Source organism: Arachis ipaensis, chromosome B1 (assembly GCF_059453495.1).
Source record: "Arachis ipaensis isolate K30076 ecotype BB chromosome B1, ASM5945349v1, whole genome shotgun sequence".
NCBI classification, from domain to species: Eukaryota; Viridiplantae; Streptophyta; class Magnoliopsida; order Fabales; family Fabaceae; genus Arachis; species Arachis ipaensis.
This window is the reverse complement of record NC_142436.1, coordinates 62,233,354-62,305,442: the sequence shown is the minus strand read 5'-3', so window position 1 is coordinate 62,305,442 and position 72,089 is coordinate 62,233,354. Positions and strand designations below refer to the sequence as shown.

Genomic DNA, 72,089 nt, shown 5'->3' with positions numbered 1-72,089 from the left:
AGAAGATAGGTTCTATTAGTATTGATCTTCTAAATTGATGAATAATTATTAGGTCTTAACGGCCGATACTTTATGATCGGATGTTATTACTATTAGGATGTATTTCATTAAGCCGAATTAACACGTTTTGCCGAATTATAACGTAAGTTGCCGAGTTATGGTGTGTAACGCCGATTTGAAATGCTAGTCTTGTAACTGTCCCGATCATAGCCCCTAAGCTTAGCCTGAGAGTATGTTTTAATGAAGCAGGTTGAGCTTTAAATGGAGTATGAGTCGGCGATGTGAGTGTATTACTTCGGCAAAACGTGTTGCACCTGGAGCCCCCAGCTCAAGATGTTTTATTAAAAAGGGTTAATAAAAAAAAGATATATTAAAAAGTAAACAGATTTTAAATGAAGAGAGAGAAGTAATGATGGCATTAAGTGTGCTGTCATTTCCAAGACTGCTCATTGGGCGGTTGATGTGACTGAGAAGTGGGTTATTGTTACTGAAGGAGTTTTTGTAACTCATTGGTAACTGTTATTGGAATACCAATAGTGTAGCATCCACATCATGTTTGAGTTTGTGAGATAAAGTTGGCTGTGGAGTTTCCGGAGGGAAGAAAAATGAGTAAAAGAGGTATGTGAAAAAAATTTTCTGTTTCTTCATTGAGTTTTTTTTTCTTCTTCCTCTGTTTCTGTTTGTGGCTGTTGATGAGGTTTGAGAAGGATAAGAAGGAGAGGATAGATTGGTCTTATGACTAGGTTAATAATGATGTTAGGAGTCGTGTATCTTTGTTCTTGGATTAGGGAGCTGTAGATGAAGTGGATAAGAGTAAAGTTGTTAGGCCTTCTTCTGGGGTTCGAGTGGAGCTACTGCCCTATTCTGAGTGTGATAAGGTTTTTCATAGGGGTGAAGGTTTTGAACACTTTTTTATGTATAGCTGTGTTTTTGAAGAGTTGAAGGTTAAGCTTCCATTTAGCGAATTTGAATGTCAGATTTTGAAGCAGATGAACTGTGCTCCATCTCAGCTACATCTGAATGGGTGGGCTTTTCTTCGTGCATTTGAGGTACTGATGGAGTTTTTGAAAGAAGTGCCATCTGTAGAGTTATTTTTCTCACTTTTTCAAGCTAAGGGTGTGTGGAAAGGTGGGTGGGTGAACTTGAATAGTTCGCCGAGGTTTGCAATATTTAAGCTGTATAAGTCGTCATTTAAGGAGTTTAAGGAGATGTATCGGAAGGTGAGAAGTGTTGAAGGGGAGTTTCCTTTTTATGTGGACGAGCATTTAGGGGAGAGATTTCCGATTTGGTGATGTTCTGAGCCCAATAATATACTCGGCCCGGAGTTTATCAAGCCTAGGGATGAGTGTATTATTGAGTATCTGGTCGAAGCATTTGATCGGAAGGAATTGATCTCAGTGTTCGATTTGTTGAAGTGGGAGGAAAGTAAGTAGGCTGTAGTAGATTACTTAGGTGAGCTTGTTGGGGTTTTGTTTTGTATTTAGGATTTTGACATATGTTGATGAAGGTTTGTTTTTGTTTGTTTTCAGGTGGGAAGTATCCTGGTGTATCCGCAGCAAACTTGAGGGCACGTGTGAAAAGTAAGAACCTAGATAAAGAAGGTTCAACGTCGAAAGTTGAGAAGTTTGTTGGCACTAGTGAGGTTGATCAACCAAATCCGAGGAGGAGGATGGTTATTGCTAAGGAGAGAAAGGGTGACGTGGTGGACTTGTCCGACGTTTCTGATGATGAAAAAGATGAGGTACCGATTGAAGAAGTTCATAAGTTTTTTTATAATCAAAAGAGGTTGCATGGGATTGCTGATCAGACTGATTCTTCGTCCTTGTGGGGAAGGGATTACCCATACATGGTTATTGCTTATGAGTGTTGTCAATCGTCAGCATATATAACTCTGGCCGACGAAGTTGGTGATGTTGCTATTGATCAATATATGCAGGTAAATTTTTTTTTTGGAGTAAAGGTTTTAAATTTTTCTATTTTGTGGGATACTAATGTGATAATATATAAGTTTCAGGTGGTGGGATTGCGGCTGGTGAGTTTGGGACGTAGCCGTGAAAAAATACATCGAAAGTTTGTTGAGAAAAAGGAGGATCTGAGCTTGAGGGAGAAGTTGGCTATAAAGGCTGCTAAAATTTCAGAGCTAGAGATGAAGTTAGCTGAGGTTGAGAAACATTTGAAAGAGGTGAAGGATAGCTATGCCAAGGATGTTGAAGATTTAAAAAGGAAAGAAGCTGACTTATCTGCTCTGAGTACCTGTATGATTGAGGTTACCACTCAATTGAAGGAGGTGGAAAAGAACAAGCAAGGAGAAATTCTTAATTCCTTCCTTGAAGGATTTGAGAGGGCTTCCCTTCAGGTAAGATTCCTAGCTCCCGAGGTAGATTTCTCACTGATTGATCCAGGTAAGATAGTGCAGGATGGCGTTTTGGTCGAAGATGATAGTGCTGCTGAGCAAGGGGATGAAAATGTTGAGTAGGATTTTGGTTTTTGTGTTTAAACATGTATTTTGGTGGATTGTTTTGCTCCTGTAGTGAGCTTACGACTGTTTATGTTTTAAACATAAGTTTGCTACTGTTTTATGGAAACAATTTATTTGGCTTTTGGTTATTTGCACATGTTGATTTTGCAGAAAATATATATATGTTTATGATAGGTGAATTTTGCCCAGTTGTGATTGTGGCTTAGAGCCAATTTGTTATTAGGTGAAATTGTGTTAATGGTATAATGCCATTTTAATGGAAAAGTATCATAGAAAGGCCGAGTAGGCCGAGTTTATTGAGATGCCGATTAATAGGCATTGATAATATTTTGTGTAACTGGATTCTGTTTAATGGTCGGTAGTAATTTTTGATAAAGTCAGTTTATGACTATTTGCTTGGCGATCTGTTATTAAGATCGGCTATTTGTTTTGACTGATATTTGTTGAATGGTTGGGTTCGGATTATAATCGGCTATTTGATTGAAATGATAGTATCATAGTGTTCGGATTCTGACTAAGATGGATTGACTGATGAATTCTGAATGATCGGATTCCGATTTAAATCGGTTATTTGATAAATTCTGAATGATCGGCTTCCGATTAAGATCGGATATTTGTGTGATTGATAAATTCTGAATGATCGGCTCCCAATTAACATCGGATATTTAATTTGACTGAGAAGTTCCGAATGATCGGTTTCGGAGTAAGTTTGGTTTGTTTGAATGATAGATTTGATTGATCGGATTCCGAGTTACATCGTTTAGTTGTTTGAAGGATAGAATCTGAATGATTGGATTCAGAATATAGATCAATAGTTCGTTTGATTGATAGTATCCAAATGGTCGGAGTTAGATTATAGTTCGGCTGTTTGGACTGATTGTTACCGAATGGTCGGTTCGGAGTATAGATCGGTGGAATAAATATCAAATAAATGAGAAGTATGAAATGCAAAGAGTATTGACTGGATAATAAATTTATTTATTGTAAAACCCTTGATTTCAAAGGCCCAGGTAGGCTAGCCTCGTTAAAACCACTCCAAGCAAAACCCTTTTTGGGAAAAATCTTAGTAGTAGGAAAAAGAGTACTTGCCTATCCCTGGTTTTAACTGTAATATAGCTTTAAAGAAGATACATTCCAAGTATTAGACAGATCTTTACCATCTAAGGTTTGTAGTCGGTAAGCTCCATTGCCGATGACTTCTGTGACTTGGTAAGGGCCTTCCCAATTGGCTGCTAGTTTGCCATGGGTTGATGGTCATCTAGCTTGTTCTATTTTCCTGAGCACAAGGTCATTTACTTGGAAAGACCTTGGGTGAAGTCTTTTATTAAATCTTCGAGCGATGAGTTGTTGCATAGCCAATTGTTTGATTGTTGTGGACGATCTGACATCTTCTATGAGATCAAGTTCGGATTGCCGAGCTATGTCTTTTGTAGTTTGATCGGCCATTTCAATGCACAGTGAGGATTAGGAGATCTCCACTGGTATCATTGCATCTGAACTGTAGACTAACCGGAAGGGTGTTTTCTTTGTGGTTGAGTGAATTATGGTGTTGTATCCCCATATGATCTCTGGGATAAGCTTGGCCCAGAGGCCTTTTGCATCTTCCAGTTTCTTTCTTAGAGCATGTAGTATTACTTTATTTGCGGCCTGATGTACCACTATTTTGTAGTACATTTTATGCTTGATTGAGTGGATTTTATCCACTAAACTCACACTTATTCATATAATTCGCATGTTTTGCATTTTCCTTCCTAATTTTGTGCTATGATTGAAAACATGCTTCTTTTGCCTTAAATTACTAATTTTAATTCTCTCTTATTACCATTCGATGCCGTGATATGTGTGTTAAGTGTTTCCAGGGTTTATAGGGAAGGAATAGCTTAGAGAATGGGAAGGAAGCATGCAAAAGTGGAAGGAATACAAGAAATTGAAGGAATTGTTAAGCTGTTAACCCTGACCTCTTCGTACTAAATCGGCCATAACTTGAGCTACAGAGGTCCGAATGAGGCAACATCCGAAGCTTCGAAATGATATATAATTTGCCATAGTTGCCATGCTGTTAGGCGATGCGCACGTGTGCATCACGCGTACGCGTGACCTTGCGAATTTTCAATCGACACGTACGCGTGGGCGACGCGTACGCGTGACAGAGCCACGTGCTGGACGTATTAGAAATCGCTGGGGGCGATTTCTAGGCTGTTTTTGACCCAGTTTTCGGCCCAGAAAACACAGATTAGAGGCTGCAGAGTGGGGAAATCTTAAAGGGATTCATTCATCAATTCATTCACATAATTTTAGGTTTAGATGTATTTTTCTAGAGAGAGAAGAGAGTTTTAGGATTTTAGGTTTAGCTTTTCTTAATATTAGATTTCTACTTTACTTTAATTTATTTTTCTTCTACTCTTAATTAGTTCTAGCACTTTAGTTTATCTATTTCTCTTGTTGGTTTATTTATTTCTCCAATTTGGTTTATGAACTCTTCATGTTAGATTTGATTTTATATTTAATGCAATTTGAGGTATTTCATATTTATTGGTTCTTGCTTTAGTTGTTATCATTGATGCTTGCAATTGTTGGTTTTAGATTTTACATTCCCTATTACTTTCCTATGTCTTTATGTTGTGCTTCCAAGTGTTTGATAAAATGCTTGGGGGGGTTTTAAGTTAGATTTTTATATTCTTGACTTTGGTTGAGAAATTAGAGACTCTTGAGTTATCAAACTCCTTTGTTGATTGATAATTGAAAGTTTCTGGTTGATTTGGATCCCTCTAAAGCTAGTCTTTCCTTAGGAATTAACTAGGAATTGAGGAATCAAATTGATTTGTCCACTTGACTTTCCTTCATAGTTAGAGGTTAACTAAGTGGGAGAAATGAACAATTCTCAATACAACTGATAAGGATAACTAGGATAGGACGTTTAGTTCTCGTACCTTGCCAAGAACTTTTCTTAATTGTTAGTTTGTTTTCTTGCCATTAAATTCCTTGTTCAACATTTAAAAACCCAAAAATATACCATTTCATAACCAATAAAAAATACACCTCCCTGCAATTCCTTGAGAGACGACCCGAGGTTTAAATACTTCAGTTTATATTTTTATTGGGTTTTCTTAAGTGACAAACAAATTTTTGTATGAAAGGATTCTTTTGTTGGTTTAGAAACTATACTAGTAACGAGAACTTATTGTGAATTCTTTACTAGCAAAAATCCGTTCATCAATTTTTGGCACCGTTGTCGGATAATTGCAAACGTGTGCCTTATTATTGGTTATTATGAATATTGTAAATAATTTTGCTTTTTCGTTTCTTTGTTAGTGTTTCTAGTTTTAGGTGTTTATTTTCATTAATTTTTATTAGTTCTTATTTCTCTTGCTACTATGAATTCTCACCCCTTTGGCTATGAGTTTGGTTACAATCTTGTTGGAGGAACAGGAGATTACAATGAGAGCTTGGATCAAGGATAGGACAATCAAAGATGGGAGGAGCCACAAGGATTTGATCGACCCTCTTGGCAACAACCACCTCCAAGGTATTATCAACAACCATTCTATGATGCTTACCAAGACAATAGCTATGGTGGACCTCTTTGTGACAATCAACACCCACCACAATATACCTATGAACCCCCTCCTCAACAGAGCTTTGAACCACCATACTCACAGGCCCCTTTCCACCACTCATCTCTATATGACCCTAACCCTTATCCACCATACCAACCACCATACGAACCATATGAACCATACCTAGAACCACCACCTCAATATACACTACCTCCATACCCTTATCAAGAAGAACCACCTCCGTATTATGAGCCTTTTCTCCAAACAAATGAACCCTCCTATCCACCCCAAGCTCCCATAGATGATACCTTTAGTGTTATTCGCCAAGGGCAATAGGAGCTTCAAACCATACTTACCTCTGCTCTCACCGGTCTTACCTCTACTCTCCAAGCTCTTATATCTCATGTGGATCCGTCATTTACCCCCAATACTCAACCCTCAAGCTCTAGCGCACTTTCTTTTCACCCATGTCAATCAATCGAAGAGCAACATGATCCAAATTCCGCTATTGACATGGAACAAGAGAGAAGGGATCGTCTTAGAGACGTAATGGATCAGGTTCACGCATACATACTTCAAGAGAAGCAAGAGGAGGCCCAAAAAGTGGAGGTAGGAGAGACCCTTGAAGAAAGTTGTCAAAAGGTGGAAGTCATGAAGGAGGAGCTAGATTTTGTACTAGAGCAAGTGGAGAAAGCCGAAATTATTGAAGAAGAAGACGTGGTTGAAGATTTAGGAGATGCGGAACCTCCATGGGAAACTCAAGTCATAGAGCCTCCTTCCAAGACGGTTGAAATTGATGTTGAGGAGGGTGTACAACCTCCAAGGCATATCATGGTTGAAGACTTTGAAGAGGTTGATCAAGAGAGGGATTCAATCATTGATGAATCCCTATCCACAATTGAATCCTTCCCCATTGAACTTGAAGACGAGGTTAATGTTGAAAAAGCTTGTCAAGAGGTGGAGATCATCAGAGAGGAGCACAACAGAGTGGACCTTGCTTTGTCAAAGTGTGGGGAGGTCCCCCTTCCTAAGTCACCATCATTCTTTACACCATTCAAGTGGGTAAATCTCTTATCTCTAGGCTTTCTAATTCCACTTGAGTATGGGTTGCTTGAAACGGATGGCCAACTTAGAGCTTTCTGGAATTGAAGAGTAAGGGAGAATTGTGTGGTGATTGGAAGCGTCACTCTAGGTTCAGGGTGGTTGCACGCTCAAAGTTTGATACCAATGGTTGGTGTAGAACCAAATTGATTGGGTCTAGGAGGATGTTTGGGTGCTTAAATGAGAATTCCAAGGCTAAACCACCCGGATGGAATCATGATGATCAACTTGAAAACGGGTGTGGAAACAAAATTTGGGATCCCGACATACAAGAGGATCAACTTTGGGAGCTCAAAGCTTGTGAAGAACTTCATCAAGGCTTGGTGAATTCACTTGGAGATGCTAGAGCTTATTGGAAGTCCAAGCATTGGTGGCAATTTCAAGATGAGTTCAAGCACAAGCCACCATGACAAGGAGCTCGCCAAATGTCCAACTTAAGGACAATAACTAAAAGTGCTAGGTGGGAGACAACCTACCATAGTATGATCCTTCATTTTTATTCTTAGTTTTATCTTATCTTATTTTTATCAGTGTTCATTCATAATTTCTGCATCATCACCTGCATTCTGCATAAAAAAAATTGCACTCGACGCATAAGCGACGATGACGCGCACGCGTCATGTGTCAGTGCGTAATATTGAGAAAATGGGCAGAGAGTTGTGCTGGAACGACGTGGGAGGGGTGCTAGGCGCATAGCCAGACCCATGCATACGCATGCTTTACGCGTATGCGTCCCCTGCATTTTTGCCAATCCACGCATAAGCGTGGGATTGCGAATCGGCGTGAAAGAGCGCTTGAACAGAGAGTTGTGATGCCATGGTGCTGGAGCCGCACGGGTTCTCACGCGTACGCGTGACCGACGCTCGCGCGTCAGTGTTCATTTTCGGCAAACCACGCGTACGCATGGGCAACGCGTACGCGTCGCATGGTTAATGCAGTTTTTACGCGCACGCGTGACTTACCCGCGCGCGTCGCATCCCGTTTCTCACTCCCTTCTCCTTTCTTCCCTCCTTTCTCCTTCTTTCTTCCCCCTTTCTTACTTACTTCTTCTTCCTTTCTTTAACTTCTCATCCTTATTCTCTTTCATTCTCTTTTACTTCATTCATATTTTCATTCATTGCATTTTAACTTTGTGCATGTTTATATTTTCTTTTCTAAGTTCATTTCGTTTTCGTTGGTGTTAAATGTTCTTATTCAACTGTTGCATCTTTTCTTGAATTATTTTGGTGCTTCGTGACTTGTTTTAAATTGTTGGGTATTATTAATTATAAGTCAATGCTAATTTTTATGATACATGTATTCCTTTTGCATTGACATGAATTTATATTGTCTTTCATTACCTACCATCTCTTCCCCATTGTCACAATTTTTGCACTATTAATATGCCATTTACTTCTACTATTTTTTCTCTTGCATGTTGTAGCTACCATGTAATTGAGATCCTCATTATTTGGCACTAACCCAACCATATTTTATTTCTATCTTTGTTTTTGGGTTACTTTTCTTTCCTTTTCTCTTCTTTCAGGATGGCTATCAAGAAGGAAAACGGAAAACTTTTACATGGGGCGACAAACAAGTTCCGACGCACATTCTTTGGAAAAAGCGTCAGTTGTAGCAACCCATCCACTTGCACATCTTAGCAGGCACCGAGGACGGTGCAACCTTTAAGTATGGGGAGGTCGATACCGACTTCCGTGGGTTAGTTATTTCCTATTTCAACACCAATTTTTAATTTTCTTGTTAAATTAGTTGTTGCATTTGCGTGTTTGATTGCATGTTTGCTTGATTTTGTGCATATTTTACCACTACTTGGTTGAAGTGACGAATTCTTTTTCAAGACCCTTTTTATAGCATTTCACTAATTTAAATTAAAACTTTTTGTTAGACCTCGCTTGAAGAATTTTATTTTGGAACATGGTTTAGAGCTCGAACATACAAAACCAGTGAGATTTTTGAGCCTATTTGATTGGTTGCATTTTACCAACAAATATTTTAATTTTGGCGTGTGTTTTTCTCTCTAAAATTGTGATCTTCGTCTTGCTTAATTCTATATTTCTATTATTTGATGTATGCATACACTTATATGATTGAGGCCTTGTTTCACTGAGCTTACATACCCATATGGCCTTAACCTTTTCATTATCCTTTGTAAACCAATCTTGAGCCTACTTATCTCATTTGTTCTTTACTCTAGCACATCATTAACTCTAAGCATAAAACAATAATGTCCTTAATTTGAATCCTTGGTTAGCTTAGACTAGTGAGAGTGTTCATGATTTAAGTGTGGAGAAGTTGGGTTTGGAAACATTTGGTTTTAAGAATTGGGTGTTGTATATCTTTATGAAAATGTGAAAGAAATGTTTAGGACATGTTCATGCATTCAATAATTTAACCATATGCATTGAGAAAAAAATAATAAAAAAATAAAAATAAAATCAAAAAGAAAAAAAAAAGGGGAGAAAAAGAAAAAAAAAAGAGCAAATAATAAAAGGGAACAAAACGCCCCAAAGTAAATTTTGATAGCAATGCATACGTACTGTACTCAAAATCGGATACATGAATATATGGTAAACATAGTAAATGGGTAGTTAGATTTTGTATTATGATTACATGGATTGTCTTAAGTTAGGTGGGAAATTTAAGTTAATTAAGGATTCAAATTTTAGTCCACTTGGCCAAATACAATCCTACCTTGACCCTGACCCCATTACAACCCTTAAAAGACCTCTTCATATGTGTATTTGTGCATTAAATTTTTGTTGATTGGTAGAAGAAGAGCAAGTCTTAGAAAGCAAAGTTAGTAGAGAATTGAGAGAATCGAACCTTAAACACTTGAGTAATTAGAGTGTATACACTCCCGGTGAGGGTTCGATGCTCGACTCTTTGTTCTCGGCTTTCATGAGCTATTTTCTTCTACAAGTTTACTTGTACTTTATTTTGTGATTTGAATTAGTGGAATCCAATTTATGTTTGTCTTGGAGAATTTGTTTACTTTTAACCAAGTAGGTAAAAGCATTTTTTCATGTAGTTGCATTTATATAGATAGGTTGCATTTCATAATTTCTACCATTCCTCTTCACTACTTTGAGTGGATTTTATGCTTGATTGAGTGGTATTTATCCACTAAACTCACATTTATTCATATAATTCGCATGTTTTGCATTTTTCTTCTTAATTTTGTGCTATGATTGAAAACATGTTTCTTTGGCTTTAAATTACTAATTTTAATTCTCTCTTATTACCATTTGATGCCGTGATATGTGTGTTAAGTGTTTCCAGGGTTTATAGGGCAGGAATGGCTAAGAGGATGGGAAGGAAGCATGCAAAAGTGGAAGGAATACAAGAAACTGAAGGAATTGTTAAGCTGTTAACCCTGACCTCTTCATACTAAATCGACCATAACTTGAGCTACAGAGATCCGAATGAGACAGCTTTTGTTGCGTTAGAAAGCTAACATCCGGGGCTTCGAAATGATATATAATTTGCCATAGTTTCCATGCTGTTAAGTGACACACACGCGTGGATCACGCGTACGCGTGACCTTGCGAAAGTTCAATCGACGCGTACGCGTGGGCGACGTGTACGTGTGACAGAGCCACGTGCTGGACGTATCAGAAATCGCTGGGGGCGATTTCTAAACTGTTTTTGACCCAATTTTCAGCCCAGAAAACACAGATTAGAGGCTACAGAGTGGGGGAATCATGAAGGGATTCATTCATCAATTCATTCACATAATTTTAGGTTTAGATGTAGTTTTCTAGAGAGAGAGGCTCTCTCCTCTCTCTAGGTTTTAGGATTTTAGGTTTAGCTTTTCTTAATATTAGATTTTTACTTTACTTTAATTTAGTTTTCTTCTACTCTTAATTAGTTCTAGCACTTTAGTTTATCTATTTCTCTTGTTGGTTTATTTATTTCCCCAATTTGGTTTATGAACTCTTCATGTTAGATTTGATTTTATATTTAATGCAATTTGAGGTATTTCATATTTATTGGTTCTTGCTTTAGTTGTTATCATTGATGCTTGCAATTGTTGGTTTTAGATTTTACATTCCCTATTACTTTCCTATGTCTTTATGTTGTGTCTTCCAAGTGTTTGATAAAATACTTGGAAGGATTTTAAGTTAGATTTTTATATTCTTGGCTTTGGTTGAGTAATTAGAGACTCTTGAGTTATCAAACTCCTTTGTTGATTGATAATTGAAAGTTGATGGTTGATTTGGATCCCTCTAAAGCTAGTCTTTCCTTAGGAGTTGACTAGGACTTGAGGAATCAAATTGATTTGTCCACTTGACTTTCCTTCATAGTTAAAGGTTAACTAAGTGGGAGCAATGAACAATTCTCATCACAACTGAAAAGGATAACTAGGATAGGACGTCTAGTTCTCGTACCTTGCCAAGAACTTTTCTTAATTGTCAGTTTATTTTTTTGGCATTAAATTCCTTGTTCAACATTTAAAAACCCAAAAATATATCATTTCATAACCAATAAAAAATACACCTCCCTGCAATTCCTTGAGAGACGACCCGATGTTTAAATACTTCAGTTTATATTTTTATTGGGTTTGCTTAAGTGACAAACAAATTTTTGTATGAAAGGATTCTTTGTTGGTTTAGAAACTATACTAGCAACGAGAACTTATTGTGAATTCTTTACTAGCAAAAATCCGTTCATCACGGCCTCTACTAAGCCGTTTGTTTGTGGGTGTGATAAACCCAGATTTTGTGGTTTATCTTGTGCTTATTTTGGGAGATTTTATCACATTTTCTCACATTTATTCAATAAAATAGCATAGTTTTGCAATTCTCCCTTGATTTGTGCTTAAATGTGAAAACATGCTTTTTAGGCCTTAAAATAACTAAATTTAATCCACTTTAATTCCATTCGATGCCTTGATATGTTTGTTAAGTGATTTCAGGTTTAGAAGGCAAGTATTGGATGGAAGAAGTGAGGAGAAAAGCATGCAAAGTGGGAGAACTCATGAAGAAATGGAGGAACCGTAAAGCTGTCAAGCCTGACCTCCTGGCACTCAATCGACCATAACTTGAGCTACAGAGGTCCAAATGAGGCGGTTCTAGTTGCGTTGGAAAGCTAACATCTGGAGCTTCAAAATGATATAAAATTTTCCATATGTTATTTCACGCTCAGGGGCGCACACGCGCCATGTAATCATGCGCGCCGATTCTGCCGTGGGTCCACTTTAATGAAATCGCCCCCAACGATTTTGCAGCTCATTTTGGGCCCAATCCAACCCATTTCTGATGCTATTGAACCCAAGGATTGAAGGGGGAATGAAAAAAAGTAGTCATAGTTGAGTTTTCATCATGTTTTAGGTTAGAATTCTAGAGAGAGAGGCTCTCTCCTCTCTCTAGATTTTAGGGTAGTTTTAGTTAATTCTTCTTGGATCCAAGTTTTAATTCTTGTTTTGATTTAGTTTCTCCTTTTAATTTCTTGTTGTTACATCTCTACTCTTCTAGTTTTTTTACTTGTCATTTCCTTTATTTTGCCCTTTTTATGTTTATGAACCATTGTTGAATCTTAATTTTCTTTAATGCAATTTTATATTTCCATGTTCTTTTAATTGATGATTTGAATTGTTGATTTACTTTTCTTGCAATTGATAGTTGGTAGATTTATATTTCTTGCACATTTTACTATGCTTTCCATTTGTAGCCACCAAGTGTTTGATAAAATGCTTGGTTGGGCCTTAGAGTAGAATTTTGAGCATTCTTGGCTTGGAAAGAGTAATTAGGCAATCTTGAGTCATGAAAACCCAACTCATGTTGGTGATCTAGAGTTGTTAGCTAATATTGTTTCCATTGACGCTAATCTTTTGCTAATTTAATTAGTGAGTTGATTAGGACTTTTCGAATATTGTTTCCATTGATGCTAATCTTTTGCTAATTTAATTAGTGAGTTGATTAGGACTTTTGGATTGAGATTAGCTAGTCTTATTAAACTTTTTCCGAGTATGAGGATAACATAATACCTTCCTCAATCGTCGGAGATGACGTAATGAGATAAATTCTTGTTTATAATTGTGGTATGATTGATTAATCTCGTTTGACTTTCTCCCTATTTGTTGGAGTTAACTAAATAAGATGAATTAATCATTGCATGACTAAGATAGAAAGCCTATGATCTCAATCCTTGCCATGAATGTCTCTCTTTATTAATTGCTTTCTTTAATTGCTCTCTTTACTTTTCTTGTCATTTATTTCTTGCCATCTTATCAAATCAACCCCCTTGCATCCTCATAGCCAATAATTGACCAATTCATTGCAACTCTTTGTGAGACGACCCGGAGTCTAAATACTTCGATTATAAATTCATTTGGGGTTTGTACTTGTGACAACTCAAATTTTTGATGTGGGAATTGTTTGTTGGTTTAGAACTATGCTTACAACGAAGTTCTTATTTCTAGAAGATAAATTCTAAACCATCGAGCAAAATCTCATTATCAAAATGGCGCCGTTGCCGGGGAGTTGCAATGGTGTTATGTTAATGGCTATTGTGAATATTGTGAATATGTTTGCCTTTTGCTTATTTGTTAGTTTTTGTTAGCCTCAGGACTAGTTGCTTATTTTTGTTAACTTTTGTTTTTATTTGTTATCATGAATTCTCACCCCTTTGGCTATGATTTTGGCTCAAATTATGTTGTAGGAAATGGGAACTATAATGAGAATGTGCATCAAGGATGGAGCAATCAAAGATGGGAGGAGCCTCAAGGGATTGATCAACCTTATTGGCAACAACAACCTCCGAATTCTTTTGGGTATAACTCTCATCCTAATGCATATCAATCTAATGGATGTGATGACCTGATGAGCGGATAATTTATACGCTTTTTGGCATTGTTTTTAATATGTTTTTAGTAGAATCTAGTTACTTTTAGGGATGTTTTCATTAGTTTTTATGTTAAATTCATATTTCTGGACTTTACTATGAGTTTGTGTGTTTTTCTGTGATTTCAGGTATTTTCTGGCTGAAATTGAGGGACTTGAGCAAAAATCAGATTCAGAGGTTGAAGAAGGACTGCTGATGCTGTTGGATTCTGACCTCCCTGCACTCAAAGTGGATTTTCTGGAGCTAAAGAACTCAAAATGGCGCACTTCCAATTGCGTTGGAAAGTAGACATCCAGGGCTTTCCAGCAATATATAATAGTCCATGCCTGAACCTTTCACTTATGTATTTTTCAACGGTAGAGTTTCTGCACTCCATAGATTAAGGTGTGGAGCTCTGCTATTCCTCATGAATTAATGCAAAGTACTACTGTTTTCTATTCAATTCAACTTATTCCGCTTCTAAGATATTCATTCGCACTTCAACATGAATGTGATGAACGTGACAATCATCATCATTCCCTATGAACGCGTGCCTGACAACCACTTCCGTTCTACCTTAGATTGAATGAGTATCTCTTAGATCTCTTAATCAGAATCTTCGTGGTGTAAGCTAGATTGATGGCGGCATTCATGAGAATCCGGAAAGTCTAAACCTTGTCTGTGGTATTCCGAGTAGGATTCAGGGATTGAATGACTGTGACGAGCTTCAAACTCGCGAGTGCTGGGCGTAGTGACAGACGCAAAAGGAGGGTGAATCCTATTCCAGTATGATCGAGAACCTCAGATGATTAGCCGTGCTGTGACAGAGCATTTGGACCATTTTCATAAGAGGATGGGATGTAGCCATTGACAACGGTGATGCCCTTACATAAAGCCAGCCATGGAAAGGAGTAAGACTGATTGGATGAAGACAGCGGGAAAGCAGAGATTAAGAGGAACGAAAGCATCTCTATACGCTTATCTGAAATTCTCACCAATGAATTACATAAGTGTTTCTATCCTTATTTTTTATCTATTTATTATTTATGTTCGAAAACTCCATAACCTTTTGATATTCCCCTGACTGAGATTTACAAGGTGACCATAGCTTGCTTCATACCAACAATCTCCGTGAGATCGACCCTTACTCATGTAAGGTTTATTACTTGGACGACCCAGTGCACTTGCTGGTTAGTTGTATCGAAGTTGTGAATGAAAAACGATTTATTAAGACGTGTGTACAGAGTTTCTGGCGCCGTTGCCTGAGATCACAATTTCGTGCACCATGACTCTTATTGTAATTGTCAACAACCACCACCACATGCCTATGAACCACCCCCTCAACCTAATTTTGAACCACCTTACTCACAAGCCCCATACCACCAAACACCCCCATATGACCCTAACCCTTATCCACCATATCAACCACCTTATGAACCATATGAACCACACATGGAACCACCACAATTCCAACACAACTACTCTCAAGAACCACCTCAATATACAACTCCATACCCTTACCAAGATGAACCAACTTCCAAACATGATACCTTCCTCCCAAATAATGAACCTTCTCTTCCACCATCACCTCCCGATGAAGCCCCCACGCATGAATTGAGAGATCTTGAATCTCATATCTTAAGGCGACAAGAGGAGGATGAAAAGAAGTTTAAAGAGCTAGGAGCCAAGATGGCTATCCTAGTGGAAGCCGTTAGCAATATGGCCTCCTCCCACTAAGCCCAAGCAACCAAGACACTCCCATTGACGAATGTGGAGAGGCAATTAAGGAGCATAGTGAGGGAGTGAGGTTAGAGCTTCAAGGTGAAGAATAGGAGTTGAAGCAAGAATTGTCACAAGGGGAAGAAGTTGAGATAAATGAACCGGAAGAAGTGGTTGAAAACATAGGAGATGTTGGAAGTCCATGGGAATTTAGCATTATAGAGCCCTCTTTCAAGAAGCTTGATATTGATGTTGAGGAGGGTGTACAACCTCCAATGCATATCATGGTGGAAAACCTTGAAGAGGTTGATCAAGAGATGGATTCAATCATTGAAGAATTCTTATGTACAATTAAATCCTTCCTCATTGGGCTTAACATAGAGGGTAAGGAAAAAGACACCTCACCTCCCATGCCCTTGGTAAGCAATGAAGAAGAGATCGAATTGGAAGTGAGCCACCAAGAGGAAGAGGTTGAAATTGAAGAAGCTTGTGAAGAGGTGGAGATAATCAAAGAAGAGCACAAGGGAGTGGAACTTGCAAGACCATTAGGACCACCCCTTCCTAAGTCATCATCCAACACAACATTCAAGTGGGTAAAATTCTTATTCCTAAGCTTTGCTTTCTCACTTGAATATGGTTTGATTGAAAATGATGGACAACTTAGAGCTCTTTGTGGAGTTAAGAGTAAGAGAGAGTTGTGTAGTGGTTGGAAACATTCCTCTAAGTTCATGATGGTTGCATGCTCAAAGTTGAAAAGCAATGGTTGGTGTAGAACCAAATTGCATGGGTCTAGGAGAATGTTTGGGGGCCTAATTGAGAATTCTAAGGTCATGCCACCCAATTGGAATCATGATGATCAATTTGAAGATGGGTATCAAAACAAAGTGTGGGATCCCGGATCGCACAAGGAAAATCAACTTTGGGAGCTCATGGTTTGTGAAGAACTCCATCAAAGCTTGAAGATATTAACATTGAAGAATGGAGCTTATTGGAGACTCAAGCATTGGTGGATGTTCAAGGATAGCTTCAAGCACAAGCCACCTTAAGAGAAGCTCCCCATAAGTCCAACTTAAGGACAATAAACAAAAGTGCTAGGTGGGAGACAACCCACCATGGTAACATCTTTTCATTTTTCCCTTTTGTACATATTGGTAAAATAAGTTTAATTTCATGTTTTGATTACTTAGTTGAGTTTATTTGGAAGTCTAGTAGGTTAAATAAGGTTTTATGGTGTTTGGGTAGCTGTTTGGAGGTTTGGAATGCTTGGTTTGGTGCAAGAACTTGAAAAAATTTTGAAAAATAGAGCACCAACCTGCGCGTGCGCGCACCTGGCGCGTACGCGCGCCTCAAGTATTTTCGACCATCCACGCGGACGCGCCATGTACGCGTATGCGTGGATTCAGTTTTTCCACCCCTCCATACATTCACCCGAGAGTTGTGCCTGAAGTGTGCCAACTTTGTGCCCCAGGGCACGCGAACGCATACCTTGCGCGTCTGCGTCGACTCTCTACTTCACCATGCACGCGTACGTGCACTTCACGCGTACGCGTCGCTTCCATTTTCATCAATCCACGCTTACGCGCACATGACGCGCACGCGTAGATTGCCCTGTTTCACTCACCTTCTTTCTTTCTCCTCTTTCCATTTCTTTCCTTCCTCTCTTCTCTTTCCACCCTTCAATCATCATCCAACACTACCAAATATCATGTAACACCAATTCTTTTATTTAGTTAGTTCGTTTAAATTTTTGTCTTCCATTATAAGTGTTGGATTACTAATCTTGTCTACTGTTTACTGCTGCTTATTACTAATAGAATGTTAGTTTAACATCATTGTTATTATTGTCATTGTTGGATTCCTTTATTGAGGTTGCAATTTATTACTTGGTTTGGAATTTTTCATGTTTAACACTTTTGAATACCAAGTATATGTTACATTGCCTTCATGCATCTTAACTCTTTGAATTGCATGTTTTGGCCACCATGCATTCATCATCTATTGTTAGGCAATTGTACATTATCAATGCATTTTTTTAGGATGCTTGTTCTAATTGATCATCACCTATTTCATGCATTGAGATTGTGGAATTGTGAATTGGATCGGAAGCTTACCTAGTGAAGTATTTTTGAGCTTTTCAAGCTTTGTGGACCATGCGTGCTATGTGATTGATTTTGACTTCTATATCCTTTTTTTCTAAGTTCCATAGCATCCATGTGTTTCACCTTTATGTCACTTAGGTGTTGCAACAACTTCAATATGTGTCATTGTTTGTTGTGTGAGTTTCATATACCATTTTGTTCACTAAGTCTACCTACACATCAATCAATGTCCATGCATTATCCAATTTCACAATTGCTTGATTTCTTCCTGAATGCTTTTATGCTTCTTCACTACTTGTTTGGTTGCCTTAACCTACAAGTCTTTTAAAGTATCTCAAGCACACTAGAATGAGTGAAGTGCATGTTTTCTTTTGTGTAAATGTGACACAGCTTTTTATACTAGTATGTGTGTGTGTTCTAAACCGTGCGCAATTTTAGAACCCACACACCTATTTTTCATCAATGTCACACCGATTCACCCACTCAATTCTAGTGATTTACCTCATTCCAACAATTCACGCTTCCTTGCTTTTGTATTTTCTCATCTTACGGTGTTTATTTTGTTTTTCATGATTGCTGCACCATAAGCAAAAATGAAAGTGGGAGAAGAACACGCAGCACCGGTTGACCTACCCGCTGAAGGTAGCAACTCGGAAAGTCGTCGTACCCCCTTGCTCATCTTTGAGTGCACCGAGGACGGTGCAAACTTTTAAGTGTGGGGAGGTCGTCCGACCGCTTGGCATTTTTGGGTGACAAGTTTCTAATCCCAACACTTTTGCATTTCATTTTTAAATCTTTTAGGATTTTTGGTTGCATTGCATATGTATATATTAAGCTTAGTCAAAATCATGATATTTTCCAAGGATTTTATCTATAGAGCACCCCAATTGAAAAAAAAATTTAGAACTTGCTTGAATTATATACTTTGTGGAACATGATTTTTGAGCTAAGAACACAAGCATGTTAGATTTGAGCTTAATTGTGTGGTTACACCATACATAACCACTTATTTTCATTCTTGTGTGCATTATTCTCTTCCTATGATTGTAATCTTTGATTTGTTTGATTCTTTATGTCCATTATTCCACGTATACATGCATTTATATGATTGAGGCCATCATTTCATTTAGCTCACTTACCCAAATAGCCTACCTTTCATCAATCATTGTTAACGAACTTTGAGCCTATTTAATCCTTTTTGTTCTTAATTGTAGCACATCACTACCCCTAAGTGAAAAACAATAAATATCCCTTAATTTGGATCTTTGATTAGCTTAGGCTAGTGAGGGTGTGTATCAATTGGGTATGGAAAACTTGGGACATTGGTTAAGAAAAAAAATGTGTGTTTTTGTATTTTGTTGAATATTTTTGGGAGTTGGGTACATGCTTATGCATTAAATATGTAAAACCATATGCATTGATACGTTTGTATATACTTTAAAAAAATGATAGAGAAAAAAAAAGAAAAAGAACAAATATATATATATATAAGAAAAAAATAGAAAAAGAAATAAAAAGAGGACAAAAATGTCCCGAAGTAAAGTTCAATAAAAATCAATGCATATGGAATGTGAATCAAAAGAGAATGCATGAGTATGTGAAAAAGTGGGAATCATGGGTAGTTAGGTTGTGTATTAGAGTTGTATAGGTTGTTATATATGTTTGGTAAGAGCTTAAGTTAATCAAAGATTCAAATCTCAAACCCACTTAACCATATGCATCCTACCTTGACCCTAACCCCATTACAACCTATGGAAAGTCCTCATGATATTTGTATGCATGCATGAAATAATTGTTGATTGTTAGATGAAAAACAAATCTTGGAAAGCATGATTAGGGGAGAATTGAGTGAATCAACCCCATACACTTGAGCGACTAGAGCGGATACACATCCGGTGAGGGTTCGATTGCTCAATTACATGTTTCCACCAATGATCATCCCTTTTCTTGCAAGTTTGTAAAATCTTCTTAATAATTCAATTCAATTGTGGGTTGAGTGATTGCTATTGCCTTAGCCCTTGTGTTTGTATATGTATTCTTGGAAATTAATTTATTTTGACTAAGTGGATGCATTCATATAGATAGGTTGCATGTAGTTAGTTTGCATTGAATAAATGTTCATACCCCTTTTCTTGTCCTTCTTTATTCTTAGCATGAGGACATGCTTAGTTTAAGTGTAGGGAGATTTGATAAACCCCGATTTTGTGGTTTATCTTGTGCTTATTTTGGGGAATTTTATCACATTTTCTCACATTTATTCAATGATGCAATTCTCCCTTGATTTGTGCTTAAATGTGAAAATATGCTTTTTAGGCTTTAAAATAACTAAATTTAATCCACTTTAATTCCATTCGATGCCTTGATATGTTTGTTAAGTGATTTCAGGTTTAGAAGGCAAGTATTGGATGGAAGAAGTGAGGAGAAAAGCATGCAAAGTGGGAGAACTCATGAAGAAATGGAGAAACCGTAAAGCTGTCAAGTCTGACCTTCTGGCACTCAATCGACCATAACTTGAGCTACAGAGGTCCAATTGAGGCGGTTCCAGTTGCGTTGGAAAGCTAACATCCGGGACTTCGAAATGATATAAAATTTTCCATATGTTACTTCGTGCTCAGGGGCGCGCACGTGCCATGTACGCGTGCGCGCCGATTCTGCCGTGGGTCCACTTTAATGAAATCGCCCCCAGCAATTTTGCAGGTCATTTTGGACCCAATCCATCCCATTTTTGATGCTATTGAACCCAAGGATTGAAGGAGGAATGAAAAAAAGTAGTCATAGTTGAGTTTTCATCATGTTTTAGGTTAGAATTCTAGAGAGAGAGGCTCTCTCCTCTCTCTAGATTTTAGGGTAGTTTTAGTTAATTCTTCTTGGATCCAAGTTTTAATTCTTGTTTTGATTTAGTTTCTCCTTTTAATTTCTTGTTGTTACATCTCTACTCTTCTAGTTTTTTTACTTGTCATTTCCTTTATTTTGCCCTTTTTATGTTTATGAACCATTGTTGAATCTTAATTTTCTTTAATGTAATTTTATGTTTCCATGTTCTTTTAATTAATGATTTGAATTGTTGATTTACTTTTCTTGCAATTGATAGTTGGTAGATTTATATTTCTTGCATATTTTATTATGCTTTCTATTTATACCCACCAAGTGTTTGATAAAATGTTTGGTTGGGCCTTAGAGTAGAATTTTGAGCATTCTTGACTTGGAAAGAGTAATTAGGCAATCTTGAGTCATGAAAACCCAACTCATGTTGGTGATCTAGAGTTGTTAGCTAATATTGTTTCCATTGACGCTAATCTTTTGCTAATTTAATTAGTGAGTTGATTAGGACTTTTGGAATATTGTTTTCATTGACGCTAATTTTTTGCTAATTTAATTAGTGAGTTGATTAGGAATTTTGGATTGAGATTAGCTAGTCTTATTAGACTTTCTCCGAGTATGAGGATAACATGATACCTTTCTCAATCGTCGGAGATGACGTAATGAGATAAATTCTTATTTATAATTGTGGTATGATTGATTAATCTCGTTTGATTTCTCCCTATTCGTTGGAGTTGACTAAATAAGTTGAATTAATCATTGCATGACTAGGATAAAAAGCCTATGATCTCAATCCTTGCCATGAATGTCTCTCTTTATTAATTGCTTTCTTTAATTGCTCTCTTTACTTTTCTTGTCATTTATTTCTTGCCCTCTTATCAAATCAACCCCCCTTGCATCCTCATAGCCAATAATTGACCACTTCATTACAACTCTTTGTGAGACGACCCGGAGTCTAAATACTTCGGTTATAAATTTATTTGGGATTTGTACTTGTGACAACTCAAATTTTTTATGTGAGAATTGTTTGTTGGTTTAGAACTATGCTTACAACGAAGTTCTTATTTCTAGAAGAGAAATTCTAAACCATCGAGCAAAACTCATTATCAGGGTGCTCGACTGACGAGAAATGTTGTTTGATTTTTTGTTCCTGCAAAAAGGATGTAAATTTTTTATCAGCGAACTGGTGACCATTATCTATGATAATGTGCCGAGGAATGCCGAATCGACAAATAATATATTTCCAGACAAAAAAAATCATTTGTTGTGATGTAATCTTGGCTAGGGGTTGTGCCTCTATCCATTTGGAAAAATTGTCAATTGCTACATCCAGGAATTTTACCTGCCCTGCTGCTGTGGGGAAGGGGCCGAAGATATCTATGTCCCATTGGTTGAATGGCCAACTTACCTCGGAGTAGTGTAGGAGTTCGGCCGGGAGATGTGTGATCGGACTGTGTTTCTGGCAGTTGTTACAGCTTTTAACTTTTGATTGGCAATCATGTTGTATTGTCGGCCAATATAATCCAGCTCTGAGGGTTTTTGAAGACAGACTTCGGGCTCCGAGGTGTGTACCACAGATCCCTTCATGTGCCTCGGCAATTGCAAGCTCGGCTTCTGTTCTGCAAAGACATTTTAGTAACGGACGAGAGAATCCTCGTCTATATAGGCAGTTGTTATAAATTGTAAAGAAGGATGCTTGTCGGCGAAAGTGTCGGACATTTTCGACATCGTCTGGCAAGATTCTTGTCCTAAGATATTCTATGTATGGAGATCTTCAATCTGCTTCCTGTGTTACACTTAAGATTTCTGTGAGTTCAATGCTTGGATTAAGCAATATTGACTGATAAAGGGATGACCCATTTGGTTGAGTACTGGCGAGTTTAGACAGAATGTCAGCTCGGCCATTACTCTCCCTGGGTATGTGTTGTATTTCGTATTTAGAAAATTTTGAAAGTAAATTTTGTACAATGTTAAGGTATGTAGAAAGTAAAGGGTCCTTTACTTGGTATAAGTTGTTTACCTGCTGGACGATGAGTAAGGAGTCGCAGTATACCTTAAGTTCGGTAATGTTTAGGTCGGCAGCGAGTCTAAGTCCGGCAATTAGGGATTCATACTCACTTTGGTTGTTGCTTGCTTTAAATGAAAAATTGAGGGAATGTTCGATGATGTTACCTTGGCTATCATCAAGTATGATACCTACTCCACATCCTTGTGGGTTGAAGGATCCATCGACGTATAAAGACCATTCGATGTAGTCTTCGGTTGTGTCTGGTACTGAGAATTTGGTGATGAAGTCGGCTAAGAATTGGGACTTGATAGATGTTCGGCCTTCGTATTTGATATCAAATTCTGATAGTTCCACCGACCATTTTACTAGTCGGCCAGCCAGCTCAGGTTTTTGAAGGACTTGTCGCAAAGGATGATCTGTCCGAACATGGATTTCATGGCTCTGGAAATATGGTCGGAGTCTTCTGGCCAAGAAGACAAGGGCTAGGGCCAGCTTCTCAATGCTCGGATATCGAAGCTCGGCATTCTGTAATGTTTTGCTGGTAAAATAGATTGGAAACTGCTTCTTTTCCCTTTCTGCAACAAGAGCAGAGCTTATCGCCCAGTTAGTGATAGACAAATATAAGAATAATGGTTCCCCCTGAATGGGGGTTTGTAAGATTGGTGGTTTTGAAAGATTTTTTTTAATAACTTGGAATGCTTGTTCGCAGTCATCAGTCCAACGGAAAGCTTTTTTCGTTTTTAAAGTTTGGAAAAAACATTAAGATTTAGAAGCTAGGCAGGGTAAAATCTAGAGAGTGCAGCAAGTCTCCCTGTTACTCGCTGAACTTCTTTGATGGTTTGTGGGCTTGTCATGTCTAAACCAGCTCGGCATTTTTCTGGATTGGCCTCGATACCTCGGCTTGTGAGTATGAAGCCGAGGAATTTGCCGCTCTGGACGCCGAATGTGCACTTCTCAGGATTTAATTGCATGTTGTATTTTCTTAGTTGACTGAAGATTTCTGCGAGGTCGTCAAGGTGATTGTTGCCAATCTTAGTCTTGGCGACCATATCGTCAACGTAGACCTCAATGTTCCTGCTGATCTGTTTGGCGAAGACTTTGTCCATTAGACGTTGATATGTTGAACTTGCATTCTTAAGGCCAAATAGCATGACTTTATAACAGTAGTTTCCATATTCAGTAATAAAGGTTGTCTTATTTTGATCGGATGGATGCATTCGGATCAGGTTATAGCCAGAATATGCATCCATAAAGTTGAGTTTTTCATAACCAGAGGCGTTATCAACTAAGCAATCAATAGAGGGCTAAGGATAGGAATCTTTGGGGCATACTTTGTTGAGATCGGTGAAATTAACACACATGCGCCATTTACCGTTATATTTTTTTACCATGACGACATTCGCCAGCCATGTTGTGAATCTGATTTCTTGGATGAAGCCCGCGTCGATGAGCTTCTTGGTTTCTTCCAGGGAAGCTTGTTTTCGGTCATGGCCGAGGTTTCTCTTTTTCTGTGCTACTGGACGGACAAATGGATCTAATGCCAACTTGTGGGATATGATGGAGGGATTGATGCCTGGCATATCAGCTGGGGTCCAAGCAAACAGGTCAGCATTTTGCTGTAAGAATGTTCGGAATGACGATTTCTCTTCTGAGGATAATATTGAGCCGACGTATGTAAATTTGTCCGTGCTTTCTGTGAAATAGATTTTATGCAGGTCTTCTGTTGGGGTTGGTCTTTTAAAGGTTCCCACTCTGGGATCAAGATCGGCTAGAGCTAGTAGGTCGTGCAGGCTGCCGATGTTGTGAACATGGGCTTTTGTGTTTGAGTTAGGTCTTTTGAAACTGTTGTTGTAGCATTCCCTAGCTTCTCGGGCATCACTGTGAATGGTTGCAATTGTGTTATCCTGCAAAGGAAACTTAACACAGAGATGAATTGTAGATACTATAGCGCTAAACCTATTTAAAAAAGGTCGGCCTAGTATTAAATTGTAAGGACTAAAACAATCAACCACTAAGTATTGAATGTCTGTAGTTTTTGACGAAGGAAACTCACTGAGTGTGGTTTGTAACCACACTGAGCCCATAACCGGGACTCTCTCACCTGAGAAACCTGTCAGGTCTCCAGTAGAAGGTTGGAGGATGTTGTTGCTCAATTTCATCTTCTGGAATGTGGAGTAAAAGAGGACATTGGCACTACTCCCTAGGTCCAGCAACACCTTTTTTACTAGGAGATCTCCGAGTTGTAGGGAGATTACGACCGGGTCATCTAGATTTGCTACACTGTTATTATGATTGGCTGTCTGGAATGTTATCTACGGAGAGTGTGGTAGTGTCTGCTGTTGAGTTTGATCGGTGTTGATGGAAAGCATAGCTCGGTAAGATCGCTTTCTCGCCGAGCTTGTGGCTCCTCCACCTGCAAAACCTCCGGAAATACAGTTAATTATACATATTGGTTGTTCGGGATGGTTGTTGTTCGGTCGGTCTTTATCTCGTCCATGCTATGTGGCCGAGCTTTGGTCGCCAGAAGGGGGTTCTCGCCGCTGTATGTGGCCGCCGATGTATTTGTCCAGGTGACCTTGCCGAGCTAATCGCTCCAGAAGGTCTTTGGCGATGATACAGTCGTCGGTAGTGTGTCCGTGCTTTTTGTGGAAAGAGCAGTATTTTGATATGTCCGCTCCTTTAGAATCTGGGTAACTACCGGCTTTTCTTGGCGGTTTGCTCAACTTCGAATTCAAGATCTCCTTGATGATATCGTCGCGCTTGGTGTTGAATTGAGTGTAGGATTCATATCGCGAAGTCGGTTTGAAGTTCTTCTTTTTGTCTCGAGTTCTTTCGTCGTCTCTGTAATGAGGCTTTTCTATTTTTCGAGCTTGCCGAAGCTCCTCGATGTCCATTTGACCTTTAGCCTTTTCGCGAAACTCGGTCATAGTCTTCGGTTTGGTTATGGCAATGGTTTCCTGGAATTTTTCTGGTCGCAGTCCGCTTTTTATGGCGTGCAGTTCCACCTCGGGGTGGAGGTCGGGTATACTCATGGCTATCTTTGTGAAGCACGTCATGTAGTCCTTGAGGCTTTCTTGCTGGCCTTGCTTGATTGTATTCAGGTAGTCGGAGTCGTATAGGTAGATGGCCGATCCAGCAAAGTGCTCCTCAAAGGGCTTTGATATGTCTCGAAATCGAGAAATAGAACCTGCAGGCAAAGAACAAAACCAATCAAGTGCAGGACCGTCTAAGTAAGATGGAAAGCAACGACTTAAAACTTTATCAGATGCACCGTTTACTATCATTATAGAGGTGAACTTCTTGATTTATTTCTTCGGATCACCTAACCCATCATAGGGAGTTAGGGTGGTCGGCAGAGTGAACCTCCTGGGTAGCACGAAGTTCATCACCTCGGCCATAAATGGTCCAGGGGAGCTTTTCTAATTGTCATCTTTGTCGTCTGACCGACCTTTCTCATTATGCTCAGGTTGCTCCTCTTCCTGTCGAGCAGTGTCAGAGACGTGTGTTAGCCCTGATTACTGTTCGGCTTCCTCTGTCCGTTCTTGCTGATCATTGTTGTTTTCGATTCAAGTGTTATTCAAGTTGGCAATTTGCTGTGCCATTCTTTGGTTCTCCTCGACCATGCGCTGGTTGGCTTGCCGTAACTCGGTCACCATCTGAAGGAGTTCAGATGGTGTGGGTGGAAGTTGTTCAGCCATGACTCGAGCGAGAGCCTCGAGGCTGATGATATATGGAAAGGATTATATTCTCGGCCCCACGGTTGGCGCCAATTGTTCTTGTATGGATACCTAAAGGGAGAGCTCGGTCCCTAGGAGTCGACGCCGAGTTGTTATCTTCGGTGACGATGTCTGAGCTTTTGTGTAAGTCCGAGCTTTTCTCCAAGAGGATATCCAATTGCACTGGGCGTGAGCAAGGAACAAGGGGGGAGTGTACCTACAAAGGCACTCCGAAACTTAAGTCAATATTGAGAATTCAGTTATGCATATCCTTAAGGATAGAATAACGTTCCTTTATAAATGGGGTAAGAAGATCGAATATATTAGTGTTGATCATCTGAATTGATGAATAATTATTAGGTCTTAACGACCGATACTTTATGATCGGACGTTATTACTATTAGGATGTATTCCATTAAACCGAATTAATACGTTTTGCCGAATTATAACGTAAGTTGCCGAGTTATGGTGTGTAACGCTGATTTGAAATGCTGGTTTTGTAACTATCCCGATCAATACTCTTAATTTTTTTTTCGAAGTAGGTTGATTAACTTCCATTCCTCCATCTATTCTCTCAGGATTCAATGATGATCTTTTTTTTTTTTTGCATTCTTTTTCTTGATACGAGTTCTTAGTCTTGCGGCATAAATATTTGAAAGCTTACTATCTGCAAAAACTTACAAGAACCTATCAAACTAAGTACATTATTATCCAAATTAAACCTTCCTAACACTAGTAAAATCTCACCTAAGTATTGCAAGACAGAATTTTTATCATCCTCCCATAGTAGTAGATCAGAAACAAACACTAACCTATTTATAGGAATTCTTTCAACCAAATACTCCAACAAACTATCTTTAATATCAGTTCTTACTTTACGACCTAATATTCGATGAGGTTCACAACACCAAAAAGGAAGAAATTTTTCTTCCAAGTTTTCATCAACATAAAAAGAAAACTCATCTTCATCCGTTCTCACTTTTAGGAACATTTTTTTTTGAAATCTTTAAAAAATGATTTGTATAATTTAAAAAAGGACCAACCCGGTGAATTATTCAAATTTACCGGCCCTTTCTATACTCTTTTTGCTTGAAATAGCGAAAAAAATACTGTTAAAGATAGTTTAAATTCTAAAAATTCCATCAAAATTTTAAAATCTACAAGAAAAACACCCATTCAGGTACACTTGAAAAGTATAGCCAAAAGTGAAAAAAAATGATGCCTTAGGCTACGGCTACGCTTTTTGGGCTACGGCTACGCTTTTTGGGGTGATTCCTATTCGGCCGTTGCCTATTCTCAAAGGCTACGCTTTTCTGCACCAAGGGCTACGCTTTTGGCGTTTGGGAATAGACTACGCTTTTCAAGTGATGCTGTCCAGGACCAAAGGCTACGCTTTTCAGCTTTCATTCTTCCAGAATAGGCTACGCTTTTTAACGCTACTGCATCACTTGTAAAGCGTAGCCACATTGTATACCATAGCTGCTTTTTATAAGCGTAGCCTTAGGTCCTTCTTTTTTTTTTATATATACTATAGCTACTGTATATAAGTGTAGCCTTAGGTCTCGTTTTTTTTTTTTTTTTTTGTATACTATAGCTACTGTATATAAGTGTAGCCTTAGGTCTTATTTTTTTCCTATATATATATATATATATATATATATATATATCTAATAATTATTAATACAACATAATAGTTAATATGATTACATGTATAAATGAGTTGAATATTACAAAATAAAAATAAATACATAATTATACTAAATAATTTCTTTATATAATAAAAATGATCTCTAACCAAAATATATTTATAACATTGATCCAAAAGTACTAGAATGAAGTTAACTGTAAAAATTTATACATCTCAAACTAAAGTAAGCATAACCATATCAAAACCATAATATCACTTAGCCAATAAAAGTATCTTCTAATAAAAATCATTAGTCAACCATACATGTAAAGATTCTAAATAGCAATCTATCTTAGCCAATAAACCACAATAATAATTAGCTTAATCTTCATTATTGCTTAATCTTCATTGTTACCCTGCATAATTATATAGAAAAGTAGTTAAAAAAATATTCATAATGACATTCGTAATTATAAAAATTAAATGGAACACGTAGACATAGTAAACCAAGAAAGCATATACTAAAAAAAATAACATGGTCACAGCAGAAGAGGTGAATTCAAGGAATTATATATTATCTTGTTTCATTCAAACGATGAAAATCTACAGGTGTTTCTTTCTTCCATTTCCTTTAACACAATCCTGATATGTCTCTATAGCATTTTTCATGCACTAATTAACCAGACTTTCACACTTAAATTAGATATAGGGATACAGATTAAAATTGGAAAAAGCACCAGAAATATCTTCACTTGAGGTGATTTAAGTGGGGAAAATTAAAAAAAAAGGTTTACCAGAATGAGCAAGTTTATTGAGACGGGTGTGCCTACTCAAACGCTGCATTTCCTGTTGAGATCAAAGAGCCAGAGAGAGAGTGATCAAAACAATCTAAAGCTCATGGCAGCCACCAAATTTTGCTCCTGAAAAGGAAACACAATTTCGGACGAAGAAAATTATTAATCCTCAACATGCATTTGGATTCAGTATCAATGAATAAGCTACTGAAAAAACCAACCATGAACAAAAGGAGAAATGATACATATTGATATTCCTAGATATTGTAGTATAAAAAAACCTAAAAACAATCGAATTTCAATAAAATAAGTTGGCAAAGTATTGGCAAAGTATAGGGAAATGTTAAAAGAAAGCAGTTGACTTATGAATGATGGAATAACTCGCCCATCATTACTCAAAAAGCAAAACAAGTACAAGAGTAGCAGTAGCAGTTAACAGAAACAGAAGAGAAGATGAAGATGAATGTGGTTTTTCATTTTAGAGTTTAGGATTTTATATTGGAGGGATGAAATTGAGCCTTGTAAAGGATAGTAGTGTAGAGAATGGTTAGTTAGCTTGTGACTTAATAAAACTGTTAAGGCAATTAAGAATCTAATAGATTTTTCATATCAGGCAAAGCTGTTAGTTACTCATATTATTAATGTATAAATAGGAGTGCAAGTCTTGTATGTAAAACACAATCAATAATATTGCTACTTGATGTATTTTTATTTATTCTCTCTCAATTTCTCTTCTTCATTTACTGTTCTTCATGTTCTTTAGATTCTTTTTCAAATCTTCACATGGTATCATGAGCCAAGGTTCTTTCAATATGGCCATAGGAGTAACACCCACTTTTTCTTCTGATTCCAAGTATTTTCTTCCAGTTATCACAGATTTGTTGCATGAAAACAACTATAGTACATGGCGCAAAACTATACTCATCACTGTACAGAGCCAATCTTTAGGAGATTATATTTCAAAAGAAAAAAATTCATCTCAATTTGCTAAAAAAAAGGTGGAAAATCATCAACTACAAAATCAGACAAGTATAAAGAGTGAAAATTGAAGGATCTTGCTTTGATGACATGGACTCTTGCATCGATGACTCCAACTTTCAAGAACAAAGTAATCAATTGTGTTATATTTCATGAAATGTGTGATAAATTACATGAAAAGTTCACTACTTCTTTCAAGACAAAAATTCAGAGTTTGAAGTCTCAAATAAGATCAATAAAAAGGAATGGAACTGCAGATGAATATTTGGCCAAGATCAGAGGTCTAGTTGATTTTTTGTTAGCTTTAGATTGTTCTTACCCTGAAGATGGATGATCATATCCAAGCGATTTTAAATGGACTCACAGAGGAGTATCATGTGTTCATTTCAGTTGTTATATCAAAATTGGGATCCTATACATTAATTGCATATCAAAATGAAAACACATAGCAACAGTGATGGGTTGGAAAAGCAGAAAATGAAGTTGAAGCTAATTTAAACATCAAATGAACCACACATAAATTCAAACTCAACCATAGTTTGATTCTTCATGCTTTTTTTTAGATAATATTTTCTCTTAATTGTGATATGCCTTATTTTACAAGTATGAAGTTTTGTTTTACAGTAAAAAATTTCTCATCCCTAAGTGTTGCATTTTAATATCTTCAAGAACTTTGACAAGAAGATGTTCAAGAAACTAAATAAATAAATATAATAGCTATATAGCTTCCTCTCTTCAAGAGAAAAGCATGCAATGTAAAATCACTTTAAGCGGAACCCAGAATTTGGAAGAATTCAGATTATTTCATTAAATAAGAAATATCAGAGTAAGTTTAGGCGATGGGTTCATTAATTTGTCAAATATATATACATCATTTAGTCCCAATTTCACTGATATGTGATTTACTGCTTACACTAAAAACACAACAGAAACATGTTTTTCTTAATTTATTTATACAAAAATAAATAAAAACTTAAATTTTAAATTTACTAAAAATAAAAAATGTCTACCGCTATATAATATAAATAAAGATAACCAACTAATTCTTATCCATATTTTTTTGTCTGTTTGTAGGTCTAAAACATTATGAATTTGACTGTAAGAGTTTGAGTAGTGGTTTGTAAGCTTCTCTTTCAACTGGCCTCCTTTTACTATGAATTCTAAGAATTAGCATATGAATTGCAGCATAAAAGACAAAGAAGATGATAAATGTCTAAAAATATTAACTTAGGAAACAAGCTTCCCTTTGTAGTACTTTCAAAGGGTTACCCTAAATAACTTTTGGTGCCATCAAACTTTGATTTAGAGTTGCTGTCAAGTGCAAAGAATGACAAACTTCTGCAAATAATGGGGTAAAGACAACATTTAAATAACAAGAAGGCCATATATGAATAAAAACTTAGACACCAGAAAATACAATTGTTGTTAACATGAAATTTCAATTGCTACATGTCAGAAATCTCAATGGCCTCTATTGACACTAGGCATTGTTGAAGGAGCTGCAATATAAAAAAGCATAACAAAATATGTGTAGAAAGAAAGAGTTTTCAAGACTTTGTGAGAGAGATGATATGAAACTGAATTACCTCATTCATTGATTACAAACAAGATACAAAGGGAGAACCTTGTATATGTGAGGGAACTAGCCTATACAGAAAGATATCCAAAATGGACTCAAAACAGGAAGCTTAAAACAGAAACTAACACCTGACTTACTATATAATATAGAATTGGAGGTTACAAACAAACTATTATTCCTAACTTCACCAGTAAATTAATGTATGCAGACATATGGGGACCATCACCAGTAAATTCAAGAAATGGTTTTCATTTTTATATTAGTTTTGTTGATGCATTTAGCAAATATACTAGTATCTTTCTTTTGGTCAATAAATCAGAAGCTTTTAAAGTCTTTAAACAATACAAATTGAGGATGGAGAAGTAAACAGGACACTCCATTTTAGCTCTACAATCTGATCATGGTGGAGAATTTACTTCTCAAGTTTTTACTGCATTTTTAGCATTAGAAGGTATTATTCATAGATTGTCATGCCCTTATATTCATCAACAATAAGGCAATGTTGAGAGAAAGCACAAACATATAAAGATAGGTCTATTTTCTAGAAGAAACGGAAGCTAAAAACAGAGAAATGGAAGCCAACTTATTCATTGAGAAAATTATTAATTGCATTTGGATTTAGTCTCACAAACAAAAATACAGAGAAAATAGACAAGCTGTATATTAAATCACAGTTCACAAACCCTAAAATACCACACATCTTCATCAACAACAGCATTCATGTTATCAAATTACAGTTCACAAACCCATATTTCACAGATTGAAATCCCCAAATTAAAACCCCTAAAATCGGAACCCTAAGCCTCTGAAATTTCAGAACCAAATAGAAATCACTACATACCTATTCAATGATGTGAGCACAGAGAAGACGATGATGAGAAGCACGGAGATGACGATGGTGAGAGCGGCAGCAGCGACGATGGTGAGGGCAGCGCAGCGACAATCAGTGCAAGATGGCGAAGAGGAGCGACGGTCAGTGGTGCAGCAATGTGGAGAGTCGTGAGTGCGGGTGACTGGTGAGTGGGGGGCGACGACGGTCACTAGCGAGATTGAGAGGGTTTCTTCCTGTATGAAAGGGTCAATGGTGAGAGTGAGAGGGTCAATGGCGAGAGCGACAGTGAGAGGGTCAATGGCGAGAGTGAAGAGAGTGAGTGGGGGGCGACGATCGACGGTGAGCTTTGGAGGCAGGGTTGCGAGGGTTTACGAAAGGGGATGAAGGTCGCGCTTTGCAGGTGATCAGTGAGATTTGGAGGGAGAGGGCCAACGGCGAGAGTGAAGAGAGTGAGTGGGGGGCGACGATCGACGATGAGCTTTGGAGGCAAGGTTGCGAGGGTGTACGAAGTAGGTGTAGGCGAGGCAGGGTTGCGAGGATGAATGAAGGTGCGTTGTTCTTTGGAGGGAATGACAAAAATTTCACTAAGTGGGCATGTGACTTTGCTTTCAGGGAAAAGAGGGAAAAAATTCACTGAATGTCAAATTTTTTGTTCTAGACACATTAGGCATCACTTTTAAAACGCACCCAAAACTTAATAAATAGGCTACTCTTTAAAAGCGTCTCTTTTGATACAAAAAGTGAACCTATAGATATTAACCTACGGCTACGTTTTATAAGTGATTTCTAAAATACCTAAGGCTACACTTTTTAAATGATGCCACAATTGTGTATCCTTTTCTCATATAAAAAGGCAACACGGAGGAAAGCGTAGTCTATTCATAGAATAGGCTACGCTTTTCAAATGTAACTTAAAAAAAGTGTGGCTGAATGGGTATTTTTCTTGTAGTGATACTTCAAAAACGTTCAACTGTTAGGATGTAATTTGAATAGAGCACAGTTTAATTGTTTTAACATAGAACACTCAAAGTTAATGGCATCTTTATTCTTAGTTCCTATGATAAACGCGTTCTTCACTATGACAGAGGAGCAATTCTATCTTCACTGGAACACTTTTCCTAATTAATCTAGTCTTATCTATTTTTTAAATAGTTTCTTCATCTACGAACAGAGAACTTCTCATCTTCACATTATCATTAACCCAGTAATATGGGTCTTTGTCATCCTTCTCTTTTTTCTTTTTTTTTTTCCTTCTCCCCCATTATTAATTTCTTATAACTCGCAGGCATATACAAAACTCAAGTGAAAACCGAAAGAAGGTAACCAGGGACGGACCCACGTTCAAGCAAGAGGGGGCATTTGCCCCCACAGAATTTTTTCAAACAAACTAATATATATATTATGTTTATCCCAAAATAAAATATAAATAATTTTTTTATATTTTATATTAAGAAAATATTTTGTTAAACTTAATAATTATATTGTTAAATTTTATTTAACATAAAAAAATAAATAAATAAACTCAAAAAATAGTGATAATTAATTTTATTATATTAGTTAATTAATTGATAATTAAATTAAAACTTAATTCTTTAATTAAATACAACTTAAATTATTAATAATTTCTAAAAATTATTTAAGATAAAAAAATATAATATCTATATTATGTTAATATATTATAATTATTTTGGTTAAAAAATTTATTTATATCATAAAGACTATAATAAGTAGATTTGACAATTAAATATGAGATAATAAAAAGTAAAATAATTATTTAAGAACATATATAAAAAAATAATATTTAGTCATGTTAAAAATAAAAAAAAAGTTATTATAAATTAATTTTTTTATTATTTTGAATATTATACTATGTGTATGAAATTATATTTTTATTATTTTAAATATTATAATTAGTGATTGTGTATATATTTTTGTTTTTATCGATATGTATAGATACTTAGATAGTTCTAATTTAAAATTTTAAATATATCTAAACTAATTTGGATTGGTCAAGTAAGTCGTTAGCTTAAGTAAGTATTAGAGTTCAAATTTCATCTGGTATGTATAGCAATTCATTGCCAGTCAGTTGCTGACTCTTAAATGAAACTCAAATTCACGACGGATTAGTTTTTAATTTGTTGGATATTGTAAAAAGAGCAAAAAAAAATACCTATATCTAAATTTTATTATATTTTTACCCCCACAACTAAATTTTTCTGGGTCGTCACTGAAGGTAACTAACTTCTCTTACTCATTATTTCGTGCTCTTTGATTCTTTGACGGAGAACAGTCTATATATCTCAAATATTCAACTTTTTCAAAATATCTTTGTACAATGGTTCATCACTTATCATAGAATCATTAAGCAGTTTCAATAACTATACATATCCGCAAATCAGAGCCATAGATTTTTTTCATCTTTTTAATGAATGGTTGACATTTTCTAAGAAAATGAAACGCATAGAAGAAAGGCACCTCATTCAAAGGAACCCATCCGTTTATTAAATGCTTTACCTTTTCGTTTTCTTTTATTTATTTTTTTATTGTTTCCATTAATTGCAAATTATTTTTTCTATTTAATAAAGTAAGTTGGCCTTTAGAATTCAATGTCCACAAATAGTCGAGTTATAGCTCCAAAAATATTAAAAGCCCAACTTGCTTTATTAAAGAGGTAATATATTCGTTATAACTGATCTATAATTTAATTACAAAACGTTATAATTCGCCTAGTGTAACCGACACATTATGATGTCGTGAGATATTTTTATTCTTTAGAATAGGAACTGATAAACGGTAAAAATAAGTATTCTATTTATAAATAACAAACGAACAAAGGGAAAGAGGTATGAAAAATTATTCATTTTTCATTTTCATACCGAAATATTCGGCTTTCAGAACTTTGATCGAGCTTATCTATAAACAGAAAACGTCAGATTCGAATTTTTCCAACTAACCAATAATAGTTGAATCCTCCAAATTTACCAAGAAAACTTTCTCATTTATATAAATCACCTCCTAACTCTACTAGGAAAGACAATTCTAATCTCTCCTCATCTAAGTACTGAAGAATAAGACACTTTAGCCCACATAAGACATCTATTTTTATTCCCTTTTAAAATATTTCTCGTTATCTTGGAATATTACTGATTTGGGCGTTGGAGTCCATATTGCAGGTTCCACACCAACTTCACCCCGATTCTGAGGAGAGCATTCCGAGTTATAGAAGGACTTCCCAGCCTGACCGTAGACGAGCTATAAGTCGGAAGCCCTACTCCAGAAAGAAACAATACTATTTCTCATATACTAACTTGAGCGTTAGAATACTTTGTGCATGTATTTATTTTCTTTTGTTCTATAATTTTTGAGGTATAATTTATTCTCAAAAGAATCACAAAAAAGATCGTTAGAAAGACGAGTTATACCAATAACTAAGAAGAAGTTATATTAAAATAATATTCATAAAATCTATCAATATTTTTTTTATAATATTTTTTATTTTATTTAATAAAATTTAATAATTTATAAAAAATTAAAATATTAAATATACACAAAATTGTTGAGTTTATTATAGACATCATGATATTCATTGTCTTGCTTATTTGGGCCCTTATTTTTCTTAATTAATCTATGGCCGACTAATCATATGTGCATGCTTAAGAATGTTAACACGTATTGCATCAGCAGAAGTAGTGCTGAAATCAAATGATTGAAAGAGAGAAAATCCGAACAAGACTAGGCTTCCAAATTTTGAAGTGGCAAATAGAATGTCATTATCAAACGAAACAGGAGTATTGGAGCAGGAGCACTCGTGTATGTCCTAATCTGGACGAACTAATTTGTCGTTGAAAAAGCATTGATTCTTTGAAGTGGAATGTTGGATCATAGGATTCTTTGTGGTTGGAATTATACAATTTAGGTGATGTTTTAGGGGATGATCTTGCTTTGCATTTAATTCCATTAGAATTTAATCTTATCAATTATGTTAGACCAATTTTAGATGTGCACGTAACATCTCATCAAATGATGATGTAATGGTTGTCCAAAATTTAAGAGTTTAATCATTACACATTCCTCGTTTCACCAAGTAATTATATCATCGCTGTTCGACTTTGAATTTTCTAAGTAACTATATCATCAATTAATAATGTCATCATTAGTGACTTCTAGAGGGGAGAGGGTTTTATTTTCTGGGAGGAAATGATTGCTAACATTTTTGGGTCGTGATGAAAGGGCTTTTATAAGGCCCAAATATGAAACCCACATGCCCAAAGAAAAAAAAATAGAAAGTTGCTATGACATTTCTGCAAACAGTTGTCGTTCTTGTTGTGGCTACTATTTTGGACTTCGACCCATTCATCAGTTATCAGACCTGTCCAAGAACAAGCTAATAGAAAAAACAAGACTGGTCCAAAATTAAAAAGAAAAAACAAGAAACCTGTTCAATTTCTCTTTCTCTCCAACTAGAGAATTAATCAAAATAGAGAGTTGGTAACCCTGTTTTGAAGGTTATCTGAAACGGATGGATTTGAGGCTAAGCGTGAAGTCTAGACTTGTATGAGGGATTGGTCTGATGTCTTCTCCAATAAGGTGAAGTTGTCCGAGTTCTTTGTAAGCAAAGGTGCTGGTGGTATCTGATGGACTGGATTTGCACTATATCACTATAATGAATATAATGAATCCGTCTTTGGCAAGTATACCAAATTGTCATCAAGTAATAACTCACAGTAGAGTGAGGTCGAATCCCACAGAGATTGATTGAGTGAGCAACTTTAGTTAATGGGTGATTTAGTCAAGCTAATCAATAAGAATTGCTGGGTGCAGAATTTTAAATGATAGAATTGTAAATGACTTAAAGATAAAGAAAAGCAATAAAGTGCAGAATTATAAAGAGCATGAAAATAAATTGCTGAAACATAAATGACTGAATTGTAAATGGGGAATGGGTTGATAGCAGAAATTAAAGAAAGTTATAAAGAATAGGGAAGATAAGAATAGGAAAATTCATTGGGATTAGGAGATGTTGCTCTCTTTGGATCAAATCTAGATCATCTCATCTTTAATCATGCAACTCATTGACCTCTTGGCAATCATGATTGATTGAACTCCAATTCCTTGGTGATTCAATCTCTCAAATCTTGATAATCAGCCAATTCCTTGGTCTAATTGCTCATGAAGAGAGATAAGCTTGGTCCCTGATTATACCACACATCCTCGTAGATCCAAATAGTGGGTGGATTTCATGTCACCATATCCAATCCCAAAATCCAGATCTACTCAAGTGTGAGAAGGGATTTCAAGCATGGTTCCAGGTTTCCTTTTCCAAGGTTCCCATGAAACCCAATTTGCATTCAACCTCTTTTTCAAGATTATTGAACACTAGACTTAAGAAACGAAATTTCTTCTAGCAAATCAAAGAGAAGATGAAGAGAAGAAGAAATTCACTATCATTAATCCATCAAGTACAACAGAGCTCCCTCTCCCAATGAGAGGGAGTTTAGCTACTCATAGCTTAGAGAAAAGTACAAGAGATGGAAGAAGATGAAGTGAAGTAAAACTAAACTAATTCCTTCTACTAGCCAACCCCACCAACCAACTAACCAACCCCCTTTTCAGTACTCTCAAGGGGTATTTATACTACTCCTATAAAAATTACAAAAAGGAAAAGAAAATTACAATTAAAATTTAAAGGAAAAACTAATTTAAAGTAAGACATGTGCCTGGCGTGTGACCGGCGTGTGTTTGGCGTGTCACGCCTAGACTCTCAACTTGGCTTCGCGTGCCACGCCTGGCTTCCAAGTGGCACGCTCCTTTTGTATAGCTAGCCTGGCGTGCCACACCTTCGAACTCAAGTGGCACGCCCAGATGATATCTCCCTTCTTCCTCTCTGAAAACTTGAACTAGCGTGGCACGCCCAGAACTGGCGTGCCACGCCTTCTGCGAAGCCCTCCTTCTTCTCTTTTGGTTGATATAACTGGCGTGCCATGCACAGCAGTGGCGTGCTACGCCCTTGTTGAACTCTTCATCTTTCTTCTCTGGAAAGTAGCACTGGCGTGCCACGCCCAAGTCTGGCGTGCCACGCTCTCAACCAAGCATGAGTACTCCCCTCTGGCCCAGTAAACTAGCATGCCACACCCAGGATTGAAGTGGCACGCCCATAGTGCAAGCAGGGTTGGCGTGCTACGCCCTAAGCATCAAGTGGTACGCCCATTGTTATTTTTCCTTGGCGTGTCACGCCTAAAGTCCCAAGTGGCACGCCCATTGATCTTCTTCACTGGAGGCTTGTGCTGGTGTGCCACGCCTTTGATTTGGCGTGCCACGCCCTTGTTTGGAGCTTCACTTTCCCTTTCTGGTCAAATAAACTAGCGTGCCACGCCCAGGTCTAGCGTGGCACACCCATAGTGGTGTTGAGGGAGCATGAGCTCGGCGTGCCACGCCTCTAGGACCAAGTGGCACGCCCATTGTATCTTTGACTTGGTGTGCCATGCCTCAAGTCTCAAGTGGCACGCCCATCTTGATGCTTCCTCCATCCTCCTCTGTTCTGTTGTACTGGCGTGCCACGGCTTCGACCTGGCGTGCTACGCCCATTGTGGATGATAAGGTTGGTGTGCTACGCTCAGCCTGACGTGCCACGCCCCTTGCATGTCTTAAATGATCCTTCTCTGGACTTTGTAGTTGGCATGTCACGCCTGGCCTTGGCGTGCCACGCCCATTGTAAAGTTGGAGACCCTTCTTTGGAGTTGATAACCGGTGTGCCACGCTTGGCCTAGGCGTGCCACACCCATTGTGAGCTTCATGGACTCTCTTCTGGAATTGACAGCTGGCGTGCCACGCCCATTGTAATTCATCATGGGCTCTCCTCTGGAGTTGCTATCTGGCGTGCCACGCCCTATAGCTAGCGTGCCATGCCATTCAAGTTGTTGGCGTTTGCACCAAGTGGCACACCCAGTACACACGCCTATCTTATTTTTCTTGCTTTCTTCCTCTTTTGTTGCAATTTTCACCTGAAATTCAAACAAGATCCTTTTCAAAGCAATGTACCATAAGATTCATCAATTACTTCAAGTAATTGCATCAATTTAATGAGAAACTACTAATTCTATGGTCCTTTTGATTAAGAAAAAGAGGTAGATGATGCAAGTCATCACAACACCAAACTTAAGTTTTGCTTGTCCCCAAGCAAATTAATGTGAATTGTTCTTAATTGATTGAGACTTGACCCTTAAGAGAGTATATTCACAATTAAAGATAGAGGTTAAGTATCAAATCATGCATGAGCTTTGTGATTTTCATATCACAATGAACTCCTAGACTTTTGAGGACCCCTTTAAGTACTTGCTTCTAGAGCCCTTTCTATTGATTGTCACCTTGAAGTAGTAAGTTTTGTTATTTTTTTTCCTTTAATTGTTCTTTTCTTTTCATTCCTCTTTTGTTTCCTTTATTGACCACGACTCTAAGTGTTTTGTCTCAAGATGACCTTTTAGTTTAAGCTTTCAATTAGCACTCCCAAACCAGTTGATTTTAGGGTACTAGGTGTTGAAACACCTCTAAGAATTTACTTGCTCAGGTTTCTCTTCTTGACACATCTTCACCACAAGCATCTACTAGGATCTTGGCTCTTTGAGCTATTTGTTTATTTCTTTGATCCTAGTAGTTGATACTCAGAGTCTTGGGTCTTTCTTACTACTTCTTGGTTCTATGGATATTCAAGGGTCATCCTAGGCATCTACTTGTGATGTCCTCTATGTCTAAGTGTTCATTATGATCTACTTACTTTCAGATTTTTATTCATGACTCAATACTTGTTTTTCATCTCTTAATTTGAATTATCTCACTTGGGTCTTAGTCTGTTGCTCTTGTTTTTGCAACAACTCATCATTGATTCTTGTGGAAACCAACTATTTTTATTGATGTAATGAAGACTTAACAAAAGGACATTTTCTTTCTCAAATTAAAAACAGAAATTCAAAGGATTCACAGAAAGACTCTATACTCATGACCAAACAACAGCTAGTAAATCAAGATAAATTATTAAGCAGTAAATTTAGACTCTTAAGCAACTTCAATACATAGGTCCCTTCCCCTTATCCTTCTTCTTTGAGGATTCATCACCATTCTTCTTCTTGGAGGCTCTTTCTTGTGCAGGGTTGTCCCTTGGCTTCCAAAAGCCTAGTCTCCTCATATAGGTTCTCTCATCCTCTTTGTGCTTGGATAGTATCTCTTCTTGCCTAGCACTAAGCTCTTTCATACCTTGCATGAATGTTGGATAATTGGGGTTGAGAATGGCTACCACATTACACAAGTGATTTAGCTTCGCTTGTGTATTTATGTTATATTCCTTGATGTGGTCCTAGCCTCATAGAGGGACCTGAATTCAGCAAGGTTCCTCTGCTGCACTTGATTTTGCTCCATGATCTTGTTGAGGCTGCCTTGCATTTCTGCCCAATGAAATTAACCTTGCTGCTATTTCATGTATTCTACACTCCCTTGGAGTTGCTGGATACTCTCTTGTATTTGTTCCCATTATTTTTGCTGCTCCCTAAGTTGAGTGATGTCTTCTTGCATATGGTTAATGTTTCCTTGCATTTGGTGAATGTTTCCTTGCATCTCCTCCCAATTAAAGCCTTCTGGAAATTGTGCTTGGAACTGTGAAAATGGTGCTTGAAGCTGTGGAAATGGTGCTTGAACATAAGCTTCTTCTTGTTGTGGTGGCCCTTGTGGCTCTTGCACATGAGCCATATGTTCTCTGGCTCTTTGTAGTGGGTTGATGGCCACACTTTCTCCATTTTCTTTGCAGTGATTGGTTTGTCTTGCTCAACCAATGTTTCATCAATGACCTTCTCCACTCCAGCCTCATCACACAATCGCTGAATGATGCTTGGGAAGGCTAATCTAGTGCTATCTTTGGTGCTCTTCAGCATCCTGTGAATGTTGTTTGCTATCATCTCCCCACATTGATGTTCTCCCCCTTCATTATGCTGTAGATTAGTACAGCCTTTTCCAAAGTAACCTCCAAAGTGTTGGAGGTGGGGTTGAGGCATCTCCTCACAAAATCTAACCACCATCTAGCTTGAGGGCACAAGTTTCTTCTTCTTAGCTGGTTTGGCCTTCCATATTTGTCATTGATCCACTGAACATTGAGGATACAAATCTCATTCAAGATCTCTTCAAAACCCGGATCAATTTGCTTCATCCTTTCTTCATAACATTGGGTGAAACTTGTGCACCTCACCTCTAGCATCCTCTCTGATAAACCCATATTTTATGATATATTTTGTGCTTAGTTTGAGTGATTTATTCAATCCTTCACCCACTTATTCATGTTAATTGTATGGTTTTACTTTTCCTTCCTTATTATGTGACATATGTGAAAAACATGTTTCCTATGCTTTTAAATTAATTATTTTAATCACCTTTAATTCTATTCGATGCCGTGATTAGTGTGTTGAGTAGTTTCAGATCTTCTAAGGCAGGAATGACTTAAAGGATGGAAAGAAAACATACAAAAATGGAAGGAAAGCACAAAATGGAGTTTCTGAAGAAATTGGCATCCACGCGATCGCATGGGCGACGCGGATGCGTGCCAAGCGCGAATCAACAGCGACGCGGCTGCATGACTGACGCGACCGCGCGCCTTAAGAAGAACGCACATGACGTGGTCGCATGATTGACGCGATCGCGTGGCAAGAAAAGCTCCGAATGACGCGACCGCGTGACCCACGTGGACGCGTGACAGAGGCCACACACTAGAAATTATAGAAAACGCTCCCAGCAATTTCTGAAGCCCTTTTTGGCCCAAATCCAAGTCCAGAAGGCATAGACCAGAGGTTATGAAGTGAGAGAATGCATTCATTCAGAAAAGAGACCACTTTAGTTTAGTTTTCATGATTTAGATTTAGTTTAGAGAGAGATTCTCTCTCTCTTTAGGATTAGGATTTAGGACTTCTCTCTTTAGGAGTAACTCTCGATCCCAGGTTTTAATATTCCTTTACTTTAAGCTTCCCTTTTACTTTTATTCATTGCTTTAGTTGCTTGTTTACTTTTATAATTGAATTTATGAATACTCCCATGTTACAGATTACTATTTTGAATTAATGTTATTTGAGGTATTTCAGTTTAATATCGCTTTCTTTTATTTATGTTACTGTCATTTCCAATCTGAAGGCATTTTTATTTCGATAGATTTATTTTTCCCCCTTTTGGTCTTGGTTAAGAAATCAATAACTCAGGAGCTATCAAACTCAAACATGCTTGACAATTGTTATCTTTGTTAATTTGAGCTTCAATAATCCCAATCTTTTCTTAGGAAATAAATAGGATTCGAAGATCAATTAATTAATCCCTTGACCTTCCTTTACTTTAGTAAAGGTTAACAAAGCGGAATTAAGATTCAATTATCATCATCTTTGATAAGGATAGCTAGGATAGGACCTCTAATTTCTCATAGCTTGCCAAAAGCTTATTTACAGTCATTTATTTAATTTACTTGCTATTTAAATTACTTGTTCTTCATTTACTTTATTTGTCATTTAAATCACTTGCTTCTCATTCTCTAAACCCCGATTTACAATCTTTATAGCCAATAATAAGAACATACTTCCCTGCAGTTCCTTGAGAAGACGACCCGAGGTTTGAATACTTCGGTTAACAATTTAAAAAGGGGTTTGTTACTTGTGACAACCAAAACGTTTATACGAAGGGATTTCTGTTGGTTTAGAGACTATATCTACAATGCGACTATTTTTATAAAATTCTTTACTGGCAAAAATCCTAACGTCAAAATGGCGCCGTTGCCGGGGAACTGCAATCGTGTGCCTTATTATTGGTTATTGTAAATATTTTTCTTTTTACTTGTTTAGTTGTCTTTCTTTTTCCCCTTTTTATTTCTTTTAGCTACTATGAATTCTCACCCCTTTCGCTTTGAGTTTAGTTCTAATGTTGTTGAAAGGAATGAAAGTTATAACAGGAACATGCATCAAGGTCAGAGCAATCAAAGATGGATGGAGCCAAGAGGATCTGATCAACCCTCTAGGCAACAAAACCCTCCAAGATATCATGGACAAAGACCGTTTATCAATGCATACCAAGCAAATAGACATGGTGGACAACCTTGTATTTACCAACAAGCCCCATCCTGTGCTTATAGGCCATCCTCTCAACGCAACTTTATACCACCACACTCACAAGCTCCTTTTCACCATTCACCACCGTATGATCCTCATCTCCCCCAGTTCCAATCCAGTCACCTCGAACACCACCACTTCCCCCTGTGCCGTATCCAAGTCTATCACCCCGAGAATCAGAAGTTCGCCTCAAGGAAACAGTAAATCAACTTCAAACAACCCTTCATCAACTGGAGCAGGCAGTAAAGCAATTAGCTTCTAGACGTTCGAGCGTTCAAGAACCAACCACTGCCCCATGTGGACAATCTAATGAAGAGCGTAGTATGAAGGAGATACTAGAAACGCCAGTGGACAAGACAGAGAATGAGTTCGTATTAGAACAAGTAGAAGAAGCTGTCATTGTACAAGAAGAATAGTTGGTTGAAGATCTAGGAGATGCTGAACCTCCATGGGAATCCAGAGCTGAAGAGAAATCCGTCAAGGACATTACAGTTAATGCTAAGGAGGATAGCGCACAATCCCCAAGGCAAATCATTTATGAAGAATCAGACGGAATAATCCAAGAAGCAAATTCTCTTGATGATGATAGTCACAAGTCAAGTTTTCTTAGTGATGAACTTGCATCCGCAAGTGAATTCTCTGAGATCGAAGTATCTTCCCCAAGTGAATACGAAGATGATGCAGAGGTAGATTTCTCTCAACCTCCAATTTATGACTCTAGTGATGAGGAAGACATAGAAGACTTTGACCAGGGTGATGATGCGTTTGAAGACCCTTGCAAAGAAGTGGAGGAATTCACAGAAGATTACCAGGGAGCAGAACTTACAGAACCACTGGAAACACCTATCCCAAGGCCATTACCACCTAATACAAGCTTCAAGTGGGTATAATCCTTAACCTTTAACTTTACTTTTTCACTTGAATATGGTTTACTTGAAACATATGGCCAGCTTAGAGCTCTCTGCGGCTTTAAGAGTAAGAGGGAAATGGCTCGTGCTCAGAGCTAGTGCACAAGGTTCAATAAGGTTCCATGCTTCAACTTGAAGTGCACGGATTGGTATCATGTTCAATCGAATGGATCATGGAAAACGTTTGGTTACCATGGTGAGAATCTACTTTCTAAACCGCCCAGAAGGAAACATGTAGATCAAGACGGAGGCGGATCTAAAAACAAGGCTTGGGATCCTGGAATCTATTCTGACATTCGTCACCCCGGGAGCCTGACAATCTATTTGAAGCTGTTCAGAAGCTTTACATGCCTAGTTTGGGACTCCGGAGGCTATTGGCATTCCAAGAATTGGTGGAGATTTCTGGATGAATTTAAACACAAGCCACCATAACAGGAAGCCCTTCTAATGTCCAACTTAAGGACTTTAACTAAAAGTGCTAGGTGGGAGACAACCCACCATGGTATGATCGTTCCTTTTACACTTTTAATTTTATTTAGTTTTGTTTTTGAGTTTTATTTTATTTTATTAAACTTGGGATCATGCATAGCATTCACATTAATCATTGCATTCTGCATTTTTCATGCGTAAAAAAAAAGGGTGCGCGACACAACCGCATCACCCATGCGATCGCGTCAAATGGCGAACTACACTTCCCACGTGAGAGCGTCATCCATGCGGCCGCGTGACCTGGAGATCGGCGTAAACATCCAACGTCCAGAAAGTTAGGCTGGAATCGTGCGGCTACTGTGCGTTTCGCACAAATGGCCCACACGATTGCGTCACCCACGCGATCGCATCACTCGCACAATACCAATCCCACGCGACCGCGTCAGCGACGCGACCGCTTCGTATGGATTGCACGAACACCCCAAAGGAGACAGAGAGTTGCGCTGAAACGACGCTGGATTCGTGCGTTTAGCACAAATTCCAGCGACGCGATCGCATGCCCTATGCGATCGCATCATTTACTCTTTTTGCCCTCCGCGCGATCGCGTGGATCAACCACCTTTTTCGCTCCAGCCACGCGACCGCGTGCCCCACGCGGCTGCGTGGATTCAAATTATAACCCCCCATGTCACGCGAAACCCTATTCTCGCGCCCCACTGAACCCCACCCCCTTCCTTCTCTCCTCCTCCAAACCACAACCACCACCCAGCCGCTACCGCGCCACCACCCAGATGCCGCCGACCACCCAGACGCCGCCGCCACCCACCCCCTCCCTCCTTCCCCCTTCTTTCTTCCTCTTTCTTCTTTCTCCCTCCTCCTCCACCACTGCTCCCCTCCACGCCACCACCCACCACCTCCAACCGTCCCAACCGCAACCCCCCCTTCCACCAGCAACACCACCCCTTTCCCCCTCCCTTCCCCTACCCCCATTACCCTCTCTTCCCCCTGCCCCGAACAGCCGCGCCGCTGTGCCCACCACCCCGAGCCACCTTTCTTCCTATTCTCCTTATTCAGCCTTCCAGGTTCCGCAACACACAATCCCTTTTATCCATTCGTAGTTATTCTTATTTTTCCGTTTATGTTCATGTTTAGGCTAGTTAGATATGCATGTTGTAGTGGATTTTAGGTTGTTAGGTAGCCTAGGATGTGGTTAGTGGATTTAGGTCTATTTACTTGCACTGTTCATGTTTCTATTTTATCAAATTTGCAAATCTGATGTTGCTGTGATCTTGTTCATATGCTGTATTTCTTGTATATTGCTGCTCTTTACACTGAATTTTCATGTTTATATTCATTATATGTAACTGCAGCTTGATTTTTTTTATTTCATATGAACCGTTTGATTGCTGTTTATTTTCCGGGAAAATCCAATTTTAGCCGGAATGCTGCCCAAATTTTTGTAAACTGTTTTTGACTTTCATTCATGTTTTGGTTTTGGAATTTTGAACTCTGTTCTCCACTACTTTAACCAAACCATTCCATGAATGCCAAGGCAGGCTTTCTTATCCCTTTTGATTTCCTGGTTCCTAAACTGCAATCTTGATGTTTGATTCCTATTTTTGCTTTTTCTATCTCTATTTGAATCATCATCAAACTGTTTTACTTGTTTGGATATGAGTTACTTATAGCTTCTACCTGTGATTACTTGTTACTTGGACTATTTTTATTATGCCTCTTACTTTAACCCATTTGTCACTAACTCACTAATTTTAACTCTAACCAACCTAACCTTTTCAAAACTTTTTTTTTTTGCTTTTCTTTCACTTTCTTTTAACATTCTAACCAAGGCATGATGTTAATCTTTCTATTTAACATGCATTCAATTACATTTTGGATTGTGAACACTTCTTTCCGATTTTTCACATCTATACAATCTTAAATGCACATCTACTTAACTCATATTCATTATCCTATTGCTCCTTTACCATTTTGTGTTTTCTTGTGATTATTTGCCTATTTGCTTTCCTATTTTTATATATCCTGGTTTTCTGCTTTACAGGATGTCTGCCAGTCATAGAAAAGGCAAAGGCAAGGCCACTACTGGCAAAAGAAAAAGAGGAGAAGCCTCCATGTCTATCATAGATCTCATGCATGACGCCTCCTTGCGGGAGAAAGCCTTTACCCCGTAGGAGAAGGCCGACCAGCTACTTTCCGCCAATGACCCAATAAAGTTTGCAAACCGATACTGTGAGATGAAGTATCCGGTGTTTGCAAACTCCAGGAACCTATACCTGGAGCAGACTTTGAAGATCCCAGAAGAACTTCAGCAATATACCTCTGATCAAATCAAACAAAGAGGCTGGTTCTTTCTAGAGAGACCTCTGACAGAGGTTAATGCATCTTGGGTTAGGGAATTCTACTGCAACTACTTCAAAACTTCCCTAGATGCAGTGAACCTCAGAGGAAAGCAGATTCTGGTTACTGAGGAGGCAATAGAAGAAGTTCTGAAGCTTCTGCCTAGGACTGATCAGACATATGGCTATCAGAAAGCTGAGGAGGATATGCGCTTTATGCGTTTTGACTGGGATGCAGTCAAGGCCCGGATTGCCCTTGACCCGTCAGTTCCTTGGATCATGGGTCAGAACACCACCATGCCAAAAGGGATCAAGCGGATTTACCTGAATGATGAGGCTCGGCTATGGCATCAGATATTCATCAACTACATTATGCCGAGTACTCACGAGACTGAGATACCAGCCGCTATGATCACCCTCCTATGGTGTGTGATGGAGGGTAAGGACCTGTACCTGCCACGCTTTATCCGGCACTATATGGCCAGGGTCTACATCCGAGGCACTCTTCCCTTTCCCTATCTGGTTACCCAGCTGGGCCGTCGAGCTGACGTGCCATGGGAGGATGCTGATGAGAGGCCACCTGCTACAGAATGCAAGAAGATTATCCCGCACAGCAGGAACTTTCTGACCCTGGGCTACAGACCTCTATTCCTGACTGTCACTACTAACACAGCCACACCATCCGTCGGCCCCTCTTCCTCTACCGCTGCACCATCCACCCCTGCCACCACCACTGCACCTCCACCTGCCACAGAGCCTGTCTATCATCTGGTGCACCGCTTGTTTCGACGACTTGACCAGATGGAGCGTCGCAACAAGCGACGCTATGAGCACCTGAAGCTGATAATACGATCCAGCGACATCCCCTCTGAGCCTGACACACCATCCGAGGCCTCTAAGGAGGAGGCGGATGCGCCCGAGGCAGAGACCCATCCCCAGGGAGAGGTAGAGCAGGCAGACACCGAGCAGGCTGCACCACAGGCAGAGGTCCCACATCAGATCCAGGCTGTAGACCCTGAGATCCCATTCAAACAGCCCCTTCCCTATAGCAGCCAGACCTTCAGCCAGTCACCACCATAGAGACCCCAGCTACCATTCCTTCCAGTGATGACACCCCTTCACACCCTGCTTGAGTGAGCATCAGGGACGATGCTTCATTTTAAGTGTGGGGAGGTCGCCATCTCTGGCGTATTATTTTGGTGAACCACTACAGACTCTTTTTCTTTTATTTTGGATATTTTTCTGTATTTTTCTTTTTATTTTTATTCTTATTTTCTGATACATTGTTATTTTTATGTATTTTTACTATATTTTCTGCATTTTGCACTTTAGTTCATATTTTTAGTTATTTAGTTTAGTTGCAATTCTAACTTAGTAGTTATAGAAAATTGTGGATTAATTAGTATAGTTTACCCTTTTTAGCATAAGATAGCTTAGTTTAAATTGAAAATATAAAAAGGAAGTAAACTAGAAACTTGAACTTAATAGAAACAATCCACACACCTTGTACATATAGAATTACATGTTAGTTAGTTAACAACATTTCATCAAGGAGGAACACTAGAACTTTAAAGCCACCTTAAGTTTTACATTGAGAATAATGGGAATTTTTAACTAAACCTGCATGACATACATAACTGATAAATGATTTTTGAGCTAGAGAACATACAGCCTGTGAGTTTTAAGCTTAATTGTATGGTTATATTTAAACCATAATTTTTATTCCTGTGTGTTCCGCCCTTCTTATTTATTCTAGTATTCTTTACTTTGTTTTAATCTATATGTCCAATTATAGAATATAGAATATAGAATATAGATATGCATACCAAAAGAGTGATTGAGGCCATCATTTGATTTTAGCTCACTTATCCCAAATTAACCTACCTTTCACATCACCCTTGTTAGCCCCCTTGAGCCTTTAAATTCCCTTTTATTCTATTTAGCCACACTACTAGCCTTAAGCAGAAAAACAAAATAAAATCCCAAGTTGAATCCTTGGTTAGCTTAAGATAGCAAATTATGAATACTTTAAATATGGGAAACCTATTGGGAACATGGATGATAAAAACAAGAGGTAGAAAAAAATTGAAAAGAATAAAATAACTCAAAATAAGAAATTTTGGAAAGCATGCTCATGAGAAATCAAAGTGATTAAATTACCATGTGCATTAAAAAAAAGGTTATTTTTCAGTATTTAATAAAGGGGATACAAAAGAATTCCCCAAATGTAAAATAAAAGCAATGCACATGAGATAAAAATAAAAATTGAAACATGAGCATGTAACATCAAAAGTGGAAAAATATGGGAAAATAGGTAAAGAAGTTTTGTTTTACTAAGTATGTATGTTAGGTGAGATCTTAGTCTAATTAAGGATTCACTTATTAGCTCACTTAGCCTTATACATATATCCTTACCTTTACCTTGGCCCCATTACAACCTTAATTAAAGACCTCATAATTTTTGGTATGACTGTATTCTATAATTGTTGATTGGTTAGATGAAGAACAAAGTTATAGAAAGGAAGAATAAAAAGAGGAATAGAGTGATTAACCCAATAAACACTGAGTGACTAGAGAGTAAACACAAATCTAGCGAGGGTTCAATAGCTCATTAACATTTATCTCTATTTGAATTATCTAATTGTCTTGCAAGTTCATAAAATACTTTTTCTCCCATCTCAATTGTAAAAGTGCTTATTGATTATCTAAGGCTTGGCTATATATACATATATGACTCCTTGAGAATGTGAATTAATTTAACTACCTGTAAGCTTTATATACAAGTGAGTAAATAAAAATTAGAATTGCATGATGTATTTAGGTAGTTGCATTTAGATTAGATTGCATTGCATGACATTCCATCACTTTAACCTTACTTATTACCTTGGATTTAGCATGAGGACATGCTATTGTTTAAGTGTGGGGAGGTTGATAAACCCATATTTTATGATATATTTTGTGCTTAGTTTGAGTGATTTATTCAATCCTTCACCCACTTATTCATGTTAATTGCATGGTTTTACTTTCCCTTCCTTATTATGTGACGTATGTGAAAAACATGTTTCCTATGCTTTTAAATTAATTATTTTAATCACCTTTAATTCCATTCGATGCCGTGATTAGTGTGTTGAGTAGTTTCAGATCTTCTAAGGCAGAAATGACTTAAAGGATGGAAAGGAAACATAAACAAATGGAAGGAAAGCACAAAACGGAGTTTCTGAAGAAATTGGCATCCACGTGATCGCATGGGCGACGCGGACGCGTGCCAAGCGCAAATCAACAGCGACGCGGCCGCATGACTGACGCGACCGCGTGGCAAGAAAAGCTTCGAATGACGCGACCGCGTGACCCACGCGGACGCGTGACAGAGGCCACGCACCAGAAATTGCAGAAAATGCTCCCAGTGATTTCTGAAGCCCTTTTTGGCCCAAATCCAAGTCCGGAAGGCATAGACCAAAGGTTATGAAGTGAGAGAATGCATTCATTCAGAAAAGAGACCACTTTAGTTTAGTTTTCATGATTTAGATTTAGTTTAGAGAGATATTCTCTCTCTCTTTAGGATTAGGATTTAGGACTTCTCTCTTTAGGAGTAACTCTCGATCCCAGGTTTTAATATTCCTTTACTTTAAGCTTCTCTTTTACTTTTATTCATTGCTTTAGTTGCTTGTTTACTTTTATAATTGAATTTATGAATACTCCCATGTTACAGATTACTATTTTGAATTAATGTTATTTGAGGTATTTCAGTTTAATATCGCTTTCTTTTATCTATGTTACTGTCATTCCCAATCTGAAGGCATTTTTATTTCGATAGATTTATTTTTCTCCCTTTTGGTCTTGGTTAAGAAATCAGTAACTCAGGAGCTATCAAACTCAAACATGCTTGACAATTGTTATCTTTGTTAATTTGAGCTTCAATAATCCCAATCTTTTCTTAGGAAATAAATAGGATTCGAAGATCAATTAATTAATCCCTTGACCTTCCTTTACTTTAGTAAAGGTTAACAAAGCGGAATTAAGATTCAATTATCATCATCTTTGATAAGGATAGCTAGGATAGGACCTCTAATTTCTCATACCTTGCCAAAAGCTTATTTACAGTCATTTATTTAATTTACTTGCTATTTAAATTACTTGTTCTTCATTTACTTTATTTGTCATTTAAATCACTTGCTTCCCATCCTCTAAACCCCGATTTACAATCTTTATAGCCAATAATAAGAACATACTTCCCTGCAGTTCCTTGAGAAGACGACCCGAGGTTTGAATACTTCGGTTAACAATTTAAAAAGGGGTTTGTTACTTGTGACAACCAAAACGTTTGTACGAAGGGATTTCTGTTGGTTTAGAGACTATATCTACAACGCGACTGTTTTTATAAAATTCTTTACTAGCAAGAATCCTAACGTCACTCTCCAAATTTGCAGGGCTATAATCAATGCTCTTCCCCCTCACATAGCTTTGGTAGTCATACTTTTGTCCTGGTTGAGGCATGGCATTGGCATAAAATTCTCTTACTAGACTTTCCACTACCTTCTTTGGTGGGTTGCAAAGGATAGCCCAGCCCCTATTGTTGATCTCAATGGTGATCTCCCTATGCTCATCTCTCCCTAGTTGAAAGCCAACTTCAGGGATTATTTATCTCTCACTCACCCACCCATAAAACTGATTTTGGTGGAAGAATGAGAGGAACTTGAATTTATTGTAGCTTGAAGAGCCAGAGGAAGCCTCATTGGTCTTTCTCTTCTTTGAACCGGTGGCTTTTGGTGGTGCCATTTGGTTGTAATGAGAGCGTTTAGAGAGTGATGAGAAGGGTAAAGGAAGAAAGCAAAGCGGGTTTACTTCAACACCAAACTTAGGACTTGATTGTCCCAATTAAGAAAACAAGAAAGAAGGAAAGAAAGGAAGGAAGTAGAGAAGGGAAGAGTCATGGTCACGGGTGAGAGGAGGGGAGTTTGTAGTGTGGAAGAATATAGGTGGGTGAGTGCATTATATAGAGGAGCGAGGGAAAAATCTGGAAGGTGTGAATTGGCAAAAATTTAAAGCTTTCACACTTGGGAGTGGCGCCCAGCGTGGGAAAAGGTGCCAACCCCAATCTCTTCAGCTTTCCTCAGACTTTTGAGTTCCAAAATGTGAAGTACACTTTTACTCCTTGACTTGATGAGTGATCAATGTCATGTGGGCCCCACCTCTACCTAAAAATTCAGTTACAACTCCTCATTAGTGATCAGAAGTTGCTTTATATTCCTCCAGTTAAATGGCATTTAATGTGTGTCTCTTGGATACCAAACTTAGATTCATTGCATATAGTAATTGGTCTCATGATTGAACTTTATTGTATACATTATGAGTGGAATAAAATTAATTCTTTCATGCTCTTCCACTTCCAATTCATATGTATGCAATAAAGTGGCCATTTTATGAGCCCAACAACTTACTAATTGCCTTCAGACATAAATCAATTGGGTTGTACGCATAGATCTCTTATGGTGGTAGCTACACCACACTTAAATTTGGGCTTACTCTTAAGATTAATTCAATTATTTTTATGTAAGCTCAAATTAAGTGGGTTAATGGCCACACCAAACTTAGCTCTTTAGCTAGTTTCTCAACCCAATTAACAACATCATATAGTGTAGCATGTAGGTTGCACTTCCAGAAAGCTAGAGAAACCTTTAAAGTTCAAATTAAAGAAACTGCTAACTAAACAACTAACAACTTAAGACTGAAAAACAAACAACATAAGCTAATCTAAAAAGCTTGAAATTGAAAGGATATGGGTGTTGGGGTACCTCCCAACTAGTGCTTCTTTAACGTCACTAGCTTGACGATTCTTCCTCTTCAGTTGAGGTTATAGTTCACTCTTTGCTCATCTAATGAGTCCCCCAAGTAGTACTTAAGTCTGTGGCCATTGACAGTGAAAGTCCTTTGTATTTTGTCATCCATAAGCTCTATAATCCACATGACCATAAGAAGAAGCCATGATGATTCTAAATGGTCCAGACCATCTTGACTTCAGCTTCCCTGAAAAAAATTTGAGCCTTGAGTTGTACAATAGCACCTTTTGACCCTCTATAAACTCTCTTCTTGCTAGCTTTTGATCATGCCAATTCTTTGTTTTCTCCCTGTAAATCTTGGCATTTTCATAAGCTTGAGATATGAATTCATCTAACTCATTGAGCTGCAATAATCTTCTTTCCCCAGCAGTTTGATTATCAAAGATCAACATCTTTAGAGCCCAAAATGCTCTATGTTCAAGCTCCACTGGTAGATGACAAACTTTTCCAAACACTAATTGGGATGGAGACATGCCAATAGGTATCTTCAAAGCTGTTCTATAAGCCCACAATGTATCATCTAGCTTCTTGGACCAATCTTTTCTTGAGTTTCCAACAGTCTTCTCAAGAATTCTCTTGAGCTCTCTATTTGAAATTTCAGCTTGACCATTAGTTTGTGGATGATATGGGGTTGCTACCTTGTACTTAACACCATATTTGAGAAGGAGTGTCTCAAGTTGCTTGTTACAAAAATGAGTTCCCCCATCACTTATAAGAGCTCTTGGAACCCCAAACCGACTAAATATGTTCTTCCTCAAGAAGTTGATCACTACTTTGTTGTCATTTGTTGATGTAGCTATGGACTCTACCCATTTAGACACATAGTCCATAGCCATCAATATGTAATTGTTTGAGTATGAAGGAGGGAATGGTCCCATGAAATCAATCTCCCAAATATCAAACAATTCCAATTCCATGATGAATCTTTGTGGCATTTCATTTTTTTTTGGGTAAGTTGCCAGCCTTTTGACACTCATTGCACCTTATCACAAACTCTTTTGCATCTTTAAATATTGTAGGCCAAAAGAATCTATACTGCAACACCTTGTTTGCGGTCCTTTCTCTACTAAAATATCCTCTTGTCCTTCCACATGAGAGATGCATCTTCGTAGAATCCCATCAGCACATCTTCTGAAGAGGTAAGTGATGAGCGGATAATTTATACGCTTTTTGGCATTATTTTTACATAGTTTTCAGTATGATTTAGTTAGTTTTTAATATATTTTTATTATTTTTTAAATAAAAATCACATTTATGGACTTTACTATAAGTTTGTGTATTTTTCTGTGATTTCAGGTAATTTCTGGCTAAAATTGAGGGACTTGAGCAAAAATCAGATTCAGAGGCTGAAGAAGGACTTCAGATGCTGTTGGATTCTGACCTCCCTGCATTCAAAGTGGATTTTTTGGAGCTACAAGAGTCCAAATGACGCGTTCTCAATTGCATTGGAAAGTAGACATCCAGGACTTTCTAGCAATATATAATAGTCCATACTTTTCTCGATTTTAGACGACACAAACTGGCGTTCAACGCCAGCTTTCTGCCCTATTCTGGAGTTAAACGCCAGAAACAGGTTGCAAAGCAGAGTTAAACGCCAGAAATAGGTTACAAACTGGTGTTTAACTCCAAGGAAGACCTCTACATGTGAAAGCTTCAACGCTCAGCCCAAGCACACACCAAGTGGGCCGCGGAAGTGAATTTCTGCATCATTTACTCATTTCTGTAAACCCTAGTAACTAGTTTAGTATAAATAGGACTTTTTACTATTGTATTTACATCTTTTGATCATTTTAAAATCTTTGATCAGTTTTATGCTATCTTAGACCTTTATGGGGGGCTGGCCATTCGGCCATGCCTGAACCTTCATCACATATGTATTTTCAACGGTAGAGTTTCTACACACCATAGATTAAGGTGTGGAGCTCTGCTATTCCTCATGAATTAATGCAAAGTACTATTGTTTTTCTATACAACTCAAGCCTCTTTCTTCTCTAAGATATTCATTCGCACACAAGAACATGATGAATGTGATGATTATGTGACGCTCATCACCATTCTCACCTATGAACGCGTGCCTGACAACCACTTCCGTTCTACATGCAAACAAGCTTGAATGTGTATCTCTTAGCCTCTTGATCGTGAGATTAGAGTCTTCGTGGTATAGACTAGAATTATTGGCGGCCATTCTTGAGATCCAAAAAGTCTAAACCTTGTCTGTGGTATTCCAAGTAGGACCTGGGAAGGGATGGCTGTGACGAGCTTCAAACTCGCGAGTGTTGGGCATAGTGACAGACGCAAAAGGATTACTGAATCCTATTCCAGTATGATCGAGAACCGACAGATGATTAGCCGTGTGGTGACAGCGCATCTTGGACCATTTTCACTGAGAGGACGGGAAGTAGCCATTGACAATAGTGATGCCCTACATAAAGCTAGCCATGGAAATGAGTAGGAATGATTGGATGAAGACAGTAGGAAAGCAGAGGTTCAGGAGGAACAAAAGCATCTCTATATGCTTATCTGAAATTCTCACCAATGAATTACATAAGTATCTCTATCCTATTTATATTTTAATTATATTTTAACTATCAATTCACCATAACCATTTGAATCCGCCTGACTGAGATTTACAAGGTGACATAGCTTGCTTCAAGCCAACAATCTCCGTGGGATCGACCCTTACTCACGTAAGGTTTATTACTTGGACGACCCAGTGCACTTGCTGGTTAGTTGTGCGAAGTTGTGACAAAGAACTAAAATTATGAACGTGCGTATTAAGTTTTTGACGCCGTTACCAAGGAATGAACGATCACGATTTTGCATACCAGTAAGGCTCATCCCAAATGTAATACTTGGCATCATTGATGAGCTTCCTTTTCAAGTGTTTGTTGATGTTGGAAGGTAGCTCTCCAATGGCCTTAAAGTTGGCTATGTCTGCAAACCATGGGGCCTCTTGGATTATCATCAATTGCTCATCCGGGAAGCTTTCATTCACCCCAGGGCTATGTGCTTCATTCTCCTCATGTAGTATCCTTGATAGATGGTCAGTCACCTTATTTTCTACTCCACTTCTATCCTTGATTTCAATGTTGAATTCTTGGAGTAGCAGGATCCATCTTATCAACCTAGGCTTAGATTCTTGCTTGGTTAACAAGTATTTAAGTGTTGCATGGTTAGTAAACACAATGACTTTAGAACCAATGAGGTAAGATCTAAATTTATCAAATACAAAAACTCTAGCAAGGAGTTCTTTTTCAGTGGTGGTGTAATTCATTGGGCTTTATTAAGAACCTTGCTAGCATAATAGATGACATGCACTAGCTTGTCTCTCCTTTGTCCTAAGACAGCACCAATAGCAAAATCTGATGCATCACACATCAATTCAAAAGGTAAGTCCCAGCTAGGTGGTGCTATAATAGGTGCAGAGGAGAGCTTGCTTTTAAGCTCATCAAAAGCTTGCATGCATTCTCTATCAAAGATAAACGGTACATTAGAGACAAGCAAATTACGTAGAGGTTTGGCAATCTTTGAAAAGTCTCTAATGAACCTTCTATAAAATCCAGCATGTCCCAAGAAATTCCTAATTGCTGTGACATTGCAAGGTGGGGGATAATTTTTCAATCACTTCTACATTGTCTCTATCTACCTCTATGCATTTCTTAGAGATTTTGTAGCCAAGGACTACCCCTTCTGTGACCATAAAATGGCACTTTTTTCAGTTCAAAACTAGGTTAGTCTGTTGGCATCTCTTGAGCACCAAGGCAAGATGGTGTAAACAATTAGGAAAAGAGTCACCAAATACTGAAAAATCATCCATGAAAACATCAATAAACCTCTCAATCATATCAGAAAATATGAATAGCATGCACCTTTGGAATGTAGCAGGTGCATTACACAAACCAATGGGCATGCGTCTATATGCAAAAACACCATAAGGGCAAGTGAAAGAAGTCTTCTCTTGGTCTTTAGGATCCACTACAATCTGGTTGTAGCCTGAGTATCCATCAGTGAAACAGTAGTATTCATGTCTGGCAAATCTCTCCAACATTTGGTCCATGAATGGTAGAGAAAAATGGTCCTTTCTTGTGGCTTCATTGAGCTTCCTGTAGTCTATACACATGCGCCATCCAGTCACTGTTCTTGGTATGAATTCATTTCTTTCATTTGCCACAACTGTGATTCCTCCCTTCTTAGGGACTACTTGAATAGGGCTCACCCAAGAACTGTCTGAGATAGGATAAATCACCCCTGCTTGCCATAACTTCAACACTTCTTTTTGCACTACTTCTTGCATTGAGGGGTTCAGCCTTCTTTGTGGTTGTATTGAAGGCTTGGCATCCTCCTCAAGAAGGATCTTATGCATGCACATTGAAGGGCTAATTCCCTTTAGATCTGAAAGTATTCACCCTATGGCATCCTTGTGTTGCCTCAACACATTGATGAGCTTCTCTACTTGTTCTTCACTCAAGCTTGAGTTGATGATTATTGGATATGTGTTGTTGCTCCCCAAGTAAGCATACTTCAAGCTTAGGGGTAAGGTTTTCAACTCTAGCTTTGGTGCCTCCATCTTCTCTTTGTTTGCCTTGTCTAGCATAATTGAGCCTTCTGTGATTTCCTGTGGTAGTTGACCACATGATGTTTGATGATCTTGCTCCATTGCTCTTCACATTGATCTTCTTCTAGGACTCTTTGAACCAGCTTTTCCATTGTGTCTACCATCATACATTCTCGAATGGACTCCTTGGGATAGCTCATTCTAGTAAAAATATTGAACACCATCTTTTCTTCATGCAATCTTAGAACTAACTCTCCCTTTTGCACATCAATTATAGCTCCGGCTGTTGCCAAGAATGGTCTTCCTAGTATGATTGATGCATTAGACTCTTCCTCCATGTCAAGCACAACAAAATCAGCTGGGAAGATGAACTCTCCCACTTTAACCAAGTCTTCTACTACTCCATGGGAAAACTTAAATGCCCTATCAGCTAATTGAAGTACCATTCTCCACTACAACATTTTGGGTCTATGGCCACGGTTTTTTTCGTCACGGTAAAAAACCGTGACCATAGAGGGTCTATGGTCACGGTTTTTTACCGTAACAAAAAAAAAAGCTATGGTCACACTTTTTGGAAAAAGGGTGACCATAGAGTATCTATAGTCACGGTTTTTTAAAAAAGAGTGGCCTAAATGGGTCTGTGGTCACGGTTTTGGGGTGACCTAAAGGGGTCTATGGTCACGATTTTTTACAGTGACCAAAAAGGGTCTATGGTCACGGTTTTTCAAAAAAGGGTGACCTAAAAGGATCTATGGTCACGGTTTTGGGGGGTGACCTAAAAGGGTCTATGGTCACGGGTTTTTAATGTGACCAAAAAGGGTCTATGGCCATAGTTTTTCAAAAAAAGGCGACCTAAAACAGTCAATGGTTATGGTTTTGGGGGTGACCTAAAGGGGTCTATGGTTACGGTTTTGGGGGTGACCTAAAGGGGTCTGTGGTCACGGTTTTGGGGGGTGACCTAAAGGGGTCTATGGTCACAGTTTTTCGAAAGGGTGACCTAAAAAGGTCTATGGTCACGGTTTTGGGGGGTGACCTAAAAGGGTCTATGGTCACGGTTTTGGGGGTGACCTAAAGAGGTCTATGGTCACAGTTTTTGGGAGTGACCTAAAAGGGTCTATGGTCACGATTTTTTGAAATGGTGACCTAAAAGGGTCTATGGTCACGGTTTTTATATATTTTTTATAATCTTAAATATTTTATATATTTAAAGTTTAAAAATTTTAATAATTAAAAACTAATAAAAATTTTATATGATTTACTTTAAATATTAAAATTTTAAATCTAATTTTATAAATAAAAAATTAAGTTGAATACTATTAATTTTAAATTAAAAAATTATTTAAAACTTCAAACTAATTAATAAATTGACAAATAAATATTATTTTTTTAAAATAATTTAAATAAATTATGGTTGATTTTTAATTACTATTCTACCTTCTAATATTATTAAAATTTCTAAACTACTCTAGTCCTAACCCTAATTCTAATTACTATTCAAAAATATTTTTGTAACTAAATCAGATTTTAATCATCTGAATATAAATTAATTAAGATTCTTATATATTTTTTTTATAATTTTGAGTATTTCATATATTTAAAATTTAAAAATTTTAATAATTAAAAACTAATGATAATTTATCTAATTTATTTTAAATATAATTTCATAAATAAAAAATTAAGTAAAATACTATTAACTTTAATTTAAAAAATTATTTTAAACTTAAAACTATTTAATAAGTTAATAATTAAAAATTAATAAAAATTTATATAATTTAATTTAAATATTAAAATTTTAAATTAAAAGACTTAATTAAAAATCAATAAATAAATTGATAATTCTATAATATTTTTAAAATAATTTTTAAAGAATTAAATTAAATTTTAAATTATTCTATATCCTAATTTAATTAAAATTATCAAACTTTAACCCTAAAATTCAAATCACACACTAACCCTCACAACCCTATTCTCATGTATTTTGGATGGCTAAATTAATTTTATAAGTACTTCGAATTTAAGTTAATTAATATTTTTGTGTAATTTTATTATAATCGATTATTTTATATACTTTGAAATCAAAATTCTGGTAATAAAAAATAATAAAAAATTATATGATTCAATTTAGATAATTGACATTTTAAATTTAAACATACTTGATAAAACGTAATTAATATATTTATTTTATAATTTAAGTTAAAAAATTATTTTTATTCAGCAATATATTGTAAATAGTATTCTTAAAATATTTTTAGTGGAGTATATTTAATTTAAAATTATTATTCTATCCATCAATTTTATCAAAATATCTATTTTATCCAAATTCTCTTATAAAATTCCTAATTTCTAACTCTAATTCCCAAATTAAAAATCACAAACCCTAACCCTAATCCCCCACACCCCTAATTTCCCAAAATACAAACCCTCAAACGACCCTCCTCTCTTCACGGTAACACACGCACACACCCACGAAAGCGCAGAGAGAGAGAGAGGGAAAACGGAGAAGGGAAGAGAGGGAAGAGGAAGCAGACGGCGCCGACGGAACTGGCAGCCGCCGTCGCAGTCGATGCTCGCAAGAAAGAGAGGGAGAGTGAGGGCAATCGAGCTGAGAAGAAGCAGAGAGTGAGAAGACGCGAAGAGGAGAAGCCGTCCCGCACCGCCACTGCGTCGCCGTCACTGTCACGCGATGGAGGAGGAAGCCGTTGTCGTCGCCATCGAGCACGAGGGAAAGAGAGAGGTTCGCAGTGGAGTGAGAGGGAGATAGAGACAGGCGCGATCGAGAAGGAAGCTCGCGACAGAGATGAGAGGGACCGTCGCCATCACCGCTGGTGTGGTCGGAGTCACCGTCGTCGTCGATTGAAGGTGCCGCCGTCGTAGTGGAAGAAACCCAGAGAAAGAGATGAACAAGGCCCGAAGAGAGTGAGCCTCGCTCCTCCGCCGTTTCTGCTCAGCGTCACTGCCACCGGAGTTCGTCTCTGCCGCCGCCATTGGAGATGAACCCAGTTGTTCTCTTACTGCCGGAGGTATTGTTGTCACTGCTCTGGCTCAATTATGTATCGTTAGTGTTGCTGTTTGGCTCAATTATTTTATGTCATTGGGGTTTGCTTTGAAGTGTTTCTTGTGTCATTAAATCTCAATTATGTATTCCTTGTGTCATTTGTGTGTAAACAGTTCATCCTTTTCCACATGCCGATACTGGGTTTATCTTTTATTTGTAATTCCATTTGCCTCTTTATGTTTCTTACCTCTTTTTCACTCATTAACAAAAATGGAAACCATGTTTGTAACAGGATCAATTGAATTGGAAGCCAGCTTAAAGGATGAAAGTGTGAACAAAGATGAAAAAAGCTTTACTAACCAGCAATGGGACCAAACTTTAGTTACAAAGAAAAGGATGCCACCAACATTAAAAGGTTTCTACGACCTTCAACCTGATGATGAAGTAGTTAAAAAAAGTATGTATTAGTTTTATAAATAAAAGGGGTATGAATTAAACTTTTGAACTTGTTGGTAACATTGTTATGTGTGGGTATGATACTTGATGATAATAGAATAGTTCATTAGACTCTTTGAGCATCTAAATAATTATCTCTATTGAGTGCTTATTTTACTGACACTGCACAGGTAGAGGAGGCCGAGGCCGCGACCATGACCCTGGCAGATTAGATGACACTTGGACCTCATCAATGGAAGCAGAAGTTCAAATTGTCCATGGAATCTCAAAGAACCCTTTCAGCCACATAACTAGCAAGGGAAAAGATAGAGATTTGGAGGATTTCACCTGCAAGAGTTGCTTGAATTGACCGAAAACTTCTCAGAGGACAAAAAGATTGGGAGAGGAGGCTTTGGATCAGTATACCATGCTACTCTGCAAGATGGTAAGGAAGTTGCAAGATGGTAAATCTATTGTTATGATTTGAACTACTATGTTTATGTGTGTGCTGCCATGCATGCAATGTGTTTCTCCACTACTATGCCATTGATACTGGCATAGTCAGCTTTATCCACGAATGATTTTTGGACCCTTCAACTATGCTATAGTTATGAAGTCTGTTCTTAAGTGCTGTCTCGATCTGTTTTATTGGTTCATTTGCTGTTGACGTCAAAATAATTCCTTAAGTGCCCCATTGTACTGAATTTTATTTTGTCATTCTTGAGAAGCATTTGTTTTTGTTAAATTTCATGTATTATGATCTACTTGGTAGAAAAACCTCACTTTGGAAGGTAATGGTTAGAAAACATTATTCTTTTGATTGTGTTGTTTGTCTTGTGTATTCAGTAATATGCGCAATGTCTCAAGGCCACCAATATTAGTCACAACATAAAATTCAAAGTTATGTCAATTTTCTTTCACAACTTATTCTCCCCCAAATTATGCTCTTAATTGTGGTGTATCTTATATTTATACACCATGTCCTTGTGGTATTAGAGTATAGCCTTATTTCGAGTTTCTTTTGGCTTCAGATCTTTAATGGTGTAATCCTCAAGGTAAAGCAACCATGAATATGCTGCACAGGGTAGAGCCGTATGTTATGTACGAGTATGCAAATTTCACATATTCAGAGACCACATCATCTTGAGTCGTTTACCTGCACAATGCCTTAATGACATATCATCTTAAGAATTCAAGTCACCAAATAAAAAAATCTATTTGAATTGTATGGCTGCTAAAATTAAGAGTAGGCTGCTGAATATAAATTGAAATGATTTAGCATTTAAAATTACAAAACATGCTTTAATAATTTCTTTGCAGCTTGAACAAAGTAAATTTGAGGAGAAGAAGAAACTTGAAAATTAGGATTTTTTCAGAATCCAGATCTGTGAATTGGAAGAATAAGGAGCATACTTACTTAAGTTTTGTCGATTGCCAATCTAGAGCTTTTTAGGTTTGCTTTGTTGTTTATGTTGCTTCATTTTTTATTTCTATTTTCTTTTTACTTGTGCTATATTTATATTATTTGGTGCTTTATAGGAATTAAGAGCTGCAATGAAGTCTGTCAAAAATGAAGTTTTAAAAACAAAAAGAAGCTACTCAGAGAATTTCAAGTACTTTGGTAATATATACAACTATCTCTTCAAGTACTTTATATTGTTTTATGATGTGTCATATACTATGATGTGGATGTGTGTTGTATAGTGTGTACTAGCTATTATATGTGTGATGTATATATGTTTTAATGATATTTTTTCCCTAAGTTGAAGAAGAATAAATGTAGGTGTTTATGTCTAATGTGATTTTATTTTGCATGTTAATGAAGCAGGTGTTGAGCTTTCAAATGTTTAAGTGGCTGAAACAAAAGTTTTCGAGCGTTGAGAAGAAAGAATAGCAATACCAGAAACAATTTATTCTGGTAGAATCTAAATTGTATTGCTCTCACGTCTGTGGAACAATTTTGTTAATAGTGTCTACTTAGTGTTAGTGTATATATCACTGTATAAAACTAAGATTGAGACAAGTGTATTCACTCAACTATATTGATATCAACTATATTGATATGTTAGTCGGTTATTTTAATCACAACTTATCTTAATTGTTGATTATCATTTTTTATTTTTAGATTTATTTTGTGATCATTATTATTTTGGGATGTGATTATGCTTTAAAAAAAAATTAAATCTCATAAAAAAATAGGCTTTGGTCACGGTAAAAACCGTTACTATAGATAAGGCTATGGTCACGATTTTGTGGGGTGACCATAGATAGGGCTATGGTCACGGTTTTAAGGTGGGGTGACCATAGAGGCTATGGTCACGGCGAAAAATCGTGACCATAGATAGGGTTATGGTCACGGTTTTAAGGAGGTGTGATCATAGAGGCTATGGTCACGGGAAAAACCGTGACCATAGATAGGGCTATGGTCACAGTTTTAATATGGGGTGACCATAGAACTATGGTCATGGCAAAAATCTTGACCATAGATAAGGCTACGGTCACGGTTTTAAGGAGGGGTGACCATAGAGTCTATGGTCACGGTTTTAAGGAGGGGTGACCATTGAGGCTATGGTCACGGTGAAAAAACGTGGCCTAAAGTGTCAGAATTTGAAAATTGAAACCGTGACCATAGATAAAAAATCTGTGACCATAGACCTATGGCCACAAGAGAATAGGCCACGATAAAAAACTGTGACCATAGGTCCAAAACCGTGAATGGTCACCCTTTTTACTAGCTACCATAGACCTTTTTTTTGTAGTGCTTGTTGGTTTGGCTTCTTCAATTCTCATTCTCTTCATCATGGCCATTGGCCAAGGACATAAGGTTGATACTAGCTCCCAGATCACATAATGCTCTTTCAATGCTAATATCCCCTATGATGCAGGGGATTTGAAAGCTCTCAGGATCTTTCATCTTTTGGGGAAGCGTCTTTTGTATAATTGCACTACATTCTTCTGTGAGCACTATAGTTTCCTTTTCTCCCCAGTTTCTTTTCTTTGTCATGAGCTCTTTTACGAACTTGGCATAGAGTGGCATTTGCTCTAATGCCTCAACAAAAGGGATACTGATTTGGAGCCTCTTAAAGATCTCCAAGAATCTAGAAAACTGACTATCCTTCCCATCATTTCTTAGCCTTTGTGGGTAAGGTGCCTTTGGTACATAGGGCTTCAAGACTTGTTTTGGTGCAGCTGGAGTATGTGTCTTTTCTTCCTTCTTGATTTCTAAGTGATGCGCGATATTTTGTCGGTATAGAATTTTACCAATAAATTTTGTCGTGAATATAGTCTAAACCAACAAGTTATAACGCATCAAACATAGAAAATGTGTGTCCACAATTCAAAATCAATAACCGAGAGTATTAGTTCCGAGTCGTTCTCCCTAGGAGTTTCTCTAAGGTGCACATCATTGGTTAGGGGTTCTCTTGGTGTTTGATATTGGATACAAGAAATGTAAATGAGCTTGCATTAAAACAACGAACAAATAACAAGTAGACTAAGGGACACAAGTACTTGAACTAAACAAAAGTGAATGACAATCAATCAATATAAAAACCTTGGCTAGGGGTGAGAATTGGAATTCCTATCCTCATTGTCTCCATCAATTGTGATAAGAATTGGTTATTGCTCCACTTAGTTAACATCTAACCATGAAGAAAAGTGAAGTGGAATCAATTTGAGTCTACAAGTCCTAGTCAAATCCCAAGGAGAGACTAGAGTTAGTGTCATTCAAATCAATTAGCAATTTCCAATTGTCAATCAACGAAAGACCTTCACAATTCAAGTGTCTCTAATTACCCAACCCCCAAGCCAAGAGTGAAGATCTACTCCATAGCTATAGTTAACATTTTCTCAAGCACTTGGTGAGCAATAGTGCAAGACATCATGAAATTGAGAAGAGAAGTTGAATTAAAGCTATCTATTGCAAACAATTAGCAATAATCAAACAATTAACAACAATGAACATGAAATTCCTCAATGCATTAATAGAAATCAAAATAACAAGATCCAAAGCCAAGATCTACAATGCTAGAGTAACAAGAACATTAAATTGAGAGTAGAAGAATGAGATCTACAAATTAAAGCAATGTAAAATTGAATCAAATTCAGATCTAACCAAAGGATCCAAGTGCAATTGAAATTGAGAAAGCCAAAACCTAGAGAGAAGTTGGAGTTTCTCTCTCTAGAAACATAAACTCAAAAACTAGCTAAGAAAGTGTAAAATGTGTGAATCCCCCTTCAATCCTTGATCCCTTGGGTCTTTTCCCTCCAGAATTTAGCTCAAACTGGGCCTGGAGGTCCTCAGAAATCGCCAGCCACGATTTTATTAATGAGGTCATGCGCCGAGCGTCATGCGTACGCGTAGGTCACGCGTACGCGTCATCTAGGTTTTTGCAATCCACGCGTACACGTTGAGCACGCATACGCGTCGATGGGAATTCTGCCCAGCCACGCGTATGCGTCAACTTTTGCGCGCCAATCCAGATCCAAGCTTCCACGCGTGCGCGTCGACTACGCGTTGCGCATCGATGCCAATACTCCAAAGCTCCATTTTTCATGCTCCTTCCACTTATGCATGCTTTTTTTCTCTCTTCTAAACCATTATTGCCCCCTATAAACTCTGAAATCACTCAACAAACAGATCATGGCATCGAATGATAATAGAGGGAGATTAAAATATAGCTTATTTAGGGCCTAAAAAGCATGTTTTCAATCATTAATCAAAATTAGGAAGGAGACACAAAACCATGCATTTTATGTGGATAAGTGTAAAGGAAGTTGATAAAATCCTCTAAATTAAGCACAAAATATACCACGAAATAGTGGTGCATTACTAAGTCATTTGCAACCTCTTCTTCTTGCAAATTGTGGCTTGAGGATGTCTCTTTCACCACCTTCCCACTTCTTAGTGTGATGGCCTTGCATTCCCCTCTTGGATTGGTCATGGTGTCGCTGAAAAATGTATTTGTAGGCATTGGTATCTGCTTGGATAGGTATCCTAGTTGTGATTCCAGTTTTGATATTGCTGCCCCTTGGTTCTTTATGTTGGACATGGCCTCCTCTTGGATTGAATCTATCTTTTTTCAGCTTGCAATTGTCTCTCTACAACAGTGGCAATATCCCCTGCCATTTGTGCCATCATAGCTTCTAATCTTGCAAAATTTCCACTATCATCACATGGTTGTGGGATTAGGGATAATACGTTTTGGGAATGGTTGCTGTGTGGTTGTTGGTTTGAATGGTAGGGGACATTATGTGGGTTGTGGTAGGGCCTATGATTGTTATATTGATGGATGGGGTTGTTGTATTAGTTAGAGTGATATAGTTTATGGTCTCGGGTATGATTTTGTTGGTTTTTTCACCCAAAGTTTGGGTGGTTCTTCCAACCTGGGTTGTATGTTTTAGCATTGGAGTCATATGGTTGTCTTGATGAATTGTTCACATAGTTGGCTTGCTCCCATTCACATTCAACTTCTAGGCCATCTCCTTCTTGTATATGTGCTTGAGTATTAATTGCTAAGACTTGATTTTTCTCCATTTGCTTGGTTAGAGCTGCTAGTTGAGCTGTGATCACCTTGTTTTGAGCCAGCAGAGCATCTATGTGGTTTAGCTCTATTACTCCCCTTCTTGAGTTCCTATCGGAGGCATAGAAATACTAATTGTTAGCCACAATTTCTATGATGTCTATGGCCTCTTCAATTGTCTTCTTATTATTGAGAGAGCCTCCTGAAGAGTGGTCTAGAGCCTTCTTTGACTCCTGAGACAATCCTTCATAAAATATGTGCAGTTGGACCCACTCATTGAACATATATGGGGGCATTTTCTTGTCAACTCTTTGTATCTCTCCCAAGCTTCATAGAGAGTCTCCTCATCTTGTTGTCTAAATATTTGTACCTCAACTCTCAACTTGTTGACTCTTTGGAGAGGGTAAAATTTTACCAAGAACTTGTTCACAACATCATCCCAAGTTGTCAAACTCTCTTTTGGAAATGATTCCAACCACTTAGATGCTTTATCCCTGAGAGAGAAGGGGAACAAAAGCAGTTTATAGGTGTCAGGGTGAACACTATTAGCCTTCACTGTATCACGGATTCTCAAGAATGTGGTTAGATGTTGATTTGGATCTTCTTGAGCACTTCCTCCGATTGAACAGTTATTCTAAACAAGAGTGATGAGCTATGGTTTGAGCTCAAAATTGTTGGCATGTATGGTGGGTTTCAAGATGCTACTCCCACAATTCCCAGGATTGGGATTGATATAAGAGCCTAGCACTCTCCTTTCTTGTGGGGGAGCATAGTTTCCCACTACTTCATCTTGATGGTTGTGTGCTTCACCTTCCATATTTTGAGTTAGATTCTCTTCTTCTTCTTCACCAACCACCCTTTTGCCTCTTGCCACTGCCTCTCTTTTCAATCTTAGAAATGTTATTTCAAGTTCGAAATTGTAAGAGGTTATAGCTCTTCTCCTCCCTGTCATACACAACACAAAACACTATCTAGAGCAACGATTAACACCCTCTTTGGAAGAAGGGTGGGTAAGTCAAATGTGGTTGATGCAAAGCATCAAACAGTTAGTGTGCTTCTTGTTAGAGTGGTTATATATACAATGAACAACTGAAAATTCAAGTGTTAAAAGAGAGAAAGAAATCAGGTACTGAAATTAAAATGAATAACAAAGTAAAATAAAAAATGTTTAATCTAAATACTCATCAACTTAATCATTCTCAATTCAAAATCAATCCCCGACAATGGTGCCATAAACTTGATGGACTAGATTTGCACTATATCACTATAATGAATATAATGAATTCGTCCTTGGCAAGTATACCAAATTGTCGTCAAGTAATAACTCACAGTAGAGTGAGGTCGAATCCCACAGAGATTGATTGATTGAGCAACTTTAGTTAATGGGTGATTTAGTCAAGCTAATCAATAAGAATTACTGGGTGCAGAATTTTAAATGACAGAATTGTAAATGACTTAAAGATAAAGAAAAGTAATAAAGTGCAGAATTATAAAGAGCATGAAAATAAATTGCTGAAACATAAATGACTGAATTGTAAATGGGGAATGGGTTGATAGCAGAAATTAAAGAAAGCTATAAAGAATAGGGAAGATAAGAATAGGGAAATTCATTGGGATTAGGAGATGTTGCTCTCTTTGGATCAAATCTAGATCATCTCATCTTCAATCATGCAACTCATTGACCTCTTGGCAATCATGATTGATTGAACCCCAATTCCTTGGTGATTTAATATCTCAAATCTTGATAATCAGCCAATTCTTTGGTCTAATTGCTCGTGAAAAGAGATAAGTTTGGTCCCTGATTAAACCACACATCCTCATAGATCCAAATAGTGGGTGGATTTCATGTCACCATATCGAATCCCAAAATCCAGATATACTCAAGTGTGAGAAGGGATTTCAAGCACGGTTCCATGTTTCCTTTTCTAAGGTTCCCATGAAACCCAATTTGCATTCAACCTCTTTTCCAAGATTATTGAACACTAGACTTAAGAAACAAAATTCCTTCTAGCAAATCAAAGAGAAGATGAAGAGAAGAAGAAATTCACTATCATTAATCCATCAAGTACAACAGAGCTCCTTCTCCCAATGAGAGGGAGTTTAGCTACTCATAGCTTAGAGAAAAATACAAGAGATAGAAGAAGATAAAGTGAAGTAAAACTAAACTAATTCCTTCTACTAGCCAACCCCACCAACCAACTAACCAACCCCCTTTTCAGTACTTTCAAGGGGTATTTATACTACTCCTATAAAAATTACAAAAAGGAAAAGAAAATTACAATTAAAATTTAAAGGAAAACTAATTTAAAGTAAGACATGTGCCTGGTGTGTGTTTGGCGTGTCACGCCCAGCCTCTCAGCTTGGCTTCGCGTGCCACGCCTGGCTTCCAAGTGGCACGCTCCTTTTGTATAGCTAGCCTGGCGTGCCATGCCTTCGAACTCAAGTGGCACACCCAGGTGATATCTCCCTTCTTCCTCTCTAGAAACTTGAACTAGCGTGACTAGCGTGCCACGCCTTCAGCGAAGCCCTCCTTCTTCTCTTCTTGTTGATGTAATTGGCGTGCCACACCCAGTAGTAGCGTGCCACGCCCTTGTTGAACTCTTCGTCTTTCTTCTCTGGAAAGTAGCACTGGCATGCCACGGTCTCAACCGAGCATGAGTACTCTCCTCTGGCCCAGTAAACTGGCGTGCCACGCCCAGGATTCATGTGGCACGCCCATGGTGCAAGCATGGTTGGCGTGCCACGCCCTAAGCATCAAGTGGTATGCCCATTGTTATTTTTCCTTGGCGTGCCATGCCTAAAGTCCCAAGTGGCACGCCCATTGATCTTCTTCACTAAAGGCTTGTGCTGGCGTGCAACGCCTTCGATCTGGCATGCCACACCCTTGTTTGGAGCTTTACTTCCCCTCTTTGGTCAAATGAACTGGCGTGCCACGCCCAGATCTAGCGTGGCACACCCATAGTGGTGTTGAGGGCGCATGAGCTTGGCGTGCCACGCCTCTAGTACCAAGTGGCATGCCCATTGTATCTTTAACTTGGCGTGCCACGCCTCAAGTCTCAAGTTGCATACCATTCTTGATGCTTCTTCCATCCTCCTCTATTCTGTTGTACTGGCGTACCATGCCTTTGACCTGGTGTGCCACACCCATTGTGGATGATAGGGTTAGCGTGCCATGCCTAGCCTGGCATGCCACGCCCCTTGCAGGTCTTAAAGGATCCTTATCTGGAATTTGTAGTTGGCGTGCCACGCCCATTGTAAAGCTTGGAGTCCCTTCTCTGTAGTTGATAAATGGCGTGCCACGCCTGACCTAGGCGTGCCACGCCCCTTGTGGTTCATCTACTTGGCGTGCCACGCCCATTGTGAGCTTCATGGACTCTCTTCTGGAATTGATAGCTGGCGTTCCACGCCTGACCTTGGCATGCCACACCCATTGTAATTCATCATGAGCTCTCCTCTGGAGTTGCTAACTGGCATGCCATGCCCTATAGCTGGCGTGCCACGCCCATTCAAGTTGTTGGCGTTTGCACCAAGTGGCATGTCCAGTACACACGCCCAGCTTATTTTTCTTTCTTTCTTCCTCTTTTGTTGCTATTTTCACCTGAAATTCAAACAAGATCCTTTTCAAACCAATGTACTATAAGATTCATCAATTAGTTCAAGTAATTGCATCAATTGAATGAGAAACTACTAATTCTATGGTCTTTTTGGTTAAGAGAAAAAGATAGATGATGCAAGTCATCAGTATCTACAAGGGACTCTGATGATTAAGTTAGCATAGGTTTAGGCAGGTTTTTAGTAGATTGGAGTTCGAAAATTACCTGAGGGTGTCAAGGTATTTGTAAGTGTGGATATAGAGTCAATAACTAACATTGGAATAATTCCACCTTTGATAGTGAATTTATTACTCCTTTTTATTATGGAGGTTGTTGAGATCTCCTTTCTAAATAAGTAGGAGTGATCGTAAGAGTCGGTTGAGATTCATCTTATTTTGAATAAGTTGGGCTAAGTTGTCGCCACGTGGGCTAACCTTTATGAGGTCGGATAGGTCCCAGAGTGTGATCTAGACTCTTACTCTATAGACTAGGTTTTTAATCATTTTGGGCCTGGTTAAATTGTAGGCTAAGGTATGAATAGTGTCTCTGCTTGAGACCGAACTTTACTTGATCGCGCTCAAACATTTTTAAGTCGTTCTTGATCTCTTGTAGCTTTTGTTCCATCATGTCGGGTTTACGGCCTTCTTTGGGATCCGGTCAGGTACTTGATGTGTTTTTTGAATCTGAACATCACATCTTTTCGTAACCATTTGCGCCTCTTTTCAGTTACCTTGGTAACCGTGCATGTCATTAAATGGGGGTGAGATTACCATTTTGCCCCTAGTGGCTATATAAACGTAATTCTTTTTCTCTTTCCTCTTTTTCGTTTCTACTTTTGAAACTTTCACTTCATTTCTCTCAAACTTTCTTTCTTCTTCACCGTGATTCCATTTTTGTTGATCTTCAAGATTTCTCTCCTTGAGATTCTATTTTAAATCTTCATGTCACTTAAGGCGTTTTAAGATTGTCCGTTTGCTTTGCTGCATTTTCTCTTTCCTTTTATTCTTTATTAAGGTTGATTTTTCTTTCCCTTTTATTCTTCATTGTCGTTGCTAGTTGATGTTTCTTGATGGATGAAGCTTTTAAGCTTCTAAAAATATGGTCTTTTCAAAAATTGGCCTCTTGCTACTTGCTTGTAGAGATTTTCTTGTTTGCTATCATCACAACGGTCTTTTGGTTGCTCTTGTAGTGGTAGATTTTCTTTTATAATTTCTATTCGTTATCTCTTTGTTATGGATTTTACTATTATTTGCAAAAATTATAGATTCTGGGTTTATGTTGAATTCTGAGGTTTCATCTTACCCCAAATGGTGCCATTTTCATCCTAAGTAATGGCGTCATTTCATATTCTAGTAGAGCAGGTTGAATGTCCCATCCTTGAGGATAGTCTAACTTCTTTTGTGTACATTGAATGTGGTGTTGTTGTTCCCGATTTGTAGCTCGTGAGTTTTTGTAGTGACAGCTTCATATTGCTTTTTTGTAGGTATAACCCTTTATGTCTCGTTCAGTAGTTTTCAGCATGTCGTCTAAAGTACCTTCTGACTTGAACTAGGTAGATGTTACTGTTCTTTTTTCTGTCCCCATAGTTGACAACGAGTATGTAGAAAAGTTTTGTTTACAACATAGAATTTGCAGGAACCAAGATGATGAGAGGAAGTATGAGCTGGTAGCTCCTGACACTCAGGATAGAATTTGTTTCCACCAACTTAACAACTCAAAAAGTTATTTTCTTTTCATGTATGACTGTTTGTTTACTAGGCTGGGGGTATCCCTCCCTTTTACTGATTTTGAAACCGAGATTCTTTATTTCTATAAAGTGGCTCCTTTTCAGCTCCACCTGAACTCATAGGGCTTTATGAAAGTTTATCAATTAATAAGCTGAGAGCTTGATCTTCCCCTTTCTTCCAAAACTTTTTTTTTATCTTTTTCAGCTTGCCAAATCTTTCAGCTCTAAAAGACAACACTGGCTTTCTTTCTGACCTATTCAAGGGAGAAAACTTTTTTCTATTTTTGATGAGTCTTTTTATGATTTTAAGAACTATTTCTTTAAGGTCCGACTTGTAAAGGGTGTTCGACCTTTTTACTTCAATGAGAGAGTTGAACCTATTTTTTGTTTGTACTGGGAGGAGGCTTCCAGTGTCATTAAGTACAACCTTGAGAATTTGGATGAGGTAAAAGAGTGTATAGTAACCTTATTTCAGGATTGTTGG

General features: G+C 37.9%; 2 protein-coding genes, 1 long non-coding RNA gene and 1 other non-coding gene across 9 annotated transcripts; 3 read left to right on the top strand and 1 right to left on the bottom strand.

Moving 5' to 3' along the window:
- Window positions 1–1,846: 1,846 nt before the first annotated feature.
- On the top strand, window positions 1,847–2,476 carry LOC148576793 (uncharacterized). Its single transcript, XM_088502785.1, has 2 exons — window positions 1,847–1,936; window positions 2,015–2,476. Exons 1-2 carry the CDS (start codon window positions 1,847–1,849, stop codon window positions 2,474–2,476), a joined length of 552 nt encoding a protein of 183 aa, XP_088358911.1.
- Window positions 2,477–57,366: 54,890 nt separating this feature from the next.
- Window positions 57,367–57,780, bottom strand: LOC148576792 (uncharacterized). Its single transcript, XM_088502784.1, has one exon. It carries the CDS (start codon window positions 57,778–57,780, stop codon window positions 57,367–57,369), a length of 414 nt encoding a protein of 137 aa, XP_088358910.1.
- Window positions 57,781–59,692: 1,912 nt separating this feature from the next.
- On the top strand, window positions 59,693–62,872 carry LOC107630692 (uncharacterized). Of its 6 annotated transcripts, none has more exons than XR_001618362.3 (6): window positions 59,914–60,354; window positions 60,622–60,786; window positions 60,956–61,209; window positions 62,085–62,217; window positions 62,304–62,385; window positions 62,593–62,872. It is a non-coding gene; the product is annotated as an uncharacterized LOC107630692 (long non-coding RNA). The 6 variants fall into 6 exon arrangements; XR_015902356.1 differs by having other exon boundaries at window positions 62,590–62,728; XR_001618359.3 differs by lacking the exon at window positions 62,085–62,217 and having other exon boundaries at window positions 59,693–60,354.
- A 3,693-nt stretch (window positions 62,873–66,565) lies between these two features.
- LOC148576791 (small nucleolar RNA R71) lies at window positions 66,566–66,671 on the top strand. Its single transcript, XR_015904028.1, has one exon. It is a non-coding gene; the product is annotated as a small nucleolar RNA R71 (small nucleolar RNA).
- Window positions 66,672–72,089: the final 5,418 nt, after the last annotated feature.

What these genes read in the sequence shown, in the direction of transcription:
- LOC148576793 (XM_088502785.1), top strand. Translation starts at nt 1,847, where the DNA reads ATGGTTATTGCTTATGAGTGTTGTCAATCGTCAGCATATATAACTCTG. An exon ending in CTATTGATCAATATATGCAG is followed by an intron (nt 1,937 to 2,014) that starts GTAAATTTTTTT and finishes TATAAGTTTCAG; the next exon opens with GTGGTGGGATTGCGGCTGGT.
- LOC148576792 (XM_088502784.1), bottom strand. Translation starts at nt 57,780, where the DNA reads ATGGTACTTCAATTAGCTGATAGGGCATTTAAGTTTTCCCATGGAGTA.